This window comes from Carassius auratus, chromosome 26 (genome assembly GCF_003368295.1).
Source record: "Carassius auratus strain Wakin chromosome 26, ASM336829v1, whole genome shotgun sequence".
In the NCBI taxonomy this organism is placed as follows: domain Eukaryota; kingdom Metazoa; phylum Chordata; class Actinopteri; order Cypriniformes; family Cyprinidae; genus Carassius; species Carassius auratus.
This window is the reverse complement of record NC_039268.1, coordinates 2838799-2910887: the sequence shown is the minus strand read 5'-3', so window position 1 is coordinate 2910887 and position 72089 is coordinate 2838799. Positions and strand designations below refer to the sequence as shown.

Genomic DNA, 72089 nt, shown 5'->3' with positions numbered 1-72089 from the left:
CAAGGACTCCGTAACACAGACTCAGACAGACCGGGTATAAATACACAGAAGGTGATGAGGGAACTGGAGACAGGTGGGGAATAATCAATTAAACAAGGAGGAAGGTGACCAAATAAGGGAACAGGAAGTTGATAAGGTGACAGACACCGTGGGAAAGGAGGACATCTAGTGGAAAACCAGGGAACACCACCCAGACACTGTGACAGTACCCCCCCTCTACGGAGCGGCTCCCAGACGCTCCACGACAAACACAAAACAGAGACCAGGAGGGAGGCGGACAGGTGGCGGCTCAGGGGGAGGGATGGAGGGCCAGAAAAGAAAAACATGGGGAACAGGCACCAGACGTCTAAACGCAAAACAGGGAGACCAGGAGGGAGGAGGATCAGAGGAGGTTCAGGGGGAGGGACGGAGGGCCAGACTAACCGAGAGGAACAGGGACAGGAGTGAACAAAAAAAAACAAAAAGCAAAAACAACAACATGAAGCCCCCCAGGGCGGAGCAGAAGACCACCACAGCCTTGTGGTTGACACCAGAGTCCTCCAAGGCGGAGCGGAAGGCCACCACAATCGTGTGGTCAGGGCGGAAGCCCCCCAGGGCAGAGCAGAAGACCACCACAACCGTGAGGTCAGGACGGAAGCCCCCCAGGGCGGAGCAGAAGACCACCACATCCTTGTGGTCGAAGCCAGAGTCCTCCAGGGCGGAGCGGAAGACCACCACAACCGTGTGGTCAGGGCGGAAGCCCCCCAGGGTGGAGCAGAAGACCACCACAGTCATGTGGTCAGGACGAGAGCCCCCCAAGGCGGAGCAGACCTCCGTGTGGCCGGATCACCGGGACGACAAAACTCTGGTAATCCCCTGGTGTTTTTACTGGACTCCAGAAGATCGGTGCTGGCCTGACTCTGCTCGCGAAGATCATTGGTGACTGGTATTTGTTCATGAAGACCATCAGTGACTTGCACTTGTACATGAAGATCAATGGTGACTTGCCTTTTTTCATGAAGATCACCGGTGACTTGACTCAGTCCTAGAAGATCACCGGTGACTTGACTCAGTCCTTGAAGATCACTGGTGACTTGACTCAGTCCTTGAAGATCACCGGTGACTTGACACAGTCCTTGAAGATCACCGGTGACTTGACACAGTCCTTGAAGATCACCGGTGACTTGACTTGACTCTGAAAGGTCAACGGTGACCAGCCTTGTCTCTGGAAAATCCATGGTACCTAGTCCTGACTCTGGAGGGTCATCGGTGACTAGCCCTGACTCTGGAGGGTCATCGGTGACTAGCCCTGACTCTGGAGGGTTATCAGTGACTAGCCTTGACTCTGGAGGGTCCACGAACACCTGACTCGACTCTGGAGGGTCCACGAACACCTGACTCGACTCTGGAGAGTTCACTGGAACCTGACTCGCCTCTGGGGGTTCAACAGGAACCTGACTCGACTCTGGGGGTTCAACAGGAACCTGACTCAACTCTGGGGGTTCAACAGGAACCTGACTCGACTCTGGAGAGTACACTGGAACCTGACTCGACTCTGGAGAGTTCACTGGAACCTGACTCGACTCCGGAGGGTCAGCTGTGACTGTCATCCTGTGCAGCGTCATTGGGCAAGCAGCCATCTTGGGCCATGGCTCTGGACAGGCAGCCATCTTGTGCTGTGGTGCTGGGCTGGCGACCATCTTGTGCTGTGGCGCTGGACCGGTGGCCATCTTGTGCTGTGGTGCTGGACTGGCGGCCATTTTGGGCCATGACTCTGGACGGGCGGCCATCTTGGACCGTGGCTCTGGACCAGTGGCCATCTTGGGCATTGGCGCTGGGTTAGCGGCCATCTTGTGCTGTGGTACTGGGCTGGTGGCTATCTTGGGTTGTGGCGCTGGACCGGTGGCCATTTTGGGCAGTGGCGCTGGACCGGCAGCCATCGTGGGCTGTGGCTCTGAGCTGGCGGCCATCTTGTCTCGTGACGCTGGGCTGGCGGCCAGGAGTGGCTGGGGCGTCCCACAGAAGCCGATGCTGCACATAGTACACAAACTCCCAGAATTCCAGTGTCTCTAAATTTGCCATCTCCTCCTGAGACACTGGATCATCCAGCCCGCCGTTGAAGTAGTCCTTCAAAGCCGCATCATTGTACCCCATGCCTTCGGCCAGGGACCAGAACACCTGTGCCAGGGCACCCACCTCATTGCCTTCTTGGCGGAGGGCGGTCAACAAAAGATACTTGGTTCTCCGCTCCGCCATCTTGGCTGGGGAACGGAAAAACGACATACCGCTGGTTCCTACTGTGACGGAGTCCTTCTGTCATGATCGGTGTTACAGGAAACACGGAGTGAGAACCAATTGCATGTATGACATTTATTGAAGGGTAAGCCAAAGGGGTAAACAGTCCAGGCAGGGTCAAAACCAGAATATCCAAACAACATGAAAACAAGACAGCAAGACAAGGCAAGGGCAAGACTGATTTGACGGACATGAATAATCATAAGACATTAAACAAGGACTCCGTAACACAGACTCAGACAGAACGGGTATAAATACACAGAAGGTGATGAGGGAACTGGAGACAGGTGGGGAATAATCAATTAACTCAAACAAGGAGGAAGGTGACCAAATAAGGGAACAGGAAGTTGATAAGGTGACAGACAACGTGGGAAAGGAGGACACCTAGTGGAAAACCAGGGAACACCACCCAGACACTGTGACAACGGCGCACATCCGCCCAGCTGCAGCGTTTGACACGCTCCGTCAGCCCACAACCATCATTTGCTGACGCAGAGGATGAGGAAGAGAAGAGCATGGGGAGGAGCACGGGAACAGCCGGATCCATGCAATCTGGACTCGAGCTGGACACCACCCAGAGCACCATCTGCAGCTGTGGAGGACTCATCAGCACCTGTCCTCCGCTGTCCGGTGTGGAGTTCCACACGCAAGGTGAGAGATGGAAGAGATGAAGAGAAAGATGAGAAGATGATGGAAATGCCAAAGATGCCACCACCCACAGCACAGACATCTGCAGGGAGGAGGAGTCCTCTCGCTCTGGGACGAGTCAAGTCTCATTTCTGTGCCTCAAATGCCACCAACCGCTCTGTACCCGACTTCTTCTCTTTTCAGCCAATCAGTGACCCGGTAAAGGTCATGACCCCGAAACCACAACCCACCAACAGCAAAGCAGAAGCAGTGTCTTTACTGACTCCCATCGCTTGAAGTCTCCACATTTCCACAGAATTCAGAAAGAAAGCAGATGCTGGCAGACTCTCAGTTGCTGGTTAAACTCAATGTCAGTGTGTAGGTTAAGGGTCAGAGGTCACAGGGTCAGGAAGTAAGGTCAAACAGTGACCAAATACACCAATGTTGAGAAACATGATCGTGTTTATATTTTTATATAATTATACATTCAATCAAAAAGTGTGGATGCTCTTGTCTGAAGATTATTGACCTTTTAAACTCTATTTTTAGACTTAAAGTGATCATGTGACAGAACAATGATAATCAGCACTGAAATTAATCTAATTTTTCTAGTTTCTTGAAAATAAATCGAGTGCATGTCTAGTTAAAATAACAACATGTGACAAAAAACAATCATGTAAATAATAAATATGACACAGGCACTGCTTTTATAAATATGAATAATAGCATTCAGATGATTATTAGGTTTGATAGTGATCCAAACTGTAATGATGGAAATGATCCTCATGTGGGCAGTATAGCAGCATTGTAAGGCTTCTGGTACTTTCTGATACATAAGTGCAATATGAAAAAGAAACAACAAATTAATAAACAAATAAAGCTAGACACAGTTATTCTTCATATTATATAGTTTACAACTGAATGAAGTCTGCAGTTTGTAGTCGTACAATAGGAATAGAAAGAACTCAGATTAAAACGGTTTAATAAAAGTTTTAATTCAGTTTTCCAGCTTTTTAATTATTCCACAACAGGATTCACTTACAGAAATGTTTCATGACCTCATTATCAAGGTTATAAACCATTGTTATTAAATCATCATATTCTTCTGCCAGTAAGTCAAGTTATTAAAAAAGAAGCATCAGTTTTATTGAATGAAATTAGGAGCCACTATGCACATTTTTATATAGTTTTTGTTAGACACTGAAAATGCAAATTGACACTTGTCAAATGCAATAATAAAGCACAAAGAACTGCAGATACAGAAAAAGAGAAATCGATAGTAGTTTATCACAGATTATTTTCAAAAGGGTCTGGGAGATCAGGCAAGCGTCTCAAGCATTGGTAGACTTTCAGTGAAACAATTAAGGCAACAATCTGGAAAAAAGGGTTGAAACTGAATTATGAATACACATCGTCATGAAGTGATTATTATTTTGAATATGATGCCTTCAGTGAAATAAGGCTCTCTCAAAACACCATGAGATCCATAAAAAAAAAAAAAAAATTCTGTCTTTCTAATTGTTAAAAGTTTGGGTATTTTAAGGGTCACGTATTATTACCTCTATAATGCCGATCAGAAATGACAAAGCTCCAGATATGGGTATATTTTCATCAAACAGCACATGAATGCAGCCCCTGATTGCCTAAAACAGAAATTAAATATCTTCATGAAAATATGCTTTTATCATCTTTTTACTGTATTTTTGGCACAATGAGACAGTACCTCTCCCTTAGCTTTGTCTTTTCCACATATTGAATTTGGATCACTACTGCAGCATTGTGTGGGATAGTTTGAGTTCTTCTTCACAAAAGCTGAACTTGTGAAGTCATCATAGCCTTTGTATCCACAGCATTTCAGCTAAAAAAAAAAAAAATGAAAACTGTAATATTTCTAAGTTCGAACTGACATGCATGCGGGCTAGTCTTACCTTTGTCATAGTATTATTCCATATGTCAGTGATTGATGGGTCTTGGCCATATTTCGTCTTAAGACTTTCAACGAATTTGACCTCTAAGCTGCTCAATGCATTTTCCTTCTGTTGACCAGAAAAAGGAAGGTAGGTTGGCCAAGGGTAAATTTCGAGAGAGAAAAAAGTGACATTGTAATGTTGATTTGTCCTCTTGATTTGATCAGAAAGAGTCAAAGTGTCAAAAAAGAAAATACAAAAATATGAATAAATGTAAAAATTGCAAATGCTATCAAAACTTATTTTGATAAAATTACATTTAAAATTATTTTGAAATAATAAAGCAGGAAACTTGTTATATTTTGATAAAAGGTTTGAATATCTGTAATAAACCATGCCTCCTGTAATGTCAAACATTAGAAATATAAAATATAACTTTTAACATAAATGTGTAACAGGGGCCGTACAAGCCATAATTCATTCTGGCACTCTCACACACTTACATTCTCCTTTCATCCTTTCACATACCTTTTTTGGTATATATTACTTCCTGTTTAAGCAGGAAGTCACTGTTATATCAGGAAATACCTGTACAAGACTTGTGCTGCGTCTCAGTGTGCCTACTACATCCTTACAGCATGTACTCTTTTGGTGAAGAAAGTATACACTTTTTGAGTGCGTAGTAGAAGAGCAAGCTCTGGGACATACTATCATGTCACACAACTGCGTCTATAATCTTGTCACAGTTAACATGTCACGATCGGTGTTACAGGAAACACAGAGAGATCCAAATGCAGGTGTGAGATTTTATTAAAGGGCAAATCCAAAAGGGTAAACAGTCCAGGCAGGGTCAAAACCAGAATATCCAATAACATAACAAACAAGACACGAACACAAGGCAAGGCAAGAACTGACGGACATGAATTAACATTCAACAAGGACTCCGTGACACAGACTCAGACAGACCGGGTATAAATACACAGAAGGATAATGAGGGAACAGGAGACAGGTGGGGAACAATCAATTAACTCAAACAAGGAGGAAGGTGACCAAATAAGGGAACAGGAAGTGATAAGGTGACAGACACCGTGGGAAAGGAGGACACCTAGTGGAAACCCAGGGAACACAACCCAGACACTGTGACAGTACCCCCCCTCTACGGAGCGGCTCCCAGACGCTCCACGATAAACACAAAACAGAGACCAGGAGGGAGGCGGACAGGTGGAGGCTTAGGGGGAGGGACGGGGGGCCAGAAAAGAAAAACATGGGGAAGAGGTACCAGAATGAAAACACAACACAGGGAGACCAGGAGGGAGGAGGACCGGAGGAGGTTCAGGGGGAGGGACGGAGGGCCAGACTAACAGAGGGGAACAGGGACAGGAGTGAACACACAAAACAAAAAACAAACAACAACATGAAGCCCCCCCAGGGCGGAGCAGGAGACCACCACGTCCGTGTGGTGGAGACTGGAGTCCCCCAGGGCGGAGCAGAAGACCACCACAACCGTGTGGTCAGAGCGGAAGCCCCCCAGGGCGGAGCGGAAGACCACCACGTCCTCGTGGTCGATGCCAGAGTCCCCCAGGGCGTAGCGGAAGACCACCATATCCTTGTGGTCCGGGCGGAAGCCCTCCAGGGTGGATCAGACCTCCGTGCGGTCAGACCAGCGGAACGAAGCTCTGGTAATCCTCTGGTGTTCTTACTGGACTCCAGAAGAACTCAGTCCTTGACTTGACTTGACTCTGAAAAGGTCAACGGTGACCAGCCTTGTCTCTGGAAAGTCCATGGTACCTAGCCCTGACTCTGGAAGGTCAGCGGTGACTAGCCCTGACTCTGGAAGGTCAGCGGTGACTAGCCCTGACTCTGGAAGGTCAGCGGTGACTAGCCCTGACTCTGAAGGGTCCACGAACACCGGACTCGACTCTGGAGAGTTCACTGGAACCGGACTCGACTCTGGAGAGTTCACTGGAACCTGACTCAACTCTGGAGGGTCAACTGGAACCTGACTCGACTCTGGAGGGTCAACTGGAACCTGACTCGACTCTGGAGGGTCAACTGGAACCTGACTCGACTCCGGAGGGTCAACTGGAACCTGACTCGACTCCGGAGGGTCAACTGGAACCTGACTCGACTCTGGACTGCCTGTGGAGACGTGAGGTGCCTCAGCTTCGGGCACCACCTCTGGAACGGCCTCGGGCAGCGGCCCGCTCGGGAAGGTTCTCCTGGACAGCAGCGGCCCGCTCGGGTACGTTCTCCGGGCTTTGAGGAAAGGTAGATGCCTGTCTCCTCCTCCTCCGCCCTCTATGATGGCGAGTCGGTGGCACCTTGTCTGGAGACTCAGGCGTTGAGTCAGCCATCTTGTGCTGTGGCGCTGGGCTGGCGGCCATCTTGTGCTGTGGCTCTTAGCTGGCGGCCATCTTGTGCTGTGGCACTGGGCTGGCGGCCATCTTGTGCTGTGGCTCTGAGCTGGCGGCCATCTTGTGCTGTGGCGCTGGGCTGGCGGCCATCTTGTGCTGTGGCGCTGGGCTGGCGGCCGTCTTGTCTGGAGATTCAGGTGTGGTTGCTGCATCCCACTGAGCACGATGGCGCAGGTAATGGGTAAACCCCCAAAAGTCCAGGATCTCCAACCTCTTCATCTCCCATTGAGGCAAAGGGTCATCCAGGCAATTATTAAAAAAGTATTTCAGTGCTGTATCATTATAGTCCAACCCGACTGCCATGGTCCAAAACAATTGCGCCAGGCCACCCACCTCACACCCCCTTTGACGGAGGGTGGTCAAATTTAAGAGTCTCCCCCTCCGCTCCTCCATGGTGGTTGGGGAACAGATACGAAATCCCACGCCGCTGGATCTAGGCATGACGGAGTCCTTCTGTCACGATCGGTGTTACAGGAAACACAGAGAGATCCAAATGCAGGTGTGAGATTTTATTAAAGGGCAAATCCAAAAGGGTAAACAGTCCAGGCAGGGTCAAAATCAGAATATCCAATAACATAACAAACAAGACACAAACACAAGGCAAGGCAAGGCAAGGCAAGGCAAGAACTGACGGACATGAATTAACATTCAACAAGGACTCCGTGACACAGACTCAGACAGACCGGGTATAAATACACAGAAGGATAATGAGGGAACAGGAGACAGGTGGGGAACAATCAATTAACTCAAACAAGGAGGACCAAATAAGGGAACAGGAAGTGATAAGGTGACAGAAACCGTGGGAAAGGAGGACACCTAGTGGAAACCCAGGGAACACAACCCAGACACTGTGACATAACATCCTCCACATTGCATTTCATTTAACTTCCTACTGTATTGGAGAGAAAAGTAGCAGCACAATGATCTTCCAGTAGCTGGCCTTTCATGCCAAGGACTCTGCTCATATTTTATGCTAATGATGCATTTAAAAGTTAACGACCAAACAGATGTTTATAAAAGTTGACATTTCGGTTGCAGATGAAATATAACACAGATAACGTTAAATATATATATTCTTCCAGGTTAATATTATTAATATAATTAAATAGGTTGTTGAATATTACTAACTCAAACATTTTTGTCTAAGTCAATCAATCAATCATGACATGTAAAGTTTACTTCCGATGGAGAGCTTCTGGGACATTGACAGACTGCACGTCCCAGCAAGTTCATTTGGAATTCTTTTTTTATTAATTAATTAATTTAGTCAAACTTCTATTCACTGATGCTGGAGTAAGATTTTAGAAGAAAACTTTCAATCCTGTTTAATGTTGGTGCTAAAGTTTTGAGAACTAATGGTCTGGTTTCACAGTCTGGGCTTAGACTAAGCCAGGATCATAGTTCAATAAGGACATTTAAGTCATTTTCCTTGACATGCCTTAGAAAAAACATTACTGGTGTGCATCTTGAGACAAACAAAGGCACTGGTATTTTTAAACATCAGTCAGTGCTAGTTTCTATCAGTTGAAACCGCTCAGAATTACATTTTAGTCTTGGGCTGGTCTTAAACCTTGTCTGTGAAACCAGGGGTACAAGTCAAGTAACCCACTTTGGTAATGTTTTACAATAAGGTCTCATTTGTTGCACATGGATAGATAATTTTCTTTCTTTTTTTTTTTATTAAATGTTTGTTGTTTGTGTGTTCGTAATCCTATATGTTATGGCAACCAAATGACTCCACAAGTATAGTAATACCAGTAATTTTGGACCTTGTGGACATTTTTAGGTCCCCGATGAGGAAACCGGTTTACACATCTTACAGAATGATGTTTTCCATGATGGTGAAATTAGCATTGTTCTCCAGACTCTTTCTAATAAGTGAGTTGAAGTATTGTAACTGCATAGTGTTAAGGTTTTTCTTGTGCATCAGCAAAAAGCATTTTTGTGTATTTGTTATAGAGATTGTTTTGTCAATAAATGTAGAGGGTTTACCATTTTGTGTTTTTGCTTTGATTGTAACTAAGAGGTTATTATTATTTAATATACAAAATTTCAATTTCATTGCCAGAACATTGAAGTATATTTTAGTTCACATTAATTGCTTATTCAGAAGTACATATTTACCATATTTCAAATCACATATAAAATATACTTAAGTCCCACTTAAGTCGTTCAAAAAAATCACTCAAAGCTTCAACTTATTCCATTTAATATAACTTTAAAATGTGATACACTTTAAATTAATTACAAATACAATGTACTTAAGCGGCGAAAATAACATATTTAATTTGCATTTATGTGTGTTCTTTTAAAGTAAATTATATTTTTATATACTTTATAAAAGTATACTTAAGTGCACTTCTTTTTTTTACAAGGGCGGAGACATTTTCTTTAAGTATTTCAACCATCGCAAACAATACATTTGTTCTGTCGGGTACAGTATATTTTTTCTGCTTGCGTGACTATTCTCTCCTCTTTGTGTCTGTCTTACAGATAATAATATATCATGATGATCACTAGATTTGTGTTAAACTGCATCCTGTCAGGAATAACCTGCCCACGCTGTTTTTAACCCGGTCGTTTTTGATTACTGTCAATATAAATGCTGGCATTGCAAGATATTGAAAAACAAACAAAACAATTTAAAAATAAATAAACCTCAAATCTTGAGTTATGGAAATAATATAAAGATATTGATGTCCCTAACTTGCAACTTACCACTTTATTCACTTCCTAAATAAATTAAGTGAAAAAAAATGACTGTATATCTGGCAACAAGATCTGAGGCTGAGCCCGCAACCTCAAACACAATACACTCAAGAAACGAGGCCATGTAACCATTTCATTATGATAATATTTTGAACCAACAACAACAACAAAAACCCAATAGCTTGCTGAAATAATTCTGCGGCCGCCTCATCTACCTCAGCCACACTGAACAGGACCTGTCCTGGTGCCCCTGATCGCGCCTGCACTGCCTTCCGTTTCCACATACATTCTTCTCTTACATGCACATATTTTCTTAAGACATACATCTTATATATGTATGTGAAAGGAGAAGGTATGTGTGTGAGAGTGCCTGAATTAATTATGGCTTGTACGGACAACTCATAATCTATACATACATACACACACACTTAAAAATATACATGTAAAAAACATATGTGTATATATATATATATATATATATATATATATATATATATATATATATACACATATGTATGTATTTGATTACCACAGAATTTGGAAGGAGGATAAAAACTGCTGCGATGACCTGGAGGATGAAGATGATAAGCACAACGATGAAGAACTGAAATGAAAGTAAAACGAACAGACAAATTAAAACATTTGGCTTATACTTGTTTATTTTATTATTTGACACTTACGACCAAGAGCATCCAGCTTTTTTTCTTCAAAGTGCCACAAAAGCCAATCAAACCCATCAGAGCGAAGATGCAGCCCACAGCAATCAGCAATGGAGCACCCATGGACAGGATCTTCGTGAATGTAGTACCATCGATGGTTTTTAACACTTCAGATGTTTTTTTGGTTATTTGTGACCATATACCGAATCCTGCAGTCGCACCCCCACCCAACTACAGTGTGTGAAAGAGAAAATGTGTATAATTTATTTGTTTGTTGGCTTCTCACTCATTATTTACCAGATAACATTTACTTACAGTTAGGAAGCTGTAGAAGGTGGAAACCAGCTTTAAACATCTTGTCGCCTTCATGTTGTTGTTGTTGTCTGTGGTAAAAAGAGGTTTCAAGTGTGAGAAAGAGATTTTCAAGATACTACTGGTCAAATACTACTCCACTACAAGTAAACGTTGTAAAGACAGGTTTTTTATTTAATGAAAAGACTGAAAAGTACATGCTTTTAAAAGTATTAAGTATCAAAAGTAAAACGTTTTATTTGTCACATTGTTGTACTTACAATACCTTTTGCCACTAATGCAACCTACTGAATACACTGAATTCTTATAGAGTCCCAACAATTTGGCCTTTGTGATAATTTAACCTACTTATTGATCATTTGCTTGCAAAAAACAACAACAAACAAACAAAAAAACAAAACAAAAAAAAATATTTATGTGCAGTGTTTTGACAATAAAATAATGTTCAGATTTATATTCTTCCTTGACCAGTTTTAGCAGCAAAATACCAGTAAGACTGAGTAGTAAGGTTCCCTATCTGTCGGTCACTATGAGTTAATGTTGAACGACATATGGGGTCTCAAAATGCTAGTGAAAATCCAATCTCCTCAGCATAAAACCTGAAGAGTGGATGCACCTGTTGCCTATTTATACCCACTTGTATGGGGAGTGACTCATGTATGCAAGATCCACTAGTCAATTTTAATTGGCATTTTTTCTTAAACTCAGAGATGATTGGCATCCCAAGTGAGTGTCGTTCGACACAACGTCTCAGTCCCCTCCATCAGGGAATGAGGGTTACATACTATGTAACCGAGAAGTTTTTTTTATACATTGTAATAGCAACCATTTTTGATGGATATATTAGCCTACCATTTGTATTGCCGTAGTTTAACAAATATTAAACTATAGTTACTATAATCAAACAATTTTAAAAGTGCAGTTACTGTAAGTTACTGTAATTTTACTACAAATATAGTGAAAGAATAGTATGTGGATACTGTGATTTCCCGTTTACTCCTCTGGGGTACAGTACTCAAGTAAATGTACTTTGTTACTGTCCACCTATGGTCAGACAGTTTTCTAAGTTGTAAATTCTTGACTAGATAAATAAACTAGCTGATGGTCATTTATCAACACTTATTAGTAAATGAAACATTGTTATATATTTATTTGATCTGCTAGTGGTGCGTCAATTCCATTTATTTCACAGTCACTTTCTATAACTCTCATTTGATGAACTTGCAACCTACAGAATTCAGATTTTGGTACAGACAGAAGGACATACTCACATCAGTGTGATGCAGCCAGACAGATCAGCAGCAACGTCAAACAATCTCTGAGTGGACAAGTGATTCTGGCATAAAAGTGTCTTGGCAACTCTTAAATGTTCTAACCACATCCACCCTTATAGAATGAGGTCACATGCTTTGCATTTCCCACCTACACAAGGTTCTTCTAGAGGTGCTAATGCTCATGGCAGTTGTTTGCTCTATAATGCAATTGTATTTCAATAGTACTTCAAATGTACTGCACTAAAACGCTATTAGTGTAGTTTTTCTATGAAGGTAAAACAGTAGCAAAACTCAAGAGCTTGTTGATCTGAATGTGAGAACTTGTCATATTAACATTTGTATTTGTAAGTTTAATTTTTTACTCACAGCACTGATGTGTAAAGCTGAATATTTACATTTGCACACACTGGCAATAATCAAAACACTCGTGTTTTGAATTGGAAGTTGCAAATGTGTAGAATGACATTCACACAAAGAAAATGACATACACAAAACAGATGGCCATATGGATGTTTAATAAATACATGCATTTAGCTCTACTTTAGTTGATCAAAACAGTATTGCTGGTCATAATTGCTTATTTTTTTTTAGGTTTTACTTTTTAGTGCACATTTAGACATTATCAAACACTCGATTTGTATAAGTTTTACTTTTTTATTTTTTATGTTGCATTTAAAAATGTTCATTACTGAAAAGAAAATTAGGGATTTAACCAAATAAAGAAGTTTAAATTATTTTTACAAAACATAAAAATAATAAAAACAACATAGTTATATTTTAACTCTGGTACAACAATATGCTGTGGGATATCACATCACACAATCTGTGAGTGGAGAAGTGTTTCTGGCATTAAAGTCATGGCAGCTCTTAAATGTTCTAACCACATCCACCCTTCTAGAATGTGGCCATGCTCTTTTTTTCACTCTATGCATTTCCTATGTAATGCACGCATGTCCTGATTTTGCTGAGTTAGATGTGTTCCTAGGTTTTGTTGACCCTGGAACAACATTTTACAAAAAAAATGTAGTCTTGACCATATCCCTACACCTAAACCTAACCTTAACCATGAGTGATCCTTAAAATCAGAGGAAAAGATAGATGAATGACACTGATGTACAAGCACCTAACAGTGATTGTAAGCGTAAACTTCACAAAATCTATAAACTTGTTCTTCAAATCTGATTGGTTAATCACAATGTTGTTCCAGGGTCAACAAAGATGTTATCCCAGGAACATGTCTCACTTGGTAAAATCAGGTTCTGCGTAATGCACACCTAGCCATGTATTAGCCCTTATGTGTGAAGAGGGTTATAGTATATAAGTATTAAATGAAGGAGCCACAATAACTGTGGAACACATATATTCTATGTACTGTATCCAAATAGTATATTTACATATATTAGTAAATTATATATATATTTTTACAATTATTATAATATATATTTTTAAACGTAAAGTAAGAATTTTGAACCAAAAACCAAAATGATAAAAGAGGGCAAATAATTTTGGAGGACTCTGTACAGTATTTAAACATGATTGTGTTTATGCTTTTTTTCCAGAAATGCATGTTATTGGGCAAGGGGTAGTTGCATGGACTATCAGTGGACGGACAGAAAGCTCTGAGATTTTTATTATAAAGATCTTGTGTTCTGAAAATGAACGAAAGACTTGCTGGTTTTGAACACATGAGGGTGAGAAATTGATGACTGATTTTTCATTTTTGGGTGAACCAACTGTAAGGGAAATTTAGCTCAAAGGGAATCTTTTAAGATTTAAAAGGGAGTTTGAACAGAATCACTGTTTTACGGCTGATCACTGAGACGGCCAGTGATTCATTGAACGAGCATTTAAACATCAAATCTGCGCTGGATATTAATATCCAAAGCATAGTGAAAACACTATTAATTAGCACAGTAACAAGATCGGCAGTTTAAGACATTAACTTGCAAGCACGAAACACAAGATACTTCTCTTTTCAATATGAATAAGGCTTTATTCGATAAATCTAAGACATAAACTAATCTAACACATAAGCACACACACTCACACATTCAGACAAGTTGTAGGAATAGAGAATATTAGGAAAGAATGAGTTTAAGAGAATGAAAATGTGAAATCCCAAATTTACAATATAATACGAGAAATTGCATAGACATGCAATGTTCATGCAATTGTTCATGTCTATGCAATTTCTCGTATTATATGGTCAATTTGGGATTTCACATTTTCATCAATCACTTAATTAACCCTTGCATTAAGTTCCTCAGTGAGGATAAAATTTCTGTATATTAGGTAAACCAGTTCAGCTCAGTCTGGAGGTATGTTACTTGTGTAACGTTGTGTAGTCATTGAAGTGACGTCTTGGAAAGCCCGTGGTTGGCGTCGGCTGACGATGCGGAGTTGTGGGCTGGTTGAAGTTTCAGATAGGCAATCGGGGTCAGACTCGGAGACACAGCATTACAAAACTTAACTCAGAACACGAAACTCTAAGATGGAAAATAAAATAAATGAGACCATGTGGGGTTTCCTCTCATTGTGGCTAAGCAGCAGCAGGCGTGCAGGCCGAAGCACGGTGGAACAGTGCTCAAAGAACACTAAAAGTGATGACAAAAAGCAAAAGCTAAGAGCTAGCATGATTAAAAGCAAAAGCTAAAAAGCAAAATCTGATGGTGTCCTGTGTATTTAAACTGGCACACACCTCAAATGTTTTCTTGACCAATTAGATATTGGGCCCTATAATCCACCTGGCTCAATGCGACGCAAGGCGCAGTGCAAGTTGTTTTTGTTAGTTTCAATCTGGCGCTGTTCGCATTTTCCCATCCAGCGCCACATCGTTTAATTGGCAAATGTATTTGCGCTAATTTTTGCGCCCATAGAACAAAAAAACACCCATTACTCATTAAGAGAATAGGGACAACCCGTTCAGACCATGTGCCCGGGCATGCCAACCATTTTACCGTCGTTAAAATATTAAAAGTGGATTTGGACACGCCATGAGTGCACCTGCACCGTGCGCTTTACACTTTGCATTTAGATCGTTAAAATAGTGCCCATTGTTTTTGCTCGGGGTGTTGTGATGTTTCTTCAACCCCATTCATAAATCATGTAATCTTATCAATCACGTGGTCCCTATTTTCCCACTCTTGCAGGGTATAATTTTGGACATGATTCATATAACATGGATATGATACATTTGACAAATAAATGATCATGGTCAGAAATGATGATGGTCCAACGATCTTCTCAGCTGCTGTCACTCTTCCGGCAGGACGGTTTGCAGGTGCCATACCACATGGTGATTCAGCTCATCAGAATGCTCTCGATGGTGCCTTTGTAAAAGGTGCACATGATGGGGGCTGGGGCTCTGATATGGTCCATAACTAGCCATTCAAAGCACTTCATGAGAATAGGAGTAAGTACAAGTGGAAGGTAGTCATTAAAGCAAGATGGAGATTGCTTCTTCAGGGCTGGAATGATGATGGTAGCTTTGAAGCATGTGGGGACAATAGCCTGACTTAGTGAGATGTTGAAAAAAGTACTCCATAACGTCTGTATCCCCTGCCACAGGCTCCAAGTGTCTCTGCTTTCGCTGAATTGATTGGCTATCCTCCTGAAGTACTGTCTCTTAGCCTCTCTGATGCCACGGGACAGGTTGGCCCTGGCTGTCCTCAGGCCCTCCTCATCTCCAGCTCTGAAGGCAGCGTTCCAAGCCTTCAGGAGTCTGTAGACCTCCCCTGTCATCCACAGTTTATTGTTGGCCTAGACAGTGATGGTTTTTGTGACTGTTACATCATCAATACTCTTGGTGACGTAGGCAGTGACAGTCTCGGAGTACTCTTGGAGGTCTGTGGTGTTATTGTATGTGGTAGCCTGCTTAAACATATTCCAGCCATAGGTGTCAAAACAGTCTCGAAGAGCCTCTGACAACCCTTCCGGCCACACTTTGGAAGTTATTTGTTTGTGAACTGGTTTCACGCATTACACTGATGTAAACATAAAGCTAACCGCCGTGTGATTTACCTCCCGCAAAGTGAACTCTGACCACTCGATACCATGTCAGCAGACCAAGAAGAATAGTGCAGTCCAGTACACTGTTGCTGAGACATGTTTCCGTGAACACAAAAACACAAGTCTCTTACAGACCACTGAGTTGAGCGTAATAGTCAGATGTAGTCCATTATACTGTCAAAGAGCGTACATTAGCCAGTACGACGGTGGGGATAGTTGGCTTGTGTGGGTTAACCGTTAGCCTAGCTCAGATACCACCCTGATGTCCCCTCTTCTGCTTCCTCTCATACCGCTTGTGGTGCCTCCGCTGTGTGTGAGATGCAGTAATGGGGGTCAGTGATGGTGTAGGCCTCCGGAGCAAAACAAGATCCTGCAGCTTAGTGCGCAGAGTTTAAATATAAAAATGTGGTTAATCGAGCAGAAACTCACGACTGTATGTGCGCTTAAAGACAGGTAGACACGAGGAAGACAAAAACACTGTGACTCAAAAGACAAAAAACACGAAAACACCACTGATGGGAGAGAGAAGCCGCTGCATGTGGACGTGCCGCCATCTTGGTTTCACCTCAAGCACACAACAAGAGTGGCTTATAGACAACTCTGTGAATGTCCTTGAGTGGCCCAGCCACAGCCTGGGCTTGAATCCAAATATTTCTGGAGAAACCTGAAAATGTGCATCTGCTGTCATCCAATAGGCTTGAGTGTTTATTATTTTATTTTTTATATTTTTCTAAGTTCTGACAATTCTGTTTTGCTTAGTCAATATAGTGCATGGAGTATAGATTGATGTGTGGAAAACATATATAATTTTTTAATTAGTTTAACATATGGCAGCAAAATAACAAAATGTGGAAAAAAATTAATGAGTATGAATACTTTCACATGGCACGGTTTATATAAATTTTTATATATGTGTCTGTGTTAAATGTTTTTTTTTTATTCCTTTTTTTGGCAAATATATGATATAAATATATCATATCAAATTATACAAATACTAATTTAGTGTCCATAGGGAAGCAAATTTATTGAGTTTAAAGCAAATGGCAAAGTCAAATACAATATGACTTACTTTGAAACAAGTACTGTAACAAAAACTACGAAGACTGAAAATCATATGGACTGGACATTTCAAGAGCAGGCCTAAAATTTTAATTGCCTATAATGAAGTAAAACATGATTTTGCATCCATTAAAATAACCTGTATACATTTCAAAGCTACTTCACAATGACGACCACATGCATTTGATCTAAACATGTTGTAAACAGACACTGCAGTAGTTTGAAACTCTCCTAAAACGTTGAGCATTGAGCAGTTAAGATTTTGGCATGTGATTTTCTGATTCCTGCAGGTTCATGCAGTATTTTCCATCATGATGTCACAGTTCAGTGTATTAGCAGCAACACATCACGCTGAGGGAAACCCATCCCATTTCATTCAATTCCTGAGCGGCCTGTTTAGGTGAATCAAATGATTCATTTTATGGGGCTTATGCCGTATTCTTACTGTTTGGTTGGTATTCCATACTATATTTTGGCTTTACGCTTGTGAAAGAGTCTCTTCTGGTGTAAGTGTGTTTGGACGAGAGAGGGAATGTGTGCATGTGTGTGAATGTTTGCCTTCAAGGATGAGTGTTTGCTGAGAGATGATCATTAACATCCACAGCTGCTCTGTCCAACAGGGGGCGTGTCTTGCAGACTTGGACCTTTGTGATTGGTTAAAATGCTTGGGTCTCCATCCAAGCTCTCGTTCATTTTGTCACAGATTATATCGACCAGCCTCTCAAACACCTGCTTGACATTAATGTTATCCTTCGCACTGGCTTCGAAAAACTGGAATCCTGCAAAAAGAGGCAGAAAAAATGGAAGAGATACAGAGTCATACAATAAGTGAAATGTGACAAAGATTGTATTCAAATAAAACTGTGTCATTTACTAAATATTATTTTTTACAATTAGAATAAACACATTATTCACATATAATAAATATTCAGCCTATGTGGATCATTAAAAAAATGACCAATAATTATATCTGAATACATTCTGCTAGTAATGATATTATTTTGATAAGTTTGGCCGATATATGGGACATTTATTTTGACAGACAGATAAAGGACATATTCTCCACCTCCATTACTTTTTTTACAGTTATAATAAAAGTAATGCAAATGCTATCATACTTTTTCATATACAGTCAGATATACGCCAAGCAAGCGCTCATTAAAGGGGTCATATGATGCTTTTTTAAAGATAATTATTTTGAGTATTTGGTGTAATAGAATATGTTGACATGCCTTAATGTTCAAAAAACACATTCTTTTTTAAATACTGCACATTATTGTAGGTCCTCTATGCCCTGCCTGTCTCAAACATGTCGTTTTCTACAAAGTCCCTCCTTCTGAAAAGAGCAATTCGCTCTGATTGGCCAACTGACCTATTCATTGTGATTGACTGATTGACCGTGTTGCTGTTCTGTTGTAATCTTGACGATTCTTAAATGCATCTACTTTCGGAAAGGCCAAATAAAGTGCTTTTGCTCTCACCTAGAAACACACAGCAACTTGCTGACATGGCTGCTTCAACACTTAGTGCGGTTACAGAAACCATGGCTTCTTTCATTTCATGAACATTTGGGTAGCATTACGCAAATATTTCAACATACTGGCGTAGACATGTGGGCCATGTTTAAACAAGCCGTTTTAGGAGGGCGTGCCAGAGTCTTAACTTTGATAAAGAATATCTCTTTGGATTTGAGACTTTAGTGTTTGCAACTTTACAGATCTTCTGTAAATGCACCAAGAGCTTGTATCACTCCGAAGAGAAAGGAAAAATTGAAATCGCATCATATGACCCCTTTAACTTCTCAACTGCATGCGCTCTCTTTGAAATAGGAATTGTTGCCACATTTCTTTATAACATCTTTCATTTATCGCGGTCTCGTTTTTATCTGGCAAGTTTGGAGAAAGCCTCACCAAACCTAAACAGCCGGGCATTTGCGATGATGGGAACTTGAACAAACGTGGATGGGGGACATAAATGGAGATGGCTCCAGATCGGCAAAGTAGTATTAGGTTTCCCAACAAGGTCCATCACCCAACAAAAAATGTATTTGCTGAATGCATAAACTGTAAATAATTACCATAAACTTACAGTCTAAATTAAACAGTTTGTAACTATCACTGTTATTACACCTGTACACAAAGCTTTGTATTATGCTTGCTATAGAGACATCACGTGCACTAGCCCTAGAAAGGACCATAAAAGTATTATAAATATGCCACATATGTCTATATAAAAATAATGCAGAATTAAATTTAATAGCCAATAAGATTTTGTTTTTGTTTTTGTCAGGGATTGCAAAAAAGTTGATTTTGGAACCTCCATTTACAGGCTTGTGTGTGTGAATGTTGTTTTTTATTGTCCTGTAACATGCCTAGCTCATTTGCCAGTCTCTCTCCATCCTCTCTGGACACCAGTCTGTCGTCCTCCAGATCACATTTGTTTCCCACAAGAATCACCTGAGCGTTGTCCCACGAGTACGTTTTAATCTGAGTTGCCCTGGAAAAGACACAAAGACACAAACACAAATTCAGTCAGTTTCATGCGCATGAGCGCCCCCTCGAAGGCCATTATGAAATGTGCAGAATTAAAAAAAAAATCTCTCACTGTGGTCATAGCAGGATGTCTGACTGTAGCACTAAAATAAATCAAGTAAACTCACCAGTCTTGCACAGCGTAGAAGGACTCTTGGTTAGTGATGTCATACATTAGCAGGAAGCCCATGGCCCCTCTGTAGTATGCTGTGGTAATAGTGCGGTACCTCTCCTGCCCTGCTGTGTCCTAAAGAACAACATACAAGAAATACAGCCATTAACGTCTCTATTCGCTATTCCTTTAGGTCAATAAATACACACACACACACACACTCAAAATATAACTTATATCTAAAACATTTTTTCTCAAAACACTGTACAGCAGAAACCCAGCTGTTAAAGCGTTCGTTGCTTTTTTTGTTTGTTTGAGTCAACAACATAAGTTATTTTTTAAAATGATTAGTTGCTGTTATTTCTTATCATTCCAGTATATTCCAGTAGAGCAGTGACTTTGAAAAAGTGGGATATTTCACCATTAATTTTAAGCTCAACAAAAAAAGAAACCCTGATATAATAGTGCATCAAAAAAAGTATATAATTATGTAATATACAATTACACACACACACACATACATATGTATATATATTTACAGACTCAAACAGTTTAATGCAAAGAAAATAGCTAGTTAAAAATGTTTTCTACACCGCTTTTCACTTTATTAATTTAGCAAATTGTAATATTTGAATTTATAGATTTTTTTTTATTAATGAAACTTTGTTAAACATGTAAAATGCCATAGAGGACATGCCACATTAATTAGCTAATTGTGCTTTTAATAATGTCGGTTTCAGTGGTCTGTAACAGAAATCGCTTAACTAGTAATCGTTATGAAACCTGATGGCTAAACAAAAAGCTGTGCTTAAAAATCACAGCAATACTGACAATGTTGCATAATGTCATAAGTTCAAGTCAATTGAAAATATAAATATTTGACAATTTGCCTAATTTCTGTTAATATAAAATAAATGTTATGTGTAAATAATAAACTAAGTAAATGCAATGCAAAGAAGCAGAGTCAGATGTTTATAGTTTAACAGCCTCGTTAATGTGGTAACTAGGCAACGTTTGATCAGTTTCAATGATACTGAGAAGCCTTGACTTGATTTAGAATGCTGTGACCTCACTTATGTAGGTAACCATGGTAACCATTGGTTTGGGCAGCTGTTTGAGGCATGTATTGTACTTTAGGGGAAGAGCCGAATTCAGACTAATGGGAGCTTGACAAAAGCCTTGGCCCCTTCTTTCAACAGAGATAAGATGTGCCACCTGCCCTTCACACACACGCATGACGTCTGACTTCACCACAAAGACAGTTCAATCATATCTATAATCATTATGCCTACTCTGAAAGATCTTAAAGCAAGCCTTAGAGTCAGGAAATGTTGATGAAAGTTTTCTTCAACATCCACGACTGTGTCAATAATACAGCAGTTAAATGCACAGAGCTCTGATGACTAATCTAATGTGATATATAATATTTGCTCTTCCTTCATAGCAAAATGACTCAAATGACTTTCGTCGTTGTTTTAAAATCAAGCACTCCTCCTTTAAGTAAACAGGGAAACGTATAAGTGAACACGCACCTACAGTATAAAGTACTTTCCACAAATAAAGTACACTCTGTCGTCCAAAGAGTTTATAGATAGCACTGGATGCATAAATGTTAAGGGAACTAAAGAATATTAGATCAACTATTTTACACCTTACGCTCATTTAATGAGGATATGCACCTTTTGAAATGAACTTATAGATTAAAAGAATGGTGTTATTTAAATTGTAAAAAAAATATATAAAAGAAACAAAATTGAAATCGAATTAACTGTAATTATTAATTAATTAGAAATAATACTTACATTTACTGAACATTTATTAAAAAAAGAAAGAATTCATAAATAATAATAACAATAATATACGCACACATTTGAACATTTTATTATATTTTTCACTTTATTAGTGGAACGTTTAATAATTAACATGTATGGAGACAAACATTACTGGCTTACTTCATACTGCACATTCTCATTGCTATAGCAATATAGTCCATTAAACTGATTATCAACTAAACATCTCCAAGCACTTAGTCAAGGGAAAGGTCTGTGTGTCTTACCACCCTTTAAATACACCACACACACACACACACACACACACACACACACACACACACAAACGCATCATTTGGGACTGTGCCATCATTGGTGCATCAGCCTATAAGACTTGACATGATGCTGTTTTACATGCAACTAATGGCTAATGGCTAATGATAAAACTGGAGAAATATATATATATATATATATATATATATATAAAAAAAACTCAAGAAAGCTGAATATCATAGAGACGACTTGATTGTGAACTATATTGATTGGGCCATCAAACAACACCCTAACAATACATTACAATGTGCCAATACATCACTGTCCTGGCTGGTACCAAACAAACCTAGGTATGCATGTAAAAAGCTTAATTATATTAGCTCTATTCTAGTCAGTCTCAGACCACTGCAATCAGAGCGAGTTGTTCTATGGTGGGTTATCAACACACAAGTACATTCTGGGAAAACAAAACTCAACACCTCTGAGGCACTCACCCACTTCCTTTCATCAACAGAAAGTACTGTTTATTCCTCTGGCAAGGAAAGCTGTGGCAGCAAACTGAAACTAAAATGACACTGTCAGATTTTACAGAATGTAACTGTATATTTAACTCTTGGCAGGACTGGGCCGTTGATATTCTGACCCACTTCCCGTCTTGGTATTGATTTAATTAGTGAGTCAGAGCAGGCAGATGCATGGCTTGTCTGGATGGTCAAAAAGCACATCCAATTTGATTTTACGGCTTTTATTTTCTAAATAGTTGCCTCAAAATGGATTGTGCACTGTGTGTGTGTGTGCTCGCTTCACAAATAATGCATCAAACGATGGGGCCATCTGCTTTGGGTCATTCTAGAAGTTTTGTAACATTAAACTTCATTGCTGAAACACACACTTCACCTAGATTATCTTGATCAAGGTATCAGTAAGTCATGCTGACATATGATAAGCATATCCTCTTTTCACCACATCTGGCTTAAGAATTGTAACAGAGTAAAGTCATGAAATTATTCTGAAATAACTGCAATGACACCCAATGCATTACAACAATGGGAACCAAAGTGTTGCACCAAATGTCTCACAGAGTACTGCCAGAATTAAAAACCCTATTTGTTTTCTCCATAGGAAAACAACATATAAACTTTTTTAAGATAGACCTACAGTATTTTGGAGAGAAAAAAATAAAATCCTTCTCACCTCTGATTTATTATCATTATAGTTTTGGTGTTGCACACTATTCCCCACAAAGCACCAATGCAATTAATCTAGACCTTGAATGAACTGATATTTTTAGAATTACTACTCACCATCCTCATTTTAACCCTTGAATAACTCCAGTGACCCATCTTTCAAACTCACCCATATTTGCAGTTTGACTCGTTTCTCATTGCGGTACACTGTTTTGACTTTAAAGTCGATGCCGACCGTGCTGACAAACGCTGAAGTGAAAGAGTTGTCAGCGTAACGGAACAGAAAACTAGTTTTTCCCACACTGCTGTTGCCAATGATGAGCAGCTTGAACATGTAGTCGAAATTCTGATCGGCTACATCCTTCTGCACCTGCGGCTGCTGACGGGTATCACTGGCCGACGCCATCTACAGGGAATGAAACACAGACAAGTTATATAGTCACCATTTAGAATGAACGTAAATGATAAAGTTTGTCAAACAGAAGAAAAACACCTTCATCTGTCAGGCTCTGAGGCTCTGCTGTTGATACTCTACTATGTAGTTAAAGTATTCTTCCAGCACTGTCATCTATCTGTCGTTCTTTGTACATCAGACATGCTGAAGTGAGGATCTTTCCTTGATTAAGAGCCATTACAGCTGAGATCAGCTCAGCACAATTGATTCTGGACATATAAACAGTACTTAAAGTGGGAAACACATAATGCGAATACCTTAAAGAAGAGTTCACAAAAGAAACATATTTTAGTATTATATACTGACTAATATTAATATTTTGAATTAGCATTTATTTTAATTGTTTGTTTTTATTTCTTTATCTATATTCATTTCAGTTTGTGTTTAATATTTTTATTTCAAGTTTAACCGCAATTTTTTTAAGGTTAAGGTTTTGAGGTTAAGTTTCTGATTGTTTATTTCAGATTAATTTAAATTAATAAAAATTGTGGCCCTGGACAACAAAACATGATTTATACATCATCTGAAAGCTGAATAAACAAGCATCCATTGATGAATGGTTTATTGGGATCTGACAATATTTGGCCAAGAAACAACTATATGAAAATCTGGAATCTGAGGGAGCAAAAAAATCTAAATATTGATCAAATCACCTTTAATGTTGTTTTATGCTGACAGACTTAATGGAAGCTCTTAATGGAAAAGAGCAGCATTAAGACTCTTCGAAAAGTCTTCATTTCAGAAAAATGAAAGAAGCCCTCCAATAACATGTGACTTTTTAAACTAAACAAGTATTATAACATCCTGCTCAAACATATGAGAAAGAGGTGATCACATCTACACCTGCAAGCACCTGAAGAGGGAGTTACCAGGATGTGACACACCTTACACATTTGAATGAACTCAATGCGACTGTGCCACAGTGACTGAACTCTAAATCAAATGATAAGGAATATATTTCGCACAGACAAAGATAAAGATCTGATCTGATGCTTGTCGACACAAACAGCAGAACACACCCTGAAATCTACAGATTTTTGAAACACAATATCAACTCACATCTGCAAGTCAATCACACAGAACATTTTCATTTGAACATGCCAACAGCATTTTAGAATTAAAGGGGAAATGAAACGGCTCTATTCGCGCTTCCATATGGACATCTGTCTTGGACAATCGTTGCATATATTTCTTCTGTACGCAAATAAAGAAAAATACATGTCCTTCGGGCACAAACATAATATGGTGACTATGACTAACCTTATCCCGCTTTTCTTAGAGGTGGTTATTTTATTCTGTAAAGTTGATGTTGCGCTTTCCCGCAGTTGTTGTCAGACATCCAGTCCTCGCACATCCAGTTTCACTTTTCCCGCAAAACACACTGGAAAGAGTCCACAGTCCTTATCGGTTTAAAAGCCGACCATTCCCTTCCCTAAAGAGGGGCGTTGCAAACCAGACGCTTGATGACTGCAGATCTGGCTGTCGACCAGGATGTATTTGTGCTGACGACTTCACTGCGACTGCTGTTTCCAGATCAGCCAGCGGCCCTGGCGAGCGTCCAGCCTGCGCTTACAGAGCAACCAACCAACAGGTCCCCGGTCAGCCACACAGCTGCAGTCTCTTCTGCCATTTACATACGGGACATTCTGTCTAACGGGAACCTTAAGCGCTTTTAAATTATATATATCTTAAAAAAAAAAAAAAAAAAACTAACGTCAACAGTTTTACAGTTTAATTACATAATTAAGCGTAACTTTTTTGGCCAATGTCATTAAATACACCATGTCTTTTTATAAGAATATTTTAAATGATAAATTATGTCATAAACAACTGACGGTTATTTAGCCTACCAGTTAATAAGCCATTTACTTAATAAATAATTGATATAGCCTATAATATATTTAATTATAATAATAAAAACTTGTAACCAACAGTTTTACAGTTTAATTGCATAAACTTTTTGGCAAATGTACACCATGCCTTTATATCAGAATTTAAAACTGGCATTTACTATATAAATACCTGAACAGTTATTTACCAGTTAATCACCTATTTACTATATAAATAATTTAAATACCATATATATGATATATATATATATATATATATATATATATATATATAGAAGAAATAATAATAACTATTTATTTAATGCACTTTTTTCAAAAGGAAACCCCAACATTAAACTCAGTTTTTTTTTATTTTTATCATGTATCTATTTTAAAAAAATGTAACATTGGGTGCACATACAGAAACAAGCTTATCTAAAATCTTCTGGTCACAAAAGAGGAACACAAAAGGAGAGTCCCATGAAGAATTGAGCAATCAAAGGCACGGCTATGAAATGCACACTCACAGGTTTCAGCTTGCTAGGTTTTTATAATCAAGAGATAATATTTTAGCAGGTGGGTTTACTTGAACTAGTTTTTACTTAAAACTAGGACACATCTTAAAAAAAAAAGTCATATTAACTGAACTAAGTTAAATTGAACTACATAATAAACCTTTCAAGTTCCCATTTTGCATAAAAAATGGGAAAATTGACATTAAGAGTCAGACAAACAGTCAAAAGAAAGAAAAAACTAGCTTTCAGCTTATTAAAATAATCTTTACAAATAAAATAAACCCCATACAGAACTATGTAATGTAAACCACAAGAGAAAAAAGCAAGTGTAAAGCCCTATTTGTCCTTACAAGTCTTTATATTTAGCTGCCCATTAGTGTATTGAGATATGTGATTGGCCGGATCGTTGGCCTCCCACAGCTTCTGGAACTCCTGCTGATAGGGCCCCACGAGCTCCGGCTCCTCCGTGACCATGACGTTTTCTTTGTTGCTCTGGACTGCAGTTAGGGTCCAGTTGAGGGAGCCAGTGATCAATTTCCTGCTGTCCACCAATGCAAACTTATGGTGCATATGAACAGCTGAGCTCATCTCGTGCCTCACACAGATGCCTGTAACAGAGGTCAAAAACTGATCGGAAATTATCAATTAGCACCAAATCCTCTTGCAAATTAACAACATCTGTCAAACCCATCATGTGTGAATCATCTAGATCCCTTAAGTCTGCGCTAATGCATCATCACAGTCCAGAGTAGCTGGGTGTAACAGCTTGCAAAAGTTACAGCAGTGTGTACTGAAATAACATGGGTTGAGCCAGACAGAACATGTGTGAGCTGTAAGAATGACAGTTTTTACTGCCTGCAACAGTCGTGCAAGTTCTGACTATAAACCATTTCATACTGCATACCACAGAGTTGTGAGGACAGGCCCATGCTAAATATAATAAGGTTATGAAGTCAGTAAAAACCTTGAAAAATGAGGGAATTGTTTTTCTTTTTTAAATTATATATATATATATATATATATATATATATACATATATGATGAGATATATATATGGATGTCAAAAAACAAAAACAAATTTCAAATATTTGTTCAAAACAATTCAAAATAAAATAATTCAAAATAAAAATCCACATTCGAATGCAAAAACGTTATACTACTGAAAAGAAATTCTTTCTGATGTGATTTGAAATTTGAAAAGGGACAAAAAGGTTTGCCAAAAGGCAGATTTGAACCTGGGTTGATCGCGTCAAAATGAGAATGACCCACGTTTTACCATCTGCACCACTAGAGCTGACAGCTGTTGACTGTCTTTTGTAATCTTGACTCGCCCAATCACACGTTGGTGGGCAGAATTAGTGTAAATAGCCTCTGCCAACAAGACAGGCTATTTGCACTTTAAATTGCAATAATATTTGACAAAATAACAGGGTTTTTTCTGTATTTTTGCTAAAATAAATACAGTCTTGATGAGCACAAGAAACGTAACATAAAAAAACAATATATAAAAATCTTACTGATCCAAAACTTTTGATTGGTATTGTACACATACATACATATATACACACAATGGTGGCCAAAATGATTAGAAGAATTAATACATTTCCAAAGATTAATTTTGCCATTAACTGTAATAATCGACTGAGATTTTTGTCTGACGAAAGCCAGTGCTGCACACAGAGATGTGATCTAATCATCATCATCATCATCATCATCATCATCAGTCTGTCTGGAGGGACATGTAGAAACAGAACAAACTGAGACAGACTCAATCCAGAAAAACTGTGGCAACGTCTCCAAGATGCTTTAAAGAGCCACACAGATGGGAAATCAAAAATTACCTGTATTACAGTGTATGATGTAGCTGTCCATCAGTGTAAACAATGTGCAAAGTAATTAAACCAAAAAGTACACAATTTATAAAGTTATTGGCTTCTAAAGTAAGGAGTCGACTCTGAATCGCTGAAACGAGTCGTTATAGATTTCAAATCTTTTGCCCATCTCTATGTACGTCACTAGGAACACTTTGCATAATAATCTCCGCCTACCGTCTTGGGAGAAACGGAACTCTGACCTGCCCCACCCCCCCACACAGACGCTCTGGTTGGTGTGAGAGCATCATGTCGAGGAGACAGTGTGTTTTTAATTGTAAAGGCAAGTTTGTTTTATTTTCACTGCCAAATAATGAAGATCAGAAGAACCAATGGCTAAAATTCATTTTTACCACAATACCAGAGCAGTACAACAAATCCCTTTTGTTGTGTTCACAACATTTCACTGATGACTGCTTTTCTAATCTCGGTAAGTACAAGGCGGGATTTTCAAAGCGCTTGGCCATAAAAGAGGGTTCATTACCAACTTTATTTAGAACAACGAGCATCTCCGAATCACAACGCGAAGTATGATTATGAAGTTATGTGTTTGTTTTCTCCCGAGCGTCTTATCAGTATGTGTGCTGTCTGCAGCCTTTGTCTGTGCTGATCTTCATTTACAAACACGTTGTTAAAATGAAGTGTAACAAGTGCTGCTAACAGATATTATGTGATAAAGTAATCCATATGAAAACAACGCGATGTCCGTTTTTCACGTCTCCCTTTATATCTAATGTGACTACGGTCCCGCGCTGAACGCGCTATCCAGATTCAAACTGAGGCGCGCGGCTTGAATACGCACACACAGAAGAAAAAGCAGCGAGACTGTTCAAGTTTTTTATTTTACTGTTTGCTTCGCGATGAGAGGAATAAGATATAATTCACCCCAAAAAGATGCTAACGCATTGTTTACCATGAAGTTGTGTGCAGAAAAACCCATCAAAAGTGACTATGTTAGTTGACCAATCAGAACACAGTATGCTACCGAAAGGTGGGGTTTAAGGAAACTGAATCTTTTGAACAGCTTCGCGCGAACCGTTTGGGGATCTCTGAGAATTGAGGTAATTTTAAAATGATATTTTGACAAAATGACAATGTTTTTTAACCTTGGATGGATTTAAACCTATTGTACAGGACTTATAAACAGTGATAGGAAGCTTAGAATTTTCATCTTACTGGCTCTTTAAGAAACCTACCTGCAAACTGAGACAGACTAAAATGTTTGGAAATGTAAGCTGCTATTTCCTACTGACACACTACAGCAAAACATGGAACTAATTGACTTAAACCCATTTCACCCAACCCATTTATTCAACAACACACCTGCCTTACGGAGGGCACCGATCTGAGATCCAGTGATGGTCATGTAGTCTCTGTCTGTAACCACTCTCACAACGACTCCCCGTTTGTGCAGCAGGAGAATCGCCCTGCTCAGCTCCATGTGAGAGAAGGAGAACACGCACAGGTCCAGTGACACACGAGCGGAGAGGAGATGAACGAGGAGCCTGGAGAAGGATGTCTCAACCCCATGGGGAAGCGGACATGCACTGAGGGTGGAGAGAAAAATAAGTAGTTTTCCATATTATTGCATATAGAAGGTCCTTGCACACAGAGTCTGAAATTTTAATATGCGTTTTTTCGTATTCATCATCATTTCCTATCAAAATGCTTTGCTACGGATGCGAAAACGCAGAAAATCTAACCTAATCCAATTTTTTATTTTATGATGGAAAATTTCGGAGGCAGTGTGTAAACCTGAGGTCGTATTTATTTTTAACATGCATAAATTTCAGATGAGAATTTCAGACTCAGTGTGCAAGGACCTTCAGATTAGAAAAAGCTGATCAAACTACCAGGGGAAATGTTTATGGCGTATGAAGAGGTGCTCAACGCAGACTTGAGGTGAAGGGAAGAACAGAACTTCTTTCAGGGGTCCGCGAGAGTCTCTCAGACGCCGCTTCAGCCAGTTTAGCCACTCCACCCCCAGAACGAAAGATACGGCTCCCAGCCCCAACACCTTCATCAGCTCTTTACATGACATCTGAGAAACAGAGAGAACGGATTAGAAAGTGAAGCAGCGTTATATTACATTTATGAACAATAAAAAAAGAGACCATACATTCCTGAAGTTGAACATTTTGTTCTATGGTTCCATTAACCACAATTGGGATCACAAACTGTCATCCAGTCGTTTTCGCAAATCAGGCCATTGTCAAAGCCAACAGGTCCTGTATTGACGGAGCCCGCCCACAGAAATGTTATTAATTTGATCCATGTTGCAAATTATTGCTCAGGTACTAACTTTTCCAAATCTGCAGTCAAATGCTTTTTTATAATTACCACTAAATTGTATTCCAGTTTCAGTTAACATTCGTCTTACTCCTTGGTTGCAGTCGTTTATATTCAAAGGTAACTTACACAACTTACAACACAGTTATGTGGGAAATCGGTAGACAGGCACGATTTTAGTTTATATAACAAAAACAAGCCTACTTTACAACTGCAACATATAAAGTACAGGCTATTAATGTTCCCTGTTTGATTAAAGCAAATAATAATATTAATAAAAATACGTTTCTGCAGAATGGCGTGATTGACCAATGAGAAGCAAGCATTCCAGAGCGTTAGCACTTTGAAACGTTAGCATAATGTAATTGATTATATTTACACATCTATCCTAATCTCCGAAATCATAAATCATGGTTATTACATAAAAACGGAAATATATGACGACTGAATGTATGAACAGTGTGGTTTTATGTGTAATTTGTACATTTTTGACAACACAGCGTTTCAGAAAAGTGACTGATATAACAAATTAAACTTATACTTATTTGTAATTCACCCAGGTGCGTATTTTGTTACGAAACGCTTTTTATAGAACAAAATGTGTGAATGTTTTGATATAATACCTGTTGAGACATGTCTGCCAAACTCAGGTGACAATTAAAAGCACGTGCCACGCGCATGTCCTGTTCAAGAAGAATCACTCTTATGATTCGAATCTTTTCAAAGAACCGATTGAAAACGTTCGAATCGGCCAGATAGTTTCTCCAATAAAACAATTTTCAGACTCACTTCTTTCAATCACGTCCGATTTATGTTTAGTGGGCGTCTGGAGTGAAAGTAGGATTTAATGGATGGGTCGAAAACTCGAAATATAATAAACATACTGTAATTAGTTTATGGTATGAAAGTTTTATCAAAGCGTTGGTTTGAATAAAACTGCATTTTAGTGCAAAGAGCAAAAAGTTTTCAAGAAATGTAAATCATTTTTTGTTGTGGTACTTAAATTAGCTGCATTTAGTTTCTATTTTATATTATTAATATTTATAGGCACAAAAACGGCTATATATGCTCACACCATTGACTGTATAAAACTGATTTTTAAAGGAAGGACAGGTTTGTTTCCTTCTTTCAGAGACGTTTAGTTTAGATGTTGGGTGAGTGTGTCAGTGGCTCCCCCTGCTGGTAGAGATTTGTGATAGCAACAGATTCACATTTAAAAAATAAAAAAGAGAGTGCACTTTAGTTTGGTCAGTGTTTATTATCCGCAATAAAATATATTGTTTTATATTCAGAATGCAATACTGAACAATTCAAGAGAAGTTTGAAGAAAAATGCAAGAAATTACCATGGTTCTACTATTTATTTATTTATTTATTTTTGACAGTGTATCATATGGACATGGGACTATGGTAATTCCACTGTAGGCTATTCTTTGAAGAACCTTGGTGCCATTGTCCAATATAATCATTCAGTATTATGGTAAAATCACCATACAATCACTGTTCATAATACTTTCAATAGATTTTGCAAGGATATAGGCCTAGGACTAGCACCAAGGCAATTAAGGATTTTTTGCAACAATTAAAATGATAATAGTAATGAAATAGTGACAAACAATAATTATATATGTGCAGCCACCAATACATTTTGTGTTTCTTGCTGCATTTCAAACATTTCAAACATTAAGCAATCATATGCAAGCAGAGGCTGAAAAGCTCCAAAGTGTAAAATGCGCAAATTGCAACACTTACTCAATACTTACACAATGCATATTCTGAACATTCATCTATTTTTTTAAATATTTTTTTTTTGTTTAATGACCCTACATAATATATTAACCACTGATGGCAAGGAACCAAATGTAGGAGACAGGGTCTTGTCCCTATTCCACTTCAGACAAATAACATAACCATTTTATGCTTTCATTACATTTGTGTAGATATATTTATCGTTGTCCCCACATATAGACTCTAACTGATGATTTTTGCTTCATGTTTAATTTAGTAACTTCTGATATTTCTTTGTAACTTCTGATATTCTGAGACTTAAGACCAATTGCATAAAATTTTGAGGAAATTAAAGGCAAAGGTTAATATATAACTATGACTGACTCATAATGAAGCACCTAAACCAGTCGATTTGGAGTTTTTGTGTGGTGATCACCTTTAAACTAACCAAAGAGCAGCTTAATTGATTCTCTAATTAAGCAGTGAATGCCTATAATTCATTAGCCACATAAAGATGATTATTTGTTTTAGTTAAGCTGGTCTGGGATCAGGAGAAAAGGACATCATCTACCAATGCTGAATACCAGAGAGTAAGTGTATTAATGAACAAAATCAATGGCGTCTTGTTCAGTAGGCTTGGCGCAGTATTTGTGGTCGTACACTAGACGTGAGCCTCCCATCGGGGTGAGGCCGCTCTGAGACGCCATTTTATTGGTTCCCATCTGCAGAGACACAGTTGTAGAGTCCACAGGGTCTAGATTCACGTTCTTTTCTGTCACCTGTCTCGCCGTGCCAAGAGCAAACATTCCAGCCTACAGCAAGACAAAGACAAAGTCAAAGTTAAAAATAGTTGTAACAGTTTTGGAATTTTTAGGGCTTTTTTAAATTTTCTAACTTCCTAAAATGTTCAGTATTTTTTCAGTAGCATGGAGTTTAATGTAAGTGTTTTACTGTAATCAGTAATCAAACCACACATGCTCCATTTTGCTATTATGAGTGTTGATATAAATAATAATGCAGCGTGTGGTCTCACCATGCTGGCACATTTGTTGGTGCCCATTTGGAGGTTTATAGTGGATCGATCCGCTGGTTTCTCCATGCCTATATTGGGATCATAGAGATGGCGCCTGGTTCCATAGGAGGTCATGCCCTTTTGGCTTGCAAATTTGTTGGAGCCCATCTGTGAATTCACATGAAATGTATTTTATATACTGTTCAAATGGGCACATTAAACTGATCAAAAGTAACAGTAAACACGTCTGTAATGTTACAAAAATATTCTGTTTCCAATAAATATATCACAGTTTTCTGGCAAAAAAAAAAGTAAAAAATGAAGCAGCACAACTGTTTTCAATATAATAATATAAAATGTTTGTTGAACAGCAAATCAGCATATTAGAATGAATTCTCAAGGATCACGTGACACTGAAAACAAATGCTTGACATTTAGCTTTGCATGACAGGAATACATTACATTTTAAAATATATTTAAACGAGAAAACATTTATTTTTAATTGCAATAATATTTCACCATTTTCCTGTATTTACTTGTTTCAAAAACACTAATAAAGTCTAATCTCACACGTTTAATCAGTAGTATTTTTTAGCTACAGTAAAAGAAACACTGAATGTGTTTTACATTCAAATCAAATCCAAAGTGTAGTATATTACATACTCTTGACTCCTTCCTATTTCTGCGTGACAAGGTTTTCTATTACTCAAAATATTTTCTGTTGTTTCCTGTTGCATTGATATTTCTCACTGATGCATATAATGTCAAGTGTTTGTCATGTGACCTGCTGGCTGATAATGCTATCCCCTGCTTTCATCTTGTCAGGATTGAATTTCCTTAGTTTTTTTGCTGCATACTTCACACCGATGTCACTTTTTGTGTAGAAGCCTTTAGTCTTCGCCTGGTTGGAGAGAGAACATGAAAAAAAAGACATTACAGAAAAACATGACACATAATATCTTTGGTTGTATTCACAGGTTGTGTAAGCTGCATATTAAAGAGTTTTATCATTTTTTTTCTTACCACTCCAGCCAATGTAACGAGGGAACACTGGACCTGGGTGTGGTTCATGTCCTCGAAAAGATCATTGGCCTCAAAGATGTCATGTGGTTTCAGGCCGTATTCACCGATGGCTCGAATAAAGTGAGTGATGTTCTCTAACTAAGAGAGATTGAAGGAATAGGTATGAAGTTAGTAATGGATACATTGCTATATTTCTCTGAAATATGCCTTGTAACAAAAATATCACTATGCCATGTTCATTGTAGGTCAATGCCACAGTTTAAGTACTTTAAACAGATTGGAGTTAATGAGGTAAAATAGTCCATTCATTAGAAGAGTTTGACTCTTGAGCTGCATTCCTTTTTCACGCAAACTACTTTAAATTGCTTGCTTGTTTTATCTTCTGTAACTATTTGCACTTTAAATCAATAACCACTTGACAGTGCCAAAGAAAAGTCAGTCTGTGTCAGGCTTTTAATCAAGTGGTTTAATCCTAACGGCGCTTAGAGCTAAATTCTGTAACCATCTACATTCTCTGCATTTCTCAGCACATACAGTGGCATCTAGTGCATGTACTAATCACATAATGTTTGTAAAACATCATTGCATTCTTAAAATGGCAAAAATGTGAAGTGACGTCCAAGTTGTCACCACTATGCGCACAAATTTGAGCAAGCATGAGTGACGTCTCAAACTTCAAACATTGCTGACAGCCTATACACACTACCTTGTGCCAGTTCAGGGTCGCATCATTGACCTTTGGAACGGATCCAGGTTGCAGTTTGTTGATCAGCCTAGTGATCAAAAACACAAGAGCAATTACACTAAGCTCAAAATTGTTTTGACTGCAAGTTTTTGTGTGTATTATCCTTCAGTTTTAATACTTTATAACCTTTGGCTTATTTCTACTTTTTACTAGCTTATCACTTTTGATTATTAATATGTAAATTGTCTCAATTATGAATTATTTTGTGTGTGTGTGTGTTTACTGTCCCTAAATAAGCATTAATTGGTTGTTTGGTAACATACCAAGTCACTTGTGTAAAGTAATGTATTTTTATTTCTGATTGAGTCTTTGCTGGTTAAATGGTTATTAACTGTCTTCCATTGGTGCAACTCACTCGCACAGGATCACGCCATCCTTCAGTCCCTCCATGAAGTTGTCAGGAACCGTTCGACCTGTGACCTCATGGATCCAGATCCTCAGGGCCTCCTCCGTCTGAGGGTCATACTTCTGTGCCAGCTGTGATGTAAAATGTTATTTTTCCCCCCACATAATTTACATTGTAATTCACATTTACACACATTGCTGTATACTAAAACTTTAACGTTATGTAGATGCAAGCTGTTTGCTAACAACTGCAGAAAACTGTTAGACCTTTAGAATTTTGCTTGTATCTTACTGTATCCATTTATTTTTATTGTTGTAAATTTAGCACAGTGTGTCTCGGTTCTAGCCTCTGGAAGTAAATTCAAGCATGAACACGATGGATATTTGCACAAGCTTCCTGTTTTGTATGTTCACAATCATAATTACATTTCTCATAGCAATGATGATACATGAACCCATAATTCCTAAAAACAATTATCATCTAAATTAAGTACTAAAGTATGATATATATTATAGTTATACACTAATTTGGTGTATATTTCATTGATGTCAGTAAACAGATATCATCCCTAAAGTTTCATTAAATGTTCATTGTTCACAGCATGTAATGCAAAAATATTTTTTATGAAAGATATATAATAGCAAAAATAAGAGTTTTTTTGACAAATGTTTTGGAAATTTAGCTGTTTAGTAACTAATACCACAATGGAAGTTTTTTTTTTTTTTTCATTTATCTCAAAGTTTGCATAAGGTTTTAAACTTTAACTTAGTTCATGTTACTTTTATGAATGCATTCCAATATTTTAACTGGATGTAAGTGTGAAAACTGGTTTTTTGATGAGGAAATGCATCATTGGAATTCCACTGTGGCACAGAATTGCCATAGGGCAAAGCTGTTGAGCAAAGTTGCTAAACAACAACATCTATTATACTTTGGTATGCAGTCAGGCCTTGCAAGTTTATTGCATTTGTATTATAAAGTGCACATACCTTATTCCTGACATCAGCCGAGAGTCCAAATGTGGGTCCTTTGCTGAACTGGGTGCTCATGGTCTCTCAAATTGAGTTTTGTTGATGCTCCTGTGATCCGTATGTATTCACTCTTGAGCTGCGGCCAAGGAGTTCTGTTCTGATCTCTCTCCATCTTTTAAATGCCCCTCTGTCTGTTTGTTATACTGTACAAGTCTGCCCCTCATTGGCTAAGAACTCTTGGCCACCTGACCAATCGTGAGCATGAAAGTACTGCTGGCATGCATGGGTCAAATGAGCTCTAATGGAATAGTTTAACAAAAATGAAAATTCCAAACGACATACGTTTTCTTCTCTGCATTTGGTTCAATTCAAAATAGCTAAAGTAATAATAGTAAATTATTACTAGTGTTATAGTAAGGGTAATCATAAATTAAGCAGGTTGGGCAGGGAGATGATGATTGGGTGGAGAGAAAGAGAGACAGACGGAATTTGAAGACTTTATTTGGTCATGATGGTCCTACAGCTTTCATGTGTTTGCAGACATGTTTATAACAGAAAGAATCCAGTCCAAGTGAATTCTGAAATAAGTTCATCACATTATGGAGTTTCTGTAACTGCATATGGAAAAGGAGGAGAATGAAAAAGACTATATACTGTATACTGTATATATGTGAATATGAATTTGGTGGGTTACGTTGCATACTTTTATAATACATTTACCATAAAGGACATGTAGGAAACACTGGATGAATGGATGACAAATAACGAGCGATGTGTAGATAGGTGGACGGATGGATGGACGGATGGATGACAAATAGCGAGCGATGTGTAGCTAGGTGGACGGATGGATGGACGGATGGATGACAAATAGCGAGCAATGTGTAGATAGGTGGACGGATGGATGAAAAACAGCGATGGATGGATGGAAAGATAGATAGGTGGATGGATGGATGGATGGATGACAATAAATGGATGGAAGGATGATAAATAGCGATGGATGGATAGATGGTTGGAAGGACAGACAGATGAATGGATGGATGGAAGTATGGAAGTTGCAATGAACAAAGAAGTGGCTCGTTCACAATATTCTAAGGAATGCACTCCAATTAATTTCAAGTTTGGCGAGTGATGTTTAAAACCATTTTAGGGGACGAGGCCAAGGATAGAGTGGTTATAAAACAAATTAGTGCTGCATTTCATAGATTACAATCCAAATAACATTAAGGGAATAGTTCACCCAAAATGACATTAACTGATGGACTGGAGTGGTGTGGATTATTTGTAGATTATTGTGATGTTTTTATCAGCTGTTTGGACACTCATTCTGACGGCACCCATTCACTACAGAGGATCCACTGGTGAACAAGTGAAGGAATGATAAATTCTCAAAATATTTAAATCTCTGCATTTCTCAAAATGTTACCCTTTTATATATTTTCAAGCTCCTAATTTCTTCAAGTGAGTTGAAAAATGTTACCATTTGTGCCTGTAGAAAACATAATTTCCACCAGATGGCGGCATGACCAACCTTTGCAACTAGACTAAAGGATTTTTTTTTTTTTATTCTTTTATTTTTTCAGTTCTGTGAAAAAATGGCTACCATGTCATTAGCTCTTCACTTAGCTGCCCTACACAAAATTATTCTACATTAACATTACATTTATAGCAGTTCAACAGGAGGCGCCATCACAACCATCTTGCATCTGTCCTGCAAAACACAAAGCTGTCAACGACTGGACCACACAGCCTACTGTATCATGACATCCCATAATTTCAAAAACAAGCACGGTATGGATACAAGCATGATGCTTTCACTATTTCTGCAGTATGCTCTGTATTAAGCAATAGCCTAGCATTCTTTCTGAAATATAAAAAAAGAGACAGAGACTTTAGATCAGATCTGTGCCATGCATTCATCACAGTTATTTAGCACGAACAGTATTTTCCAGATTTTCCAAGTAAGCAATGAATCATTTACGCTGGATGAGTCGAACAGTTCACACTGCTGGGGTTCACCTGAGGACTCCATAAATGGTCTGTGACAACTAAAGAGCATCCAGTACAATTAATTTCTTCGGCTTTTACATTTTAAATACTACAGGGTTTCTTACCTACACCATCCTGTAACATATGGTTATAATCAGCAGAAGACCGGGATGAATAATGGTAAAATATTGTGTAATCCTGCTGTGGTTTTGAAGCAGGTTTAGACCAGTGACAGAATGTTGCCCAGCAGCTCCAAGAATCCAGACTTGATGTTAAGCATTACCAGGTACTTGTCATCCAGACAGGAAAAACGGTTTGAGTCTGAAACTTTAATTTACTTATCCAAAAACAATTTTTAACAATAGACAAAGCTAATGGCACGAGACATCAGGAATCTAAAGTCAACTGTATAGTGATCCAGATATTCTGCTCAATTTGGGCTACACATCCTTGACTGCCATGTGGAAAGGGAGACATACTTTCCAGCCCAGATTAATGTTTCCTGCCATGATTCTTCTTGACAGATGCCAAGGGTCACTAATGATTTGAAATTAGTCGTCTTAGACTGAAAAATAAAATAAAATAATAAAACTGAACAGATTGGCAAAGAAGCCAGTTAGGGTTTACACAATGTCTTGCCTTGAACACCAACAGTTTGGAATTGGTATATCCTTTTTAAAATGTTTTTGAAAGAAATCTCTTATGCTCATCAAGACTACATTTATTCAATTGTTTGATAATATTGTGAGATATTATTACAATTTAAAATAAGTGTTTTCTGTTTTTATATTTTTATAATGTAATTTATTCCTGTGATCTAAGCTGAATTTCACGTCTCCAGTGTCACATGATCCTTCAGAAATCATTCTAATATTCATTTTTTACACATTAATTTTGTTACATAGAAACCCAACTATTCATATTTGAAATATAATATTCTGTAACATTATAAATATCTTTATGGTCACTTCTGATCAATTTACATCCTTTCTATATATATATGTATGAATCATATATATATATGTATGTATGTATGTATGTATGTATATATATATATATATATATATATATATATATATATATATATATATATATATTAATCTTATTGACCTCAAAGTTTTAAATTTTAATATTCTTTCTGAATGAAAAATTTAAAATTCTGAAAAAAAAAAAATTATATTCCATACAAGCTCATTGATATTGAATTATGTCATATGTCGTGCATATTCATGTCATATTTAATTTACAAAGTTTCTAGATGTTTGAGAAAATTAGTGATAAAAGCTTATATTTGACATCTTTTTCTAATTGAAAGATTTTTTTTCTCTATAGAAATTATATGGTGTAGGTAATCAGTATAACACATTCAATTTCTTGTTTGGCATGCACTGTGTTTTATTGACGACATGAGCAAAACCTGATATCACGTTCTCCAGAAGTTCACCAGAGGATCATGAGCTTCGGGTCAAGGAAGAACATCTGGCGTCTGTACTAGAAAAGCACACGACCAGTGTCACTGCTTGTAAAAAGTGCATATTGCATATTGCATATTGAATGATTTTTCATTGTTTTGCACTGTTTGAAATCCTCAAACTCGGCTTATTTCATGGAATAAATTAAAAAGGCTTTCAACATGATTTCAGACTTTTTGGACCCCACTATATGTGTGTTGTCATCATCTTAACATACACTCCTTTAGGGAACCTCATCCAGAATGAATTACAGTTTACATTTGGCAATCATTATATTCCGAGGACGGTGAGCTGTGCGGGACATGTGACCCTGTTCAATACTTTATTGTCCACATAATGTCTTTCCTTTTCAGCATGTTTTCAATTATTTTGTCTCATGAAAGTATTAAAAAAATCCAGTTGTACCAATTTTCAAATTGACGATTCCAGTAACAATAAGGGCACTGTATTCATCTGAAAATGTTCAAGGAGCCAAAAGCTGAATTCATACCAACTGTTCTCTCTCATACAGAAACGAAGCAGCATAAACGTCCAGATGTGCTTATTACTGCTAAATAAATCAGTGTCATATAAGATCCCACTCACGGGCTGAGCGTCCCAAAAGCTTTCAAACTCCAATCACTGTTAAGTAGCTATAAAGATCCTAATATTGTAATTTGAGTTTGAAATAGAAGGACTGCAAATCAGCTATACCTTCACTGAAACAAAAGCCCAGCTAAGAGGGAACATTCTTAGAACGTTCTCTCAACGTTATGAACAAACGTTCTTCCAGTAACCCTAATAGAATGTTTGTTTAAAAGTTATCTGGTGTTTAAATGTTATTCAACTTTTTAACACTTTAGTTGGCAAGTATTTAAAGCATCTAGCTTTAAGCTTTTTAGAATGTTCCCATAACGTTTGCAAAATTATAAAATGGAACATTCCCTTAAAATGTTTTCGTTCAAAATATCTGTATGTTTAAAAAACAAAGAATATTCAGGAATAATGTTTTAACTTAACTTAAAACGTTCTTAGAACATCAGCTCAGTGAAAGTATGTGAAAGCATATTTTATGTTGCTATCACACATGATTTGAGTCTTATCTGGTAGTTCCTTCTTCATTTATACACACACCGCCCCCATCCCTCCCTCCAGACCACACATAAAACCATCAATATATTATTATTACCTGTTCCTCCAGCTCCGTATTGATCTGATGCCTCCATCTCCTCTCATCTATTTCCAGCGCTGTGCATCTTTTCTGTCCAGCCGTGGTGAAGACGACAATAAAACCCTGACAGTACAATTCCATTGATTTCTGTTCTGGGATCCTCTGCGCTGTGCGTGACTGTTTGCGCGTGAGTGTGTTCTGGATATTAAGTGGCCGTTAGACGTCGCAGAATATATCGCGTCATAACAGTTTATCTTCATGTATATGTATCGAGGTACTTGGATTCAGATTTAATGCGACAGATTTGATAGATGAACGTTGCATTTGTCACGTTGGTAATAAGAAGTTCGTGTGATGAATAGGTGGCCTAAAATCCTGATTCTGATTTTAAAAGCAGGAATTATGACATGGATTTATACGTTTCTGTGAGCTTTGCCTTTCAAATATTTTTCTTGTAAGTCTCAATGGTTTTCTTATTTTATTCCCTTCTGACTTCTTGGCTTCATGTTGAATTTACACAAGCATGTTATTTAGATGTGATTGATTAAATAAATTATATATTAAAATCAAAACTGGCTCACTTGATCAAAAGTTCAAAACAAGTTCAAATTGAAAAAAATAAATAAAAAGTGAGGCTGTGTTTTAGCATCTATACATTTATTTTTTTATTTTTGAGATTTTGCAGACTGACATGAAACTTTGTCAGTCATTCCTACAATCTGGACAGAACCTAAATGTGGCTGTGGCGCCGCCTAATGGTGAAAACAAACGTATAATTAGTTTAAAATAATAATAATAAGATATATTATTATTAGGGGCCAAGCACCGAAGGTGCGAGGCACCTATTGTTTCTGTTGGCGTTATTATTATTCTGCTTCTTCTTCTTCTTCTTCTTCTTCTTCCGCCGCAAGTCTATGGCAGCCCATAGAACCGATTGCGGGAAAGTTGTATAATTTGGCACACTGATAGAGGACAGTCCCAACATTAACTATAGCAAATTTGAAGTCTCTAACTCCAACTCTCTAGCGCCACCACTTGTCCAAACTTTCAATGTTTATATGCTAATAACTTTTGAACCGTAAGCCAGAAAATGGAAATTCTTTTTTCTTCTTAATCCTTGGCTTAAGCCAAGTCGAATGAATCCCGAAATTCAAAAATCGCAAGGTTTAGTTTTTTCGTTATTTTCAATTATTCGAAAAACCTACTTTTTCGAACTCGTCCTAGACGGTTAGTCCGATTGCCACGAAAACTGTCTCAGATCATCTTCAGACCAGGCCGGCAAAAAGTTATGGAATTCAAGTTGATTCGTCCAACCGTTGTCGAATGACGCGTAAACAAATTTGACGAAAAGCACGCAAAAATGCACGTGAGGCTATATCTCGGCAACGGTTTGGCATATTGAGGCCAAACTTGGTGTGTGTTATAACAAGCATGAACTGAGACGACCTGCAGTGTTTCGACACAGCGCCACCTAGTGGTCAGGAGATATGAAAAATGCATATTTTGGCTTATAACTTCTGAATGGTTTGGCCAAAAATCACACAACTGGTCTCTTTAGATTCAGTGAGTCATGTCGAGTCGAATGATATCCAATTTTCCTGTGTCGGCCATTTTAGGCGTCGGCCATTTTGAATTATATTTTAAAATGCTGTATTTTTTGAACGCAGCATCGTATCGTTTCGCAAATAATTACAAAAATATTCGGCTCCATGCCCTGAAGGTACTCAAAAAGTTTGGTGGCAGCGCCACCTTGTGGCCAATAGTTATAATGAAATATCACATAAATGCTAATAACTTTTGAATAAATTAGTCTATTAAAATTAAAATGGTCTCACTATATTCTGTGGGTCATGCCGAGAGTATTGATACCAATAATGTGAAAATTGGCCATACTTCCTGTCCGCCATTTTGCTTAATGTTGAAAACCTACTTTTTCGAACTCCTCCTAGACCGTTAGCCCAATTTTCACCAAATTTGACGTGAATCATCTTCAAACCATGCTGGCAAAAAGTTATGGATTTCGTGTCGATATACGTAACGGTTCTCATTTAGCGCATCAACGAATTTGCTGGAAGGGTGCCAAAATGCATTTGAGGCTGTATCTCTGCAACACTTTGACATATTTGCACCAAACTTTGTATGTGTCATCGCCACCTCACACTGACCATGCCACATAAATTTGGTAACAGCGCCACCTATTGGTCAAGAGTAATAAACCATTCATTAACCATGAGTAATTACACTTTTTAAAATGCTAATAACTTTTTATTGCATTAACCTATTTGAAGGAAACTGGGCTCAAAATATTCCCTGGCTTATGCCGATAACATAGATACCAAATATACCACAGTAAGCTGAACTTCCGGTCCGCCATTTTGATTTATGTTGAAAACATACTTTTTCGAACTCCTCATCAACCGTATGTCCGATTTTCACCAAATTCGAATCAAATGATCTTCAGACTATACTGATTCAAAGTTATGGATTTTGAGTCGATAGACAAAACCGTTTTCGCATACCACATCGACGAATTTGAGGCACAATGAGAAAATGACACTTGAGGCTGTATCCCTGGAATGCTTTGGCATATTGACACCAAACTTTGTGTGTGTCATTGAAAAGTCACACAGAGTACACCAAATTGATTTTATAACAGTGCCACCTATTGGTCAAGCTTGATAAGCCAAGTAATCATGCTACTAGAGGTGGTATTGTTTTTTTTGTTTTTTTTTGCCATTTCAAATACAATAATTCCAAAATTGCAGTTATTGCTCATTAATGTATTTGGTGTGATGCTTCATGCGATGCTTAGCTCCTACATTTGCCGTTGGAGTGCTTGGCCCCGTAATTGCTGCTTGCAGCTATATTTATTATTATTATTATTATTATATTTTTAACAAATCCCCACTGACCTTATGCAGTGTTATTTTAGTCTCATTTTAATCATTTTATGTTCTTTTGTAATTTATTATTTTTTGTTAAAAACTCTTTACATTTTTTTATTTATTTCCACTTAAGTTTCAGTTTGAGTTATTTTAATAACTTCAGCTGAACTTCAGTTTATTCATGCTTTTAAGTTCAATTTTTTTACTTATTTTATTTCAGGTTTATTCTTAAGTTTATTATTAATTTTCTTTTTTTTTTACATTAACAACACTGATGCTATTACCAAATCAGTTCTACTTAGCTATACAGCATTTGTTACATTGGTGTATTTTTTAAGTTTGCACACATGCACACATTTAGGAAAAACAGGTACAAAGGCTAGGATTACAAAGCTGAAAGGTAAATATTTGTACCCTATGGACATATTAGCATGTTAAAGGTACATATTAGAACTTTAAATATATAAAAACCTTTTTTTTCCTGAGAGGCTCTTATGATAAAAACGTGCACATTTCCTAAGGTGTGATTCGTATTTGAATAAAAGTGTAACTGCTGTAAATAACAGATGTTTTTTTTTTGTTTTTTTGTATGAGTTCTTGTTGTGTATTTGTCTGATGAAGTTGTAAACAATGGACTATTAAAACAACATAACAGCACAGAGATTGAGGGAAAGATGCATTTTCAGTGTGAGTCCTTTACAAACCCTAGGGAGGAGGTCCAAAAGTGACTATCCTGTTACCTTTTCTTGATCAGAGCAAAGCAGGTGGGTTTAAATTTGAGACTGGAGCAGGAGCACACACACAGAAACATACACTCAGGAGGCTGAACCCAACCATGCAACACCTGGCAGCGCTGGAGCTGACAATTCAGTGCACCTTCTATTTACTGCAGAGGAGGGATGTCAAATGCTAATCAGGTTTTGTCTGAAGCGGTCGAGTTTCTGAGCCGGCGAGCATTTAAAGCAACACTCCATTGTGCTTCAAGCCAAAACTCATTGGTATCTGTTACTTACGCTTCCTTCCATAGTCATCATCTGCTCTGTGATGTTTATGAGCCCTGAACGACGTTACTTTTCTGTCTCATTTGACTCTTGTTAGTTTAGATGCTGTCAATATCTTTTTTACTAGTAATTTGTTAGCCTTTTGTCAGCATTTTGTTTCCTAGCAGTCCGATATAAACACAGCTGCATCGTTGGGCAATAATCTGATTGTATTTTTGTGGTTTCAATAAGTGCTTTCTGGTTTTGTGCATATTATGTATCAGACAGTCAGTGAATGGACTCTGGGCAGTGTGTTTGTGTGCCATCTGAAGCTGACACTATGACTTAAGTGTATGACGGCAAACAGCTTCAGCATCTGAAAACAGGCACTGGAATGGAAAAAGAGGATGAAAAACTGTGTCATTTCACTGTGGTGATGAACTCATATGACGCATGAGACAATACTGAATTATATACAGGAACATTCATGCATAAGCTGTCTGAATACTCACTCTTTTACTTATTCACAGAGAAATCACAAACTAGGCCTGCTACAAGAAATCCGTTCAGACATTTTAAAATGCATTTACAAAAATCGGACTTTAATTTTTTAATTTACTTACCAATCACCTGTTTAGGATCAGTGCGATTTTTATAGTTTTTGTCAAAGAAGTCTCTTCTGCTTACCAGGGCTGTATCTATTTAGTTCCAAAATACAGTAATATCCCAAAATATTTTTACAATTTAAATTAAATGTTTTCAATTTGAAAATATCTTAAACTGTAATTTAATACTGCGATGCAAAGCTGAATTTTCAGCATCCAGGTGTAGTTTGTGTAAGGTGAGGGGTGTGGAGTTAAGAGGGGTTAACGGTCAGACCGATAAGATACAGCTGGCCAGCGAGAGGTACCGCTGTTTAATTCAGGAAAACACACACAGACTGACCACAGTACAGGGGATTGTGTGTCTTTAGGGAACTGAACTACTCACTCATGACCACAGAAACCTCCGGAGCCCACATTGTCCTGCCTGCTCGCTTTTTAATGAATCTGAGTAGTCTGCCTGCCTGTCTCCTGTTATCAGCTGTACCATGGCTTTCAGGCCGAAAAAAGCTTTTGATATAAGGTCAGAGGTCACGGAGAGCATACAGAAGCTTCTCCACCCCTGGTTTTGGGTCACTTCACATCAACAGAGCATTTGCAACAGAATCAGCGGACAGCATGTCTGGTTGGAGTCTCTATTGGCGCCCACTTGCATGGGTTCAGTTTAATCACTTTTCCGTCATAGTTCAGTCGGTAATGGAAAGTCATTAGCCATCTCATGTGGCCAGACTTTTAACTATTTGTAAAAAGTCTTGTCGACTTTGCGGCCGATTCCAGCCAGAATATGCAATATGCATGCAATAATCACACAGGCATGAAAATGCATTTTAAAACACATAAAGCAAATTACAGGAAGTCATACGCTTACTCAAAAGTCTGAGTTTTTTTATGTTTTTTTTTTTTTACTTTTATCCAAAAGTGACAGTAAATACATTATATACATCTCTTTTGAACTTTGTATTCATTCAAGAATCCTGAAAAATTACAATATGTAGCACAACTGTTTTCAGCACTGAAAATGTTCTTGAGCAGCAAATATTCATATCAGACTGATTTCTGAAGGATCATGTGACACTGAAGACTGGAGTCATGATGCTGGCAATTCAGCTTTAGCCACAGGAATAAATTGCATTTTAAAATGTATTCAAGATAATTTTCAGTTTTTGAAATCAAATAAATGCAGCCCGGTGAGCATTTTGTAAGACACTTACAAAAGAGTTATAAAATCTTACAGAGGCCAAACTTGAAATGGTTGTGTATATTCTGTTAGTCATGTAGGATCTCACACAAACAACAGGCATCAAGGAGCCAAATAAGCACCACCCATGTGTTTGACTGGTGCACCCTCTCATTACCAAACCTACGGAACATTCACAAGGGTCTCCTGAAGCAGAGCTCAAACAAAAAATAAGTGTAATGCCAAAAGAGAAGTAAGTAAGATCATGCAAAAACGTGCCCTTTTCTATTGCAGAAACTGATGCTGTGTTCTTCTCGTGATTAGGTTTTTGTTTAACCACAGAGAGGTTTTTCACTTTTTGTTTATAGTGACTACTCTAGGAAGGAAGTGGTCAGTGGTTATTTTATTTGTTTGATGTTTGTTTGAATGTGGGATCCAACACATGGCCCAGATATGAAGTGATGACACAAAATAGAACCTTTTCTGGACCATCAGAAGTTCCACATTCTATTCCAGAACTCGAGAGATCATAATGAAGCAGAAAGCTTTATTGGGTGTGGGAAAGGAAGGGCCAGCCCTCCCACTTACAGCACAGATCTTGGAAACACTTTGTGCTTTTGTCAGAAACAGCTACTTCAGATCTGTTATGGTGCCAGATCCACCAAACTGCTACAATAAATGGGTCATTTTCTTATGAGAGGTATCTGGAAAAATATTGCACATTAAAATATAACTTGAATCCAACTTGACATAAACTTGAAATTCTATTTCAATTTTCATCTGGCCAGATTTTCCAAATCTAAATCTAAATGTTTGTTTATAAGGTTTTAGTAAAAAAAAATGTCAGTCTATTTATCAAGATATAAACAATTCCTGATTTATTTATTTATTTATTTATTTATTATCACAGTTATTAGTATTAACTTAAACTATGACTGTTGTTGAAATAAATCAAACTAAAATAAAATAAAATACAAACTAAAACATATATTGTATTTCAGTTAGTTGCTGATGCAGCATCGTCTCATTTGTGTTTGAAGTACTGAAATAACATATTAAATAAACAAAAAGTAATTATTAATGGATTAAAACTATATAGATATTAAAAAATAATAAAAAAGAAAAATACACAACAAAATTACCGTAAATTTAACTTAAAATAAAGTGAAAACAGAACATATTAAAAATAACTAATACAAAAACTATGTCAACAATACTCAAATGACACTTGTTATTACAAAATTACATTTGAAGCTATACTTATTGGTTACACTTTATTTTAAGGTGTCCTTGTTAGAGTGTAATTATACATATAAGCACTGAGTAATTAACTACATACATTTACTATATGGTTAGATTTAGGATTAGGGTTTGGGTTAGGATTACTTGCATGTAATCATGCATAATTATTTGCTATTACAATAGTTAATAAATGTAACGTGTATCAAGGACACCTTAAAATAAAGTGTTACCACTAGCACTAGCAATGAAGTCGAATTGAAGTTGAGCTATCATGGTGTCCTGTCTGGTGGTGAGAGAGATTATGAAGTGAACATGTCTATTACAGAAGATGAATCTCGGCTGAAGAACAGTTCTCATCAGCACTGACAGAGGGGTCAAAGGTCAGCAGTAGATCCTCTATCAGAGAAACAGGCACTTGTGCTGATCTATGGCCTGCTTCCCTGGCCAAACTCGAGCCAGTATCATTGAAACGGGAATCTCTGAAGATTCTGTTATTCTGATATTTTGAAATTCTAAAGTTCCCTAGCAACCCTTCAGAACACAGTTTTCTAACATCAGTTTTCAAAGACAAACAACTCCTTTTTTAGTCAGAAATACAAATGTCTAGTGAAGGTGATTGAATCTGTCATCTATATGAGAGATCTGGTCATCTTAAACTGGTCATGTGTCGCATGGGCTCTCCAAATATTTCATCATATTTAGCAAGCCACCACAAGCCGAACAGCTGACTTTCACTCTGAGAATAGTACGTAAGCAGGATGTGAGTGAAGGGTAGGAATGCACTTTCACCTCTGACCTCGAGGTCACCATGGCTCTCTCAGACCCCCGTGAAGAGGAAAGATCACGTGGCGATAGAACACTGTGGTTTCGCCATGCGGGTGGTGTCTTAACTCTCATATACATTAATTTAGCATGAGATATTCTTAAAGGAATAGTTCTGCCATTATTGTCTCACCCTCGTGTCACTCCAAACCCAAGTGCTTGTATCTCCATCCTATAATGATCTTACATATTAACTTATATTCCAAGCTCAAAGTTTTAAATGTATATGATTCATAATGGTAATATATATCTATGAATGATGTAGATTCAGATTCACATAAATCTAAAATTCAAGATGTAAGGATAATTTTTAATAGTGATTTTTATTGTGCATATATAAAGTAAAAAATTAATTGCTGTGGACAAAACATGAGGTGAGTAAATTATTTTAGTATAACTGAGATTCTATTATAATTTTTATTGAATAATATAATTTAATATTTACATTTACATTAACGCTTTTATCCAAAGCAACTTACAAATGAGGATAATGGAACCAATTAAAATTAACAAATGATATGCATGTACTATGACAAGTCTTAATTGTCTTAACACAGTACATGTTATTAATTGAATAATAAATAAAAATAAAACAGATTGAATACAAAAAATTATAAAAGCTAGTGTTAGTTTTCTTTTTTAAACAATCATTAAATGAATAGAATACAAGTCTAAAAAGGACATTTCTTTTAAATAATATAATTAGAATAGAAAGTGCTAGAGTTAGAGGGTAAAAAAAAAACACACACACACAAAAAAAAAGGATAAAAAAGATGTGTTTTAAGCCGATTCTTGAAGATGGCTAAGGACTCAGCTGCTCGGATTGAGTTGGGGAGGTCATTCCACCAGGAGGGAACATTTAATTTTAAAGTCTGTGAAAGTGATATTGTGTCTCTTTGGGATGGCACAATAAAGTGGCTTTCACTTGCAGAACAGAAGCTTTTAGAGGACACATTGGGGTGCAGAGCCAGTGGTAGTTTTTTTAGGTAAACATCAATGCCTTGAATTTTATACAAGCAGATATTGGAAGCCAGTGCAAATTGATTAACAGACATGTGACGTATATTCTTTTTGGCTCATTAAAAATTAAAGCGTTCTGGATTAATTGTAAAGGTTTGATGGAATTGGCTGGAAGACCTGCCAAGAGAGCATTGCAATAGTCCAGCCTGGACAGAACAAGAGCTTGAACAAGGAGTTGTGCAGCATGTTCAGAAAGAAAGGGCTTGATATTCTTGATGTTGAATAAAGCAAATCTGCAGGACTGGACAGTTTTAGCAATGTGTAATAGGATTTTACGGACAAGTATGATTAGAAAGGATGATTTGGAGACTTCTGCCTCAGAGAGTGAAGAGAAGGATGTGAACGAGTGTATGTTTGCTGGAAGATGTGCTTGACAGATTGTGGTGTGAAAATAAAATTGTGCACTGATGGTTTACTTTTATTAATGAAGAACGTGGCAAAGTCGTCATCAAACATATTTGCTGAGTGTACTATCTATACTGACAGTTTAGAAAAACTAATACAGACTGATGAATAGCTGGAATTTTTGTGTGGTCGTCAGCAGGAATATCATGAATATCAGAGCACTGGGTACTTAAGGGACTCTCCAACACTTGAATGCTGATACTTGACCCTTAGTTTCAGGGTCACCGGTTGTTCTTTAGCCGAGGAGTGAAAAGTTTTAATCTGACGGAGATTTAGCACTAGTCTAATCTTGCTCTAATCCAGAGCTTTGACAGCAAGGAAGGCCTAAACGTCAGCCACCATGAAACACAAAGAGGGCTGTACACACACACACACACACACACACACACACACACAGGGTCTGATGAGATGAAGAGGCCAAAGCCAAGCCTGTTTGCATTTGAAAGCAGGCAGTCAGCTGCAGAACAGGATAACATCTCAGCTTTCGCTGATTTGCCACTGGCCACTGGGATACAAAGAAGACTTTAGAAGAGGGTAGCACTCAAAGACATTCCTCAAGTCCATTTCAGTAGAAAGACAAGAGGACTGGGCTTATGTTTCAGGACAGAAATAGCTGTTTTATTTGTCCTGGGTGTTGATTCCTGTGCCCCTGATGCAAATGATGCTCTTTTTATTCTCCTCAAGCCAACCACATGCTCTTTAATTAACTGTATTTGCATGTGCAGCTTTACAAAGAAGAAACTTTAGATCCTCCTGGAATGTTTTGTCCGTTTGGCCAAATTTTCTGAGCCCACACAGCTTTAAGTCATATTTGAGTGGTTGTATCTAATAGAGATGATCCTGAGCTTTTGATACTTTACATTTAATGAAATGAGGAGATTATTTTTATTTTTTTTAGATTGCATCTTGTATATAGACGTGTGAGGTAACTTCAAATTAACATTTCAAAGCATAGTTCTGTGAGTTTTACAATACATCAGTTTTCTTTCCTCTGTGTTTTCACTTACAGTAAAATCAGCAAAATCTGAAATATTTAAAGAATTAAAAATAGGTGTTTTCTATGTAAATATATTTTAAAATGAAACATATTCCTGTTACGCAAAGCTGAGCTTTCAGCATCATTACATCTATCTTCAGTGTCACATGATCCTTCAGATCATGGTTTTTGCTCAGTTTCAGGTGGATAAACAGAAAATGTAAGAAATAGTAAAGGGGAACCATGTGTCTTTTTAATAGATGAAAATCATGGTTTAAGCTATCCACATCTTCATATAAACCCACACAGGCCACGTTAATCTATCAGGATTTGGAAAATACTGTAAATCCTCCATTAAATAAAATTTTATGGATGTTTGGAAGCGAGCAGCACTCGATCTGGATTAAATCATGCTGACGGGGGACTCAATGGATGATGGCACACCGCAGTGGAGCTATAAACTTAAACAGACAATTATTGATTTTGATATTTTTTAGGAATGAAGAGGCTGTCTCTAGATTGGTAACATTAATGCGACTGGAGAAAAACCTCTGTGTGGCATCTTTGGTGGTCAGCACTTTAATATGGCATGGTGTGGGAGGTCATCCAGGGGTCAAGGGTCAACGATTACCATGCTAAATGTCTCTATGACCCTTGCAAATTGGTTGGTTACACATCAGAAAGCTTCAGCTCAGAATGTTAACTTCACATTTAGCCTGATTGGCACTGACAGCTACACTCCTTTACAGTTAAAAGTTTTAAAGTTAGAAAAGAAAAAGTGGTAAAAGAAATCATAAAACTATGTGTATATGTGCACACACACACACTGTAAATATATATATTTGTATTTAATGGGTAAAAAATTCTAGTCAAAGCTTTGCTCTTCTGATAAATGAAATAAATATTGAATTAGAAATTAAGTTTATTTTAGTTTATTCATTATATATACAGTGTATGCACTTCCGGGAAAATTCAATGTATTTTCTACTTATTATGTATCTCTATACACTGGAAAACTTGCACTTGGTCAGAGAAGAGTAAAATGAAATCTGGCCGGTCAGGTGAGTCAAGCTTGCATCGGCTGATTCTCAGCTGATCATATCTACCTATAGGAATACAACACATATAATGCAGTTCCTATATAAGCTCTGTTCAGTATTATTCAGCAGTTTTTCCACTTTCTCATGGGGCAAATAACCCTCCTACATCCCCAGCTCCTCCTTTCGTCAGGAATGTGGACATTTCTGGACTTTCTCATATTCCTTGTTGAATCAGACTCCTTTTATCTCGAATAATGTGTTACACTCTAATATCAATAAATGCATTAAATTCTTTGTTCTGTTCTGTTTATCCTTTGGGGTTATTATTGCTGCTTTCCCTGCTCATTCATGACAAGCTTTGCCCAGAACAGAACCATACCGTCAAACCAAACTGTATGCTAAGTGTCAATCATTTTGACGATAGTAGTCCTGAAAGAAATGTATGCGTACACTGTTCCTATCATGTTTATTTAATATAATGTTTGAAGAAAAAAAAAAAGCTGCTAGCTGCTTTCAATATATATTTGGACACTGACAGATCAAAAAATCTTTACATTCATAAATATAAATAATAGCAATTTACAGCAGAAGCAAAACTTTGTTTTCAGTCAGCAGATATAATGCATAGTACAGTATTCATCCCTGTATAACATCTCTAATAATGATTCTGAGAAAAATAAAAGAAAATATTTAAAGGGTTACATAGCTCTATTTCACTATGGAAACGCACCTTTACAGAATTAAATTAATAATCATCTGTTATTAAAAAAATATGTGGAATAATAAATGCATGGTCCAAAATCGAAGCCACAGAGTCCACAATAAAAATCTCAAACCACTTTTATGTAAACATTATAAAACAAATGTGTTTTCTTGCAGAATCAGGAAATTCTTTTAATGGGCAAAGACACATGAAATAAAGGTTATATGTCTATTGCGCACTTTCTTTTCTTTCCTCACATCTCATGTTTATTACATAAGAGTGGTTGAATGAGAACATCCAAGATTTTGCTCTTCTTGGCAGCAGTAAATCACAAAGAACAAATGTGTTTTGAGCTGTATGATTATGGGCATCTGAAATAAGCGACCGTTTAAGCAGCAGACATCACAGAGTCGGTATTCTGTTCAGACTGTTTGAGATAATTCTCAGTTGAATCCTTTGCAAACCAAATATATACTGTAAACTGCACGTTTTGAATGCACATGTATACTGTGAAATGCATTTTAAAAGGCACATATATACTTTAAAATAAATGCAAAAAATGCATGCGATGAGGAGGAGTATGAAATAAAAATGTTTCAATGCAATAATCTTCAAGAATGCATGATGAAAGTATTTTTTTTGTGTGGGGTGGGGCTTTATATTATTTGTATTTTTTTTTAATCATTTTTATTATTGAAATTTCATTTTAAAAGACTTTTTGCATGATTTGCATACTTATAAAATGTATACTATTTGTTGTTCTTGTATATATGTTGGTTTAGTTTAATTGCCACATTTTCTTTGAGGTCCACCTGTTAATTGAATCCAGCTAATTATCTCTAATTAGTAATCCAGAAAAAGGGTGAATAGTTGTTGTCATGTGAGCACTAAAAAAACTAACAAAAAAACAATGTGCTGAAATGTTTGCTTGTGCTGGTTTAGTTTTGAATTCATTCACACTGTACACTATGATGTTTATATAATAAGATATATTGTTGCTATACCCTTTTCAACTTGGATTACATTCAGTGTGTGGCCAGTAATCTCTTTGTTTGCACTTGCCATTTGTGTGTGTGTGTGTAATTAATTGTGAAATTTACTAGTAATTTCTGCGAGTACTCAGGGTGTAGATACTGACAATCAATATCAATCAGTCATAAATTAAGAGTTTCATTGTTTTCTGCATTATCAGAAAGGGTCCTGCAAGTGTTTATTCCCAGCCGAAGTCCTGACCAGTCATCTGGTAGAACTTCATGTTGAAAGGCCTGTAGAAATCCCTGAGTCTGTGCAGCACTTCTGCTGGTATGTGTGGATGCGGTCTGCCTTTCGATTTCCCCAGGCATCGCGGTCTGCTGCTTCCTTCGGGCTTTTTGAGGCAGGGGAAGCCTTTAGTCTGGTTAAAGTAGAAGTGCTTATTGGTCACCACCCGTTTGAGTCCCAGGAAATCCTGCACCCGGCCCATTTCTCCCGCGGGGTCCGTCACCAGCTTCTCCCCGCTCACAAAAAGAAACTGCGCGAGTGGGAAATACCTGAGCCAGTGCTCCAGGTGTTTGGCGTAGATGCCGATCCTCACGGCGCTCCAGGACGTGTCGATCAGACCCGTGGTGGAGTTCTTGAAGACCAGATTCTGGAAGGACGGCAGGCCGGGACTCTTGGTCAGAGTCTGAGTGTAGTCCGACACGGCCCGGGTCACGGGGTCACGGACCACCACGATGAGTTTGGTGCTGCGGCTCATGGAGAAGACGCGGGGCGCTGCTTCACGGGTGATGAAGTAGCTGGGTGTTTTCTCCATGGTGATCTGGCCATCTAAAGTACGCGGCATTAGATTCCTACAGAAGCAGAAACTGAAAGTTAGTCATAATAGAAGTCCGTTCTCTAAACAAACATGGTTTCTAAATGGTTTGAAACACCACAACTCCTACAGAGTAGGGCTGGGATAAACGATTATTTTTTAAACGATTAATCTAACGTTAAATTTTTTCGATGCATCGATTAATCTAATGATTAATTTTTTCAGACCGATTTGATTTCCATTATCTCCCCATTAATTGACTACTAACAATTTATACATGTTGATTTACATATCTGAATGAAAAAAACATGAATTCCTTAACATTGCAATATATGTTTATTGCTCTTAAAATTACAAAATAAAAGACTGACTAAGAATGCATTACTTTGCACTTGTATAGAGATAGCATTCAATAAAACCTTGAAGCCTTGAAAACACATAGCTTACTGAAACAAGCTTACTGAACACATAGGGCCTAGCTTACTGAAAAAAGTTCTTCTTTCAGATGAAAATAACAACAACTTGATGTCTAGCATTCAATAAAAAAGGTCACCCAAAATACTTGTTTAGAGCAATTGAAATAATACATTAACCAATGTAAACTTGAGGGTAATGTAATACAGAGTGTGCTTTTCCAAAAAAAAAAAAAATTAACAGTGGGAGCCAGCAGCCTGTCATGGAGAAAAAAAAAATCTTCGAATGCTCCACGTGAAACTTTGGCGTTCCGCCCTTTTTCTATCGTGTCTAATGATTTTGGTTAATATGCACGAGGGAGAGAGAGAGAGAGAGAGAGAGAGAGAGAGAGCGCTCGTATAGTTTGAAGACTGTGAGTGCGCGAGCGAGCGTGGAACTTTGGTGTTTCGCCCTTTTTCTATCGTGTTTAATGATTTGATTAATATGCACAAGGGAGAGAGAGAGCAAGAAGCGCTCATGTTGTCATCGATGACCTCGACACGTTGTCCCAGCCCTACTACAGAGATATATTATGTGAAATATATTGCCCTTTATCAAGTGATTTTGCCAAATATAATTTTCTAATATTTACAATCTCTGGATAGATGAATATTTTAAAACATATAAAAAAATTCCCAAAGCAAAATTTGTATATGTACATAGTTGAATAAGATCAGGTATCATGTAGCAACTTTATATGTCAATATATATATGTAGCAATGTGAATTCTATGTAAATTTAATAAAATAACATATACTGTACATAAACAAAAATCTGTGCTTATATTTATTTTTGTAATAAATATTTAAATACATATCTATCTTTTATATTTACTTATATAATATGTATTGATGGGTGTAAGGATATATTTACATGTGCATGATATGCAGTGTACGTCCAATAATATAGTACACATACATAAACATATTTGTGCTAGATATATGTTAATATATGAAATAGATCCAATAGGTTTCATTTCAAGTTTTAATTCACATTACATATTTCATATATATATATATATATATATATATATATATATGTATATATATATATATATATATTACATTTGTGTATGGGAAATCCTGACACATTTTCACTATGCAATAAATGATTGGGTTTCCATGTAATGCTATTTCACAAGTTAAATTTTTTTTTGTTGGGGTCTGTTACAAGACATTTACATGATTTAATAATAAAAAACACATACATTTTTTTTTTACACTGTACACTGCGGCAGTAGCTTTGCCTGAAATACCCTTTTTTTGTTTCCTGTCTCTTTAAATCTTGCTTTCCAAAAAAGCCAAGTGTGCTCTGATTGGTCAGCATGTCCACTCTTTTGTAATGGGTTTAACCACTATTCTAATAAAGATGAAAAAAAAGTAGTTAAAATAATATATATTTCTTTATATATGGGATTGTTTTTTTCTTTTTCCTTTTTTCTTAAAGGTTCACCTAAAAATGAAAATGTTATCTACTAACTTGTGTTGTTCCAAACTAGTATTATACAAGACTTTATTTCTTTGTAAAACACAAAAAAAGATCTTCTGAAAAAGTCTTACATGTTTGGAGCAACATGAACATGAACTAAAAAAAAAAAAAAAAGACGTAAAGTTAATTTTTGGTGACCTGTGCTTTTAACGTTACAATGCTTCTTTAGATTTTGGCTGAAATCATAAACATTTTTGTTTGCACCTAAAATGTCATCTACTGTATGTAGGCAGGTTTTGGGACAGGTTTTTTCATAGCTGCTCCTATGTCGTCCAAGCTAAACATTAAACTGTAATTTTAAGCAATAATGCAAAATGAAAACCCGTTTTAAAATTGACTCTGGAGACATGATAATTGCCACCATTTCAGCTCTCGCCAGCGAATGAAGCTGTCACATATGTTTTGCGATTTCAGATTCAGAGTCAGTTCATTATGATGAAAGATGTTCTTTTTATTATCAAACATAAAACAAGCAGTTCTCTGATGAGGCCAGTGTTGAGTTACTCACTCCTTCCTGAGTAATGCGAAGTGTAAAGTGTTGTTAAATAAACATAAAAGCTGACTTTATTAAAAAGCAGCCTTGTGAAATAAACGTCAGCGAGAAGGGAGTTGATGATCTGCTATAAAAGAAAGAAAAACACGAAGGCATAACAACTCTTAGCAGTCATTTCCTGATGGGTTTTGTCCCCAGAATGTCTGTCAGGAGTCTCTCGATCACTCCAAGGCTCTTTAGTGCTGATTTGAGATCAGTTTTGCGAGATCTCGTTTAAAAGATGAGGATATTGGCTCCAGTAATGGAATAATATCCTAAATCAGCACAGAAGGTTTGCCTTAACCACAGTATATTAAATATCAATTATATATGTTTTTTTTTTTTTTTTTACATTTGTACACACACTCCACCCTACACACACACATATAAAATATATAAATATTTTAAATTAATAGTTTTCTACAATATTAACATAATAAAAAAAAATTTAAGTGTATATTATATAAAATCATGTAATATAAATATAACAAATATAAATATAATAAATGCATGTAAATATATTAAGGTTGTTGTTGGTTTTAAGGTTCTGTTAATCTCTTTAATGAATGCCCAATAGCTCCAGCATCAAGTGGAAAAGTCTCTCCACTGACTCTCATTATTTCCACAGAGTACATATGCAGTAGATTAACTCTTCACTGCTCTGGATGGGGTTTGGAAAGCGGTCACTCTTTCTGTCTCTTTCTCTGAGGCTGGCCCTCATCTCATTGCCATGAAGCTAATATTCAACTCTAATACAAATCATATTGCTCTATGAGAGCTTTACCACTAAGACAAGAATCAGAGGAGTCATGCTGACTGATGTGTGAAGGAGAATAAAGAGTAACTTTGAGAAATTGGATTTGCCATTTGACCTGCATTGCTTTTAAAGGAACAGTTCACCATAAACCATTACTATTTATCACTATTTATCCACCCTGACATTGTTTAATTTGTATGTAATTTTTGATGACTTTTGATGCTGCACTTGTTCAAACAATTATCCTTTGTGTCTGTTAAGCTTGAAGAAGGACACAAAGCATTAAAAAAGCCATAAAATCCGGCCATACAACTTCTGTAGCCAGTGTTTTGATTGTGTTTACATGATGCATGTTCCCAGCGCCTGCTTTTAGGGATGTGATCTTGAAGCATTACATGCAGAGCTTTTAATATTGAAAGCATGCCATGGTTAATGTCAATGTTGTCATTCTCACCCTGCACCATCTGAAGTGCAAGCACTGTCTGGCTATGTACACACAGCTAAGTGCATGTTTAATTCAAAGTAATCAAGCTAATGGAAGCCATAATGGCCGCGGCCGTGTCTGCTGACATCATGTTTACATTGTGGAGAGCAGGCTGGTAATCAGTGAAAAGTTTGGGCTTTTCTCAATTCACGCCAGTGGCCCACACACTCCGGTCCACCCGTTTGATCTCCCAATCCAAAGAAGCATCGCAAGATAAAGCCCTCATTTCGGCCAGGTTTGCAAATTCAGCTGACTCTGGCAACCTTTGATCTGGGGCCAGCTGTGTTCTTGTGTGTTTTCTTCTTTATCGGGTGGCTCGCGCCAGCTGCTGTTACCTGTGCGGTTGCTAGGCTAGCATCCACGCTGGTTGTTTTGATTACACCTAGCGTAGCGTTAGTGCTTAGCATCTGGACCGGGAATGTGAGCCTGGAGTATGAGTTTATCAGAGCAGAACCTGGCAACAATTTATTTCTGTTTACTGGTACAGAAGGCACAGCTGCGGGTGGCCTGCTGCAAAACAATGGCCTCGAAAAATATCAACAACTCCATCCCTTTGGCATTCAGTTGGTATAGATATGATTTATGTTTTAAAATGCATTCAAAATTTGAAGTGTGTATTTAGTGTTGTCCTAAACATCCTTTAAACAAAATACACCTGGTGAGCAAAAACCAACGAGATTTAGAAAATCTATATTCTCCGGTGCATTTTATATTTTGCTACTGATGCAATACATAACATCTGTATAGGATATATAGATAGATAGATAGATAGATGCGTGTGCAATTTATTAAAAATAAACACACATATATTAATATATTATATATATAGTTTGTATTTTAAATATATTTATATATAAATTATATGAATATAAACATAAACATGTAAATACTTGTAAATATTTTCGAAATACATACTGTATGTGTGTGTTTTTATATATACATAATAAATATACACAGTATACACACATATATAATGTAAACAAAAACTTTTATTTTGGATGTGATTTATCGTGATTAATCGTTTGACAGCACTAACAGATTTATTTACTCATAAAATTATATATTTACTTGTATTGTAATTAATTAATCTTTACATTGCATTAATTTATAATATACATTTTTCATTATATATATATATATATATATATATATATATATATATATATAATTTATTTATTTATTTGTTTATGTATTTATGTATGTACTGTATGTCGCTATGAGCTATCCAGTTACTTTTCAAAATATTCCAATAGATGGATAGATAGATAAATAATTTATTTGTTTATTTATTTTGTATATATTAATTTGTAATTTTACAGTTGATTCTTATGAGCAATCTGCATCAGTTATATGATGAGAATTTGTTTGGTCACGAAGACTCAAAATATTCCTGAAATCTATTAATAAAATAACATGGTTTCTTTTTGGACATCACACAATTATTCAGACTGACCATCACTGTTTGGTTTAGGTTTCTGCAGTGTGCTGTGAGTTACTTTTCAAAATATTCAAATACAATTTTTGTACCAAAACATGTTTAACTATAAAAAAGAGACAGCAAACACAGTGCGGTAAGTCATGCCTTATTACACACACATACACGAGCTCTTCCTCGTAGCTGTTCGCACAATACACATCAGAACAGGGTGGGATCTTCTCTCCTTAATTTAAATGAACCACAGGATATAACCATTCTCCCATTATCAGAGGAAAACATCCAGACAGGACTGCCCCCTGTGTCTGGCAGCAGTGACCCGGGATGTTCCCGTCCTGATCTCTGCCACATCTGGCAGCAATGAGTCTCCGGGAGGAAGTTCCTTCCCATTAAGAGCTCACCATGGGCATGATTGGGTGTGGATATTTTAGGTCTCTCAAATGTTACGTTACAATAATGACATAAAAAGCTTACTTTTAATGAGTCCCTTTGTCTTGCTGTTCATACTGCATATAAATCTATAGGTTTTTGGATAATGTCATATAATGTTTATTTGATCAGATAATGTTTATTCTATTTCAAACATGTTTTTTTGTATCGTTTTGGTTCTAGTTAACATTAATTTCAAGTCACTAAAAATATTTGAAAACTAGATTGAAATGTTTACAATTAAGTACTGCATTGTGACTGATCTCATGTTTTAAAAACAAAAAACCCTGTAATATATATCCAGAATCCACTATGCATGAGATAAAAGAATCTCTGGTACATCGCTCTTGTTTGAATTCCACCAAAAAGCCTTTCAACAGGTTGCTCTCAGACACAGCACTCATGAACACTATAGTGAGGACAGCAGGGCCTTCTTATTGAAAACACAGCGAGAACACAGGCTTGTCATTATGGAGCAAATGGAAGCTTCTAGAAGCTGTGGGAAGCAATTAAATGTCAGCTGGAAATAACAAGTAAAGCACCATAAAACTGCTCAAACATGCAAAAGGACACAGAGCAAGGGGCAAAACAAGCCCTTAAGAAAGAACAATCACAGAGGAGAACTCCTGAACATCTCAATTGTTTCTCCTACACATCAATTACACAAAATGGATATTTCTTCTCAGAATGTGGGAGGTCCCGCATTAACAGGAAACAGACCAGTGGCAAAGATGTGTGTGTGTGTGTGTGCGTGTGAGAGAGAGGAAGTAATTCCTGCCCTCACTATCATGTGGGAAAATCAGCGGAGCGGTTGTGAGCGTGTGTTTGTGTGGGTTTATCTGTGAAGCACCAGCAGGACGACACCCACAGATGAAGAAACAATAACACCAACCTCTGATAGATTTCAACACACTATTACCTCCCTCTGAATTCTATCTGAAATAGTGATCAGTTCACCCTAATCTGCTGGTTACCATCTAAATACCTCAAACATCTAAAATACCAAATACCTCACACAGTATTTGTTAACTGTACACCGAAAAAACTCATAAAATGTCTTAATTATTTTAATTAATTTGAATTCTTACATTTAATTTATTTTATCTATATGTTTGTATGCACATGCACACCAAAAAAAACAAAAAAACACTTGTATTGCATTGACCATAATTTTTTGACTATTACTAATATTTACATTTACATTTTATCTTTATCCTTTCTGTTTTTGTTTTAAATTTCTTTAAACGTGTATATATATATATATATATGTACACACACACACACAAACACACATACACGTACACACATTTCAGGTATTATTACAATGGAATTATTTATTTGTATTGTTTATGTATGAATCAGCACTCATTTATGTGCACAAAAACTTTTAATAAATTAATAGATTTTGTTGTTTTTGATTGCTTCCACTGTCTTCATTTGTAAGTCGCTTTGGATAAAAGCATCTGCTAAATGAATAAATGTAAATGTAAATGTAAATGTAAATGTAAAACAGCATCAAAACACTGAACTCATCCGCCTACAGTACATCCTCCTGATTAGTGTCTTGAAGCTCTGACAGGATGTGCTTCCTTTTCTTCCTGCTTTCTAATCTGCTTCTGAAGCTCCTAATTATCTATCAGACTGGCTGAAGTTTCCAGATAGCGTGTTTGATGATGTGAGGATCAGTTACGGGAAACTACGAGGAGGAAGAAGAGCTCTGCTGCAGATCATTGCTGGTCAGACTGGCTGTTTGGTGAAAGTGATAATGATGGATGATCTAATGTTACTAGGGGGCAGCAAAACTGGCCATAGGTTTTGTAAAAATAGCACATTATTCTAATTTGACAAGAAATCAGTCAACGAAATCAATTAAGCATTGCATTGCTGCTCTTGGTTGCATCAAATTTTGCATTAAAATGTAGATAACAGTAAACTGTTTCATTACTGTTCTCTTAATGCATTTGAGAATCAGGATGTGTCACCATTTCTGGAAACAGTCCAGTATCAGGATATTGCTAAATGTCCACAAGCGCCTGGCATACATTTATGGTACAAATTTGGCAGGAGGACCCTGAGAAAAAAAGACCTGGCACAGTTTATATTCAATGAACTATATACTATGGTAGTGTGTGTAGAATACTATTTCTGTGACAAATGTGTAACTGCTGACTGAAGTGATGCCAAAGAGCAGAATTACATTTATAAAACAGATGTAAATTTATATGTGAGCAGATAGCATCTATAGCTCCTATAGACGTTACAATGCACACATGAAGGAATATAAAAGTAAAAACAGATCGCACAATGGAAATCTGTTCAAATATGCACCACACAGAATTTTAAGTGACTCAATATGGAGTGTGTAGCAGCATAATGAACCTTTAAGACCGGCCTAGAGGAAACCACATCCCTGGCTTGGTTAACGGCCCACCGTATGTGCAGCTTTAACAGTCAGTCGCAGGACTTTGAGCAGAAGAACGACTGCAGCTGCACAATTGGGAGGTTCTAGTATAATGAGTGTCTTCAAACACTCAGTTTTTTTGCCTGATTAATCATACTTTTCTTGTTGAAAGGGCAGTATTTGAGAGAAATAAAGTGGGGTTTGCTTTAAAGCAGGTCTATATTTCAGCAATAGAAGACTAGGCATTTCTGCTGAGAAGTCATGCATCAAAAACAAGTTGTTAAGAAACTATCTATGCCATTGTGGGTTGGTGAACAACTTGGGACAAGCCAAAGCTTTCTTTCTCTTGGCCTCGACTGTAACCTATCCCACTGAATACCTCCAAAGAAATGATTATCCAGCTAACCACATCATAAAAAAATCACAAGCAAAGCAAAGCTATACACTCTTAAAAATAAATTGGCATCAATGGTTCCATGAAGAACCTTTACCATCAATGGAACCTTTACACACCACAAAAGGTTCTTTATGGTGGGAAAAGGTTCTTCAGATCACTGGAAAGTAAAAAGAAAAATGGTTCCTAGAAGAACTGTTCTCTGAAAGGTTCTTTTATGGAATCTCTGTGAAAACCTCCTTTTGGGTTACTTTCTTATTCTTCATTACGAGGCTGTGCCATACCCCGAGGTTATAGAAAATAGATCTATCACTGTAGCGTGCCGCTGGTTTCTTCCACACCACTACCTTCAGTCCTGATCAATCAATGGCTAGTTTAATGTTAGAGACCCAGGTCATATGGGAAATCTAGCCTGTCAAATCAGCACTCTGGCATCATGATATATATGGCCTTAAAATCTAAATTGAATGTGTAATGCAAAATGTATATATGATAGAAACAGAATAAATAAACATTCCATGTTACATGACAACACTCACAAGACAACAAGCTCTTAAAACACAGCTCTTAAAACATAAACCTTTATAGCTAAACACATTGGAGCATCATAAGAACGTCAAGAGCTGTAAAGGGCGGCAGCAGTTTGTCAACAAGATTGAAAATGCACAGGTTAATTAACCGTCTCTATGCCTAAGTGCAATAAGGTTGGTTAAGGAGGAATCGATAAGAAGCACGTCATTGATTGGGAGGTGATTTTTTATTCCAGACAGTGATTTATGGAGTCATGAAAAGGTGCAACCAGAGTCATGTAACTGCATTGAGTGGGGGAGGAACAATTATTATGGGTTAATGAACAGAATTAAAGAACATGTTAATCAGAACATACTAGAAATTCATGAAAAAATCAGACTTTTAAGATCTTCAGTTTATAATTTTAGATCAAATATAGAACTAAATTAAAATCATTTATTAAATTATGCAGTGCACCCAGAAATCAAATATTTTTGTATCTTTAGTATTTTTAAATGTATTTAGAAAATGTTCACTGTAGTGGAATATTATTAATTAAATTAGATAAACGTAAAATAAAATAAATAATACAAGTAAATATTTGACTAAACACATGCATATATGCAATATTTGTAGGCTATAATGCATTGATAATTTTTTACAGTGTGCAATATCTGACAAGGGCAACAGTCATGCGTTCCATAAACCTTTTAATGAGTAAAGTATATGAGCACCTGGTCGCTTACAAAGCTTGCATGTCTCTCTCTCAACCCACTCACTCGTGCTCTCTCACACATACACACAGTGGCCATGTGACACAGCTCTTCCATGTACAGCTTCCAGCTGGCATTCACAAAAGCTCAGCTGTCATTACACATCTGCACACACAGAAGACCCGTGGTGTTGACAAGACTGATATTGAATTATACTTTACAAAAACCCCATATATGGACAGTTTGTTTACATAAGGCTGTCACCACATGCTGGAACAAATGTGTGCGCGTGTGCATGAGAAAGAGAGACAAATCATCAAACTAAACCTCAAAGTCACGTCACGAGATATAGTTTCTTGACAAGAGAGGAAACGTGATTATTAAAGGAATATTTTACCCCGTAATGAAAGCTCTATCATCATTTATTCGCTCTCTGTAATTTCAAACCCATAACCCTAAAATTTTCCTTTTGTATTGTGACAATAAAACAGAATATGAGTTGGCAAAGTGAGTAATTAATGACAGAATTAAAATTTTGGGGTGAAGTGTCCCTTGAAGACATTTTTAAAGGGACGGTCCACCTGAAAATAAAAATGAATAATAATGTCATAATTTTCTTCCCCTCCCACACATCATTCCAAACGTGTCTGAATTTCTTTAGTCTACAACATAAAAGAAGATATTTTGAACAATGTTGGAGAAGAAGTCAGGTCCCATTGACTTCTGTAGTATTTTTTTTTTTTTTTGTCAATGGAAGTCAATGGGACCCAAAACTGTTTGGTTACCAAAACTCTTCAGAATATCTTCTTCTGCAGAAGAACGTCATACTGTATGGAACAACAAAAAGGGAAGTAAATGATGAACCAGCAATACATAGTCATTCCCATTTGTCTGATTTCTAATTGCGTGACATGGAGACGAGAGACGGACAAAGGTGAGAGACAGAAGCACTGACGGTCAATTCACAGTCATTTTATTGGCAGATGGCTGAATGTCCTGCCAATGAGACAGCGCTCTGAACTGGTTGGGTTATTGACAGGTGATATTAATGAACCAAGTGGCATTAAAAGAGAAGAAGAATCAATTTGCCAATCGTGCAATGCATAACTGCTTGTAGGATGGTCTAAACATGCAATTTTGAAAGAGGCCCAAAAGAAGTGATGAATGAAGAAATCATAGTGTGTAACTCCTTTGAGGAGTTAATTAAACCAATATACTTTGCTGGAAAACTTTATGATGAGAGCTGCTTAAACTTTATGTGCCTCAGATGCATGCATTTCAGGAGCGTGCTGCTGTCTACATAAATTACAATGTCTGTTATAAAATTGGTCTACTGTAAGATAAAACATCTGCTGGCTGACTTAATTACCACTCTTAAGATTTTAAGTGGGTAACTTGGATAAAGAAAATTGCAGTCTCTAAAAATCAAAACCATAGGGAGTGATTATATAGACAGATAACGCTATTATCTGTGATCTGTTTGTAAAAAATGAATTAAACTTGTCTTTTTCTCTTAAGAAAATAAGAATTACAGACCTTATGCATTAGGGAAACAAGTGCACAGCTTCTCTGAATATAATTTTGTCTTTAAACTTAAGTTTTAGTGGTAGCTCCATGGAATTGCTGTTGAAGTGTAATTAGCTGGTGAAATGGATTTATGAAAGTTATCATGATGTACGTCAGACCGGAAAGTTTTTAAAGAATGAGTTAACTTCCAGAATAAAAAAAATTCTGATCATTTACTCACTCCCATGTCATTCAAGGTGTTCAATGTTCAGTCGAAAAAGAAGTTTTTTGAGGGAAACATGCAGGATTTTTCTCCACAATTTGGATCAGTGGGTTGAACAAAACAAAACAAAAAATTATATACATTTTAACCACATATGCTCATCTTGCACTAGCTCTGTGATGTGTATTCGCGACTTTCACATTGGAAAGGTCACACGTGGTTAGTGCTTCACCTGTGTACTCAAAAAGTTAGGGTAGGGTGAAAAACTCCATCTCATTTTCTCCTCTAACAATGTTGTTTTCCTTTCTTTTTTTTTTTTTGTAAAAGGTGTTTGACTTTCTTTGCATGTTCGCTTTGTAAACACTGGGTCGGTACTTCCTCCTACATCACGCATGCATAATTATGCAGTGCAAAAAGAGCATTTGTGGTTAAAAAATATAGAAATGTAAATTTTTTAAAGACAATGACGGATAGATAAGACCCTTATTCCTTGGCTGGGATTGCATAGCGCCCTTTGAAGCTGCATTGAAACTGCAATTTGAACCTTGAACCCGTTGTCCACAATTGAAGTCCACTATATGGAGAAAAAGCCTGGAATGTTTTGATCACAAACCTTAATTTCTTTTGTACCGAAGAAAGAAAGACATGTTGGGTGACAGAGGGGTGAGTAAATGATCAGGAAATGTTTATTCTGGAAGTGAACTAATGAGCAAATCATTTTTAAATTTGTACGACCTCACAGAACTTTCACACTGAGGAAATACAAACTGGAAGACAGAAGACAACAGCCCAGGGATAAAAAGGGGCTACATAAAGTCTATACTATCAAGGGCATTGGTTGCTAAGGAGTGGCTGTTAGCACATTGCTATGCGGTTACTAGGTTGTTCTGAGTGGATGCTACTGTACATGGTTGGCCAGTGACAAATAAATATGTTTTTTATAATTTACTTTAAATGTATATATATTTATATATTATTATATTATATTGTATTCGATACAGCATATCTGCAAACACTTTTTCTTGTGCTATATTTCTTTAAAATAACAGTTCTGTTAAAGAATTGCACAGGCATTCATACATTTTAAGTGTGCCTCATCTCCATCCAAACAGCAGCATGTTTTGAGTTAGCCTATCATTTATAGCTGTAGCCACTGTAATGAAGTTACGTGCTAAATTCTAATAGCTACGTTTTGGTGTTTTAATAATCCTTAACCCTATGGGAAATTGATAAAAAAAAAAAAAATACTATTATTCACAACCAGCTAATAACAGGCGACCTACCGGTACCACTGGAGCCCCTTCTCATAGAACCTGTCGAAGAAGTGCGGCTCCGCGCCCACGGCTCTCACGTCTGGATGCACGCGCAGGAACTCCAGAAGCGCGCGCGTTCCTCCCTTTTTCACGCCGATAATAATTGCCTGAGGAAACTCTTTGGTCCCAAAGTTGTTTGACACGGAGAGATTGCTGTCATAAGCTAAACCTCGCTGCCGCTTCTCCTCTTCCACGTCTGTCGCATCCTGCTCGGGCAGTTCGCGAACGACGGAGCCGTTCCAGTGCGACAGTTTCTTCGCTTCCTTTGGGAAAAGTTTGCTTCTGAAATTCTGATGGACGAACAGCGGACTCGGCATGGAATCGCAGTATCCGGTGAGACAGTAGAATAAATAGGTGAATATGAGGATCATGGTAAAGAGCACAGACACCTTGGAGCGCGCTTTCAGGTGTCCCAAGTCGCAACTCGTTGTCCAACATCCCATGAGTGTCTTTGCGTCGCAAGAAACAAAACTTTAAACGGAGGAATCATGCCGTATTAAGTGTAAAATAACAGGGTTTTGTTGCAAGACTAAACCTTTAGTGAGAATCACATTGTTTTTTTTTTTTTTTTGCGTCTCAGAGTCACTAAATCAAATGCACGCCATATTTGCGCGATGATGACTTATCCAGAGACGTAACATAACGAATTATAACTTTTCTTTATGTTCTTTCTGTTGGACTGATGGGACTTCTTTGGCTTGAGGTCCCGCAGTCGTGCTGCTTCGGGTGACCAGGGTTACCCGTTCATCTCCCATCCGTTTTGGGTGCGTGTCCACGCCCTGCTCTCTGAGTCCCACCCCTTGTGCTCAAATTACTTTTATGACTTTCCTACCTAAGCAGTTACAAATCCATTAACTACTGTTAAATCGATGAGAGCTAGAGAGCTTATTTTTTTCCAGATAAGAACAGAACAGGTCAAAGTTCAGAGCCTTTACTGCATGATAGAGATAGTGGAATGTTATCTTAGGTATTTTTATGACATGTACTTTCCTTCATAGGTTGCTGCGCGAAGCAGCCCTCTGTCAGTACTCTTTTACACACAGATGAAGAGGTCAATCAGTGAGCAACACCTGTCCTGGAGGCCACACACTCCGTGGAGACAGTCTGTTTCTTGATCTGGTCTCTGCAGACTTAAGACTAAGCAAATCACCATCACCTCAGTTCGCACAAACACACTGTACACCTCGATTTTTTGATACTTTATTGGCATGATTGTCAAATAAAGCAGTGTAAAAGCAAAAATACACAGAATAACAGAGTATTATTTCATAATTATTTTAAGCCATATAGATATAAAATAATTGCTATTTGACAAAAACGTGAAAAAAGAAAAAAGAAAAAAAAAATACTACTGTAACTTTGCACAGAATCCCCTTTCTAAAATATATGGCTATATATTTTTTCAGACATTAATTTATACTTAGAAAATAGAGAAAGACAAACAAAAAATGACTTTGTACAACTGACTTTGTAAATTAGTAAAGTATTGTCTGCAAAATATGTAGTGGATTTTCACCAGCTGAAAAACGGTCAATTGTTTCTATCTTTTGCTGAAGTGTGTCAGTAGGAAACAGAAGAACTGGCAACATTCAAAAGATGCTTCAGTAAATCAACCTGCAAAGCTACAGTACTGTTAAATACTGTAAAATTAGGACAATGTCAAAAATAATGTCATCAATATATTTCCTTTATCAGTGAACTTCTATGAACTAAATTCATTTTGGATTGAGTCTTTCTCATTTTGTTCTGTTTCTTCATGTCATTCCAGACAGACTGATGATGATGATGATGATGATGATGATGATGAGACCAGATCTCTGTCTGCAGCACTAGCCATTGTCAGACAAATATCTCACTGGATTATTACAATTAATGGCAAAATGTTTGGAAATGTAACCTGATATTTCCTACTGACGCACTACAGCAAAAGATAAAAATACCTGACTTGAAGCATTTTTAACTGGTGAAAATGCTAGTGTTCTAATATTGGTTTTAGGGCAAAACATGCATATTTCAGTTGTCAGAAAAATACGTTTTTGGCCTCTTTCTTGACAACCTGTCCTCTTGTTAACGCTACAGGACAGGTGTCATTATAGTCCAGACTCTAAGGAGCCTGCAGCAAGGCTAAAAACAACACTGTCTGACTGTGGCCAAACACTCTCTCCACAGGACCCCCGTGTCACACTCACCATTACATCATAAAATTAGATCATTAAGACTTTAGAGCAAAACTCAGCTTTTTATACTAGACAATGATGGAGTCTTATGCTTAAAATACGCTTTAAATGTTTTAAAACATTATAAACCTGAATTGCTCTTCTATGGCATCCAGTGCTGCGGAGTAACATGTAACAGAATTGTTATGTATGTAAATATGTAATGTAATTTCAAACTTTTAACAATACAGATTGTGTCAAAGCAGCTTTACAGTGTTAAATAGGACAATAGTGTGTCAGTAACGCAAAAGGACAATAGTAAACACAAATTCAGTGATGTCATCATCATTAAAAATGTAATCATTAAATTAATCAAAAATCAAATGTAACCATTTATATTACTTTAATAAAGCAATTGAAATAGTTACACAATTTATTACATTTTAAATAGGGTAACTTGCAATCTGTAACCTATTACATTTCCAAAGTAACCTTCCTAACACCTAATAAAAATTGCCAGAAGGATAATTGGGAAGTGTTCCTGGCTACATATTTGAGGAGGACCACCAGCGAGCTGCCACCCACAAACACATATCATAATCATGACTGAAGAGTGAACCTGTTCACTCAGCGTCTATGGTTTAAGACAATATTATATCATTATTTTGTGGTACAAATGTCACATAAAATGAACTCAAGCATACCCTTGCTGAAAGAAAAAAAAATCCCTACATCACTACTGTTAATCACTACAAAAACAAAAAATAATCTGCCAAGACATTATTCATTAAGTTTACGTATCTCCTCTAATCCTAAAACATAACATGCATAACTCAAATAATGCATAATTCAAAATGCGTGTGAAATAAATCAATGCGGAAAATTCCTTTATGTTAACACATACATTGTGATCTTTACGGTCTTTTCTAAGAATGTGGAAAGACGAGATTGCAAAACAAACCATATAATTATTTCAAAAAGCTATTATTACGCAATCCTATGTCACGTCAGGTTAAATACATTATAAAACCATATATGTGACCCTGGAGCACAAAACCAGTCATAAGTAGCACGGGGTATATTTGTAGAAACAGCCATCAATATATTGTATGGGTCAAAATTATCAATTTTCTTTTATGATAAAAATCATTAGGATATTAAGTAAAGATCATGTTCCATGAAGATATTTTGTAAATTTCCTACCTTAAATATATCATATATAACTGTTTTGTATTATTATTAGAAATATGCATTGCTAAGAACTTCATTTGGACAACTTTAAAGGTGATTCGTTTCATTATTATTATATATTTTTTTGCACTCTCAGATTCCAGATTTCCAAATAGTTGTTTCTCAGCCAAGTATTCTAAAAATAAACCTCTCATAACAAACCATACATCAATAGAAGAATTATTTATTCAGCTTTCAGATGATGTATAAATCTCAATTTTATTCAGTTTTTAAATTGACCCTTATGACTGGTTTTATAGTCCAGCGTCACACATTTGATTTTTTCTTAAATCAGCAATACTGATCTGAGTATCGCATATCATCATGTTTGTCTGAATATGATCAACAGCTACCAAACCAGTTCTTTCACTCTGAACTTTAGTAAACTAATGGTGCACCTGAGCTGCACTTACTTAAAACTAAATTCTGCTTTCGGTTGGTTGAATTTCTTGAAGACAAGGTATTTTGCCACTAATTGGCTGCATTTGTGTGCATTTATTTGAAAGGAACATATTATTATGGATGGGATAACACACCTGGGTTACCTGTCATTTAGCTTATGCTTTCCATTCACAGTGACCTTCTGCACCGCTCACTAATTTCAGGAGCAGTATTTGCTGAAGCAACCCGAAGTTAAGAGCTTTCCTCTTGGGCAGTCTGGTGCAGGAGGGATATACTCATTTCAGAAAATCTCCACACCTTGTGTAACAGCAAATACTAAATTGTTGGGTAACTTAAAGACAAAAATAAAATACCTAAAGTACGCCTACAAAGTGTTGTTGTTGAACCAGGTTTCACTTTAGTTGTTATGCAAATCTTCAGTACAGAACTTTAGACATATAAGAAGTCAACATCATAACACGTTTTAAAGCTGGCTAAAGGTGCAAGAGGAAATGCAAGTGTATGTAGCACATATACACTCTTTACAGTTCAATTTGTCAGTATTTTAACCCCTTGTGCATCTTTTGGGGTAAGCTGTGTAAAATAGTGCACACAATAAAGATCCACTTAGGGTCTGGGATGCAAAAAGTCACCCAATATAATGGTGTAGCTAAATAAATGTCCTCTCTAATGTGATTATGTAAATATCACTTAGTGACAAGTGCAGTAGGCTAAAGTTTATTTTACACATTATTTACGGAGTATAGCTTACAATGTACCATAACAAAGACAGACTAAAGCCCTATAGGTATAGGATTAGTGTTTGGGTGTGTGCTGCCTTGACGCATTTACTGTTTTGACGTAACTAACTACCAAAAATGTAGCCTATAACCTTATTGTTGACATTCTATAGTGGTATATGAACAATGTAGAAAAATAGTCTGAAATACTGGCCAAACAAAATGCACAGGCTACACATACAGTAGACTACACAAACATCGGATTCAATAAAATAGGATTCAATCGATTTCATGCTACATGCTAGTCTTTATGCATCCTTATACACTGTATAGCCTAATACTTACTACACTAACATCATGTAACGTAGGCTAATCAAACATATTCATAGACTAACACAGTTGTCTGAAGAAATGAAAGTAAAACAATGCAAATGAAAAGAGAAACACAAATGTCAAAACCAAAACACCATAGTAATTTATAGTAAATACGATAGTGTTTTTGAACCATACTATAGTAGTGTATTATACTGTAAATATTATATCGCATTTACAACACTGTGTTAATGAATGCTATAGTATAGTAATACCTATAGTGAGCTGATAAACTGTAATGAATACTGTAGTATACTCTAGTTTTTTACAATAGTTAGTGTATTGTAATATGATATACCCTATATAAAACGTACTGCAGTATTGGGTAAAGTAATTTGTTTATATAACTACAGAATCTATAGAATTACCATAACAAATTAATTCAACTACTATATTATAGTATGGTTCAAAAACACTGTAGTA

General features: G+C 37.1%; 4 protein-coding genes across 4 annotated transcripts; all 4 read right to left on the bottom strand.

Moving 5' to 3' along the window:
- Positions 1 to 17770: 17770 nt before the first annotated feature.
- On the bottom strand, positions 17771 to 25035 carry LOC113044754 (GTP-binding protein Rab-3D-like). Its single transcript, XM_026204929.1, has 5 exons — positions 24830 to 25035; positions 23285 to 23521; positions 19903 to 20021; positions 19615 to 19739; positions 17771 to 18022 (listed from the first exon to the last, which is right to left on the bottom strand). Exons 2-5 carry the CDS (start codon positions 23519 to 23521, stop codon positions 17835 to 17837), a joined length of 669 nt encoding a protein of 222 aa, XP_026060714.1. The 5' UTR covers positions 24830 to 25035; the 3' UTR covers positions 17771 to 17834.
- Positions 25036 to 25814: 779 nt separating this feature from the next.
- Positions 25815 to 30708, bottom strand: LOC113043943 (mitochondrial cardiolipin hydrolase-like). The gene is made up of 4 exons (XM_026203496.1): positions 30697 to 30708; positions 29638 to 29825; positions 29108 to 29331; positions 25815 to 26521 (listed from the first exon to the last, which is right to left on the bottom strand). The coding sequence occupies exons 1-4, from the start codon at positions 30706 to 30708 to the stop codon at positions 26250 to 26252; spliced, it is 696 nt and encodes a 231-aa protein (XP_026059281.1). The 3' UTR covers positions 25815 to 26249.
- A 1472-nt stretch (positions 30709 to 32180) lies between these two features.
- LOC113044753 (calponin-1-like) lies at positions 32181 to 36020 on the bottom strand. Its single transcript, XM_026204928.1, has 7 exons — positions 35916 to 36020; positions 34936 to 35057; positions 34542 to 34608; positions 33836 to 33973; positions 33597 to 33713; positions 32834 to 32980; positions 32181 to 32612 (listed from the first exon to the last, which is right to left on the bottom strand). Exons 1-7 carry the CDS (start codon positions 35973 to 35975, stop codon positions 32400 to 32402), a joined length of 864 nt encoding a protein of 287 aa, XP_026060713.1. The 5' UTR covers positions 35976 to 36020; the 3' UTR covers positions 32181 to 32399.
- Positions 36021 to 52720: 16700 nt separating this feature from the next.
- LOC113044085 (heparan sulfate glucosamine 3-O-sulfotransferase 6-like) lies at positions 52721 to 67538 on the bottom strand. Its single transcript, XM_026203686.1, has 2 exons — positions 66758 to 67538; positions 52721 to 54186 (listed from the first exon to the last, which is right to left on the bottom strand). The coding sequence occupies exons 1-2, from the start codon at positions 67228 to 67230 to the stop codon at positions 53568 to 53570; spliced, it is 1092 nt and encodes a 363-aa protein (XP_026059471.1). The 5' UTR covers positions 67231 to 67538; the 3' UTR covers positions 52721 to 53567.
- Positions 67539 to 72089: the final 4551 nt, after the last annotated feature.

What these genes read in the sequence shown, in the direction of transcription:
- LOC113043943 (XM_026203496.1), bottom strand. An exon ending in CGCCATAAACATTTCCCCTG is followed by an intron (nt 29,332 to 29,637) that starts GTAGTTTGATCA and finishes CTCCACCCTCAG; the next exon opens with TGCATGTCCGCTTCCCCATG. An exon ending in CGGTGCCCTCCGTAAGGCAG is followed by an intron (nt 26,522 to 29,107) that starts GTGTGTTGTTGA and finishes CCTCTGTTACAG; the next exon opens with GCATCTGTGTGAGGCACGAG.
- LOC113044753 (XM_026204928.1), bottom strand. Translation starts at nt 35,975, where the DNA reads ATGAGCACCCAGTTCAGCAAAGGACCCACATTTGGACTCTCGGCTGAT. An exon ending in CGGCTGATGTCAGGAATAAG is followed by an intron (nt 35,058 to 35,915) that starts GTATGTGCACTT and finishes TTTACATCACAG; the next exon opens with CTGGCACAGAAGTATGACCC. An exon ending in CCAACAAATGTGCCAGCATG is followed by an intron (nt 32,613 to 32,833) that starts GTGAGACCACAC and finishes GTCTTGCTGTAG; the next exon opens with GCTGGAATGTTTGCTCTTGG.
- LOC113044754 (XM_026204929.1), bottom strand. Translation starts at nt 23,521, where the DNA reads ATGGCGTCGGCCAGTGATACCCGTCAGCAGCCGCAGGTGCAGAAGGAT. An exon ending in GAGTCAAACTGCAAATATGG is followed by an intron (nt 20,022 to 23,284) that starts GTGAGTTTGAAA and finishes GTTGTTCTTTAG; the next exon opens with GACACAGCAGGGCAGGAGAG. An exon ending in TTCTACGCTGTGCAAGACTG is followed by an intron (nt 19,740 to 19,902) that starts GTGAGTTTACTT and finishes TGTCTTTTCCAG; the next exon opens with GGCAACTCAGATTAAAACGT.
- LOC113044085 (XM_026203686.1), bottom strand. Translation starts at nt 67,230, where the DNA reads ATGGGATGTTGGACAACGAGTTGCGACTTGGGACACCTGAAAGCGCGC. An exon ending in AAGGGGCTCCAGTGGTACCG is followed by an intron (nt 54,187 to 66,757) that starts GTAGGTCGCCTG and finishes CTGCTTCTGTAG; the next exon opens with GAATCTAATGCCGCGTACTT.